This window comes from Euphorbia lathyris, chromosome 6 (assembly GCF_963576675.1).
Source record: "Euphorbia lathyris chromosome 6, ddEupLath1.1, whole genome shotgun sequence".
In the NCBI taxonomy this organism is placed as follows: Eukaryota; Viridiplantae; Streptophyta; class Magnoliopsida; order Malpighiales; family Euphorbiaceae; genus Euphorbia; species Euphorbia lathyris.
In genome coordinates this window covers 4,240,525-4,312,613 of record NC_088915.1, presented here as the reverse complement: position 1 = coordinate 4,312,613, position 72,089 = coordinate 4,240,525, and the positions used below count along the sequence as shown (strand labels likewise).

The window sequence follows — 72,089 nt, the reverse complement described above, 5'->3', positions numbered from 1 at the left end:
ACCGATGATATCAATGCCCCAAGCTTTAAACGGCCAAACGGGTGCCAACACGTGCAGTTCCATAGCTGGCAGGTGATTATAATCGCCATGGATTTGACAATCGTGGCATTTCTTCGCATATTCATTGCAATCTCTTTCCATAGTGAGCCAATAGAAGCCTTGCCTTATGATTTTCTTTGCTAGCACTGCTCCTCCCTTGTGGGTTCCACAAATTCCCGAGTGCACTGACTCCATTGCTTCACGACCTTCTCCCTCGTCTAAACATCTCAATTGTAAACCATCGGCGTGCCTTTTGTAAAGCAAATCGTTGTGGATGACGAACTGCTGGGCTAACCTTCTGATCACGGTTTGATCCTTAAGCTCTAATTCTGTCGGATAAGTTCCACTTTTTATGAAGTTCACGATGTCGAAATACCAAGGCTTTCCATCCACTCCTAACAACATTACATCTTCGGAGCACGGTTTGTGAGACCTCCTCAATACCAGAGGCTTTGAGGCAATATTCTGTGGATTATCCCATACCGACACCAACGTGGCCAAAGCATCTACCGCTTAGTTCTGCGCTCGAGGAATATGATAAAGCGGCACTCACTGAACCTCTGTGCCAACCCCCCTAGCTGGTCTAGGTACGGGTGTAACCTTTCTTCACTTACTTCCCAAATTCCCTGTGCTTGCTCGATAATCAGCTTTGAGTCGCCCCAGATTTCAACCTACGACGCTCCTAGCGCTGCTAGCGACTCTAACCCGTAGATGTATGCTTCCTACTCGGCCATATTATTAGTGAGAGGGAACGACAACTTCTTTGTCATTGGGATCCTTTCCCCTTCCGGTGAGATAAGTAACATTCCTACCCCGACTCCATTCGAGTTAACCGCTCCGTCAAATAACATTTTCCACGATATAACTTCTATTGCGTTCAGGTGCTCGTCAGGAAAACCATAGTTTATCTCCTCTTCTTCCACCCTTAGGGGCTGATTGGCCAGAAATTCCGCTACGGCTCTCCCTTTAATAACCTTCTTCGTCACATATTCGATGTCGAATTCTGACAAGAGCAACAACCATCGGGCCAGCTTCCCGGTTAAGGATGGAGTTCGGTACAGATACTTCACGGGATCCATCCGGGATATAATGATCACTTTGTAAGACTGAAAATAGTGCCGCAACTTCTTCGTTAGCCATACTACTGCCACGCACATCTTTTCGATCATATTATACTTAAGCTCGTATTCCAGGAACTTCTTACTCAGATAATACACTGCATGCTCTACACTAGTGTCCCCTTCCTGGGCCAACATTGCTCCAATGGATCGCTCCTCGATCGCTACATATAGGAGAAGTGGTTTTCTGAGTTTGGGTGGTCTCAAAACTGGCAGATTAATCAAATAGGTCCAGATGCTCTCTAAGGCTTACTGACATTTGTCGTTCCAAACCGTCGGTTGATCTTTCCGCAGCAGTTTAAAGATTGGCTCGCAGATCATGGTGAGTCGTGCTATGAACCGACTGATATACTGAACCTGCCCCAGAAATCCTCTCACTTCTCTCTCATTCTTCGGTGCCGGCATTTCTCGTATGGCCTTCACTTTATCGGGATCTACCTCAATTCCCTTGTTACTGATCACATAGCCTAAGATTTTCCCCGATGAAATGCCAAAGAAGCATTTCTTTGGATTTAACCTTAGCTTGAATTCTGCAATTCGGGCCAAAAACTTCTCAAGTGCCGCAAAATGCCCCTCTTTCGTCTCTGACTTGACCATCATATCGTCCACATAAACTTCCACCTCTTTGTGTATCATATCATGGAACAGTGCCGTAGCCATCCGTTGATAAGTTGCCCCAGCATTTTTGAAACCAAACGGCATTACCCTATAGCAGTACGTTCCCCACTCAGTTGTGAACGAGGTCTTTGCCTTGTGCTTTCTGCCATCTGAACTTGCATGTAGCCCATGAAGCCGTCAACATTCGTGTGCAAGACGCTCGATGTTGCACTGTCGATTAATACGTCGATGTGAGGCAATGCGAATTCATCTTTAGGGCAAGCCTCGTTGAGATCTCTATAATCGACCCACATTCTCACTTTACCGTCCTTCTTCACGATTGGCACTACATTTGCGACCCAAGGGGGATGGTCGATTACTTCGATGAACCCTGCTTTTAACTGTTTCTTCACTTCCTCTCGGATCTTATCTGCCCATTCTGGCCTCATGCGTCGGAGTTTTTGTTTCACGGGCTTAGCCTCGGGGTATGTTGGAATACGGTGAGTTACGATTGATTGATCGATTCCTGGCATGTCTTCGTACGTCCAAGCAAACACTATTTCGTATTTTTTTTATTATTCTCTCAAATTCTTTTCTCTCTTCAATAATTAATTCTTGAGCAATTTGTATAAGTTCAGGATTTTCATCCGTGCCAAGATTTAAAGTTGACATTTCTATTGCATTGATTTCAAATGTAGGCATGTTATATGAATGAGAATGCATGGAATGATCAGAATCAACATCAAGCAAGTAAGAAAAATCAGAATTCATTTCATTGATAGTTTTGGCGAGTACATCATCGGATTCAAACAAAGCAGTAATACAATTGTTATCATCGGGGTTCTCGGGTTTCTCATAAGCCTTGGAGGTGTTGGGCTCGTCCACCGCTCCCACAGTTGCCTCAATAGTAATGACCTGCTCCTCGACATTCAGATCTAACATCATGATCTCCTCGACGAAGCAGTTTGCCTCTCCTTTGCCCCAGCTGGTGACATCATTGAAGATCTCAAAACCTGGCAGAATCTTTCCTTCGGTGCTAACAGCTACTTCCGACTCATCATCCGACTCAACCCAGATGTTGATCGGAACCCTCTGATTAATAGCTTCCTCGTCGGAGGAACTTCCCCAAATGTCCACGACCATCAGATCCATTATGTGAGGGACATTCGGATTTACGTAGGAAGGGTCCGACGATCCATACCGAGCCCAGCCTATCAGTTCTTCATAGTCCTTGAGGAACACTCCGTTCATTCTTCTAGCCATAAGTGGAATAGCACCCTTCCGGATGCACATGAGTTGCTCCTGATCGCTCAAGGTGATCCGGCATGAGGCATACTTGAACCTCCATCTTCTAGCATAGTCCACGAATGCTTCTTTGGGGAATTGCTTGATCCTTTCTAAATCTTCCAACGACCCAGTCCACGGGATGTACATCTCATATCTCTGCACGAAAGCCTCCATGAGGGACCCCCAGTCCCCTTTTGCCTTTGCCGAGAGCATTCGGTGCCACATCAAAGCTTCTCCTACGAGTGTCTTTGGAAAGTGCTGAACCAACTCACTTCGATAGAGTCCTGCGTCAAACATGTAGGCACGGAAACAGTTTATGTGGTCGATGGGGTTCTCACCTCCTTTGTACTTAGCCATGGTTAACACCGCCTCAGGTGTCTCCTCATCGGGTAACATTGGCACTTCCTCTGGGTATCCCCCTGCGGTGTACTTCTTGATGAATCTCTTAGTCATTTCAGCCCAATTCACTTTAACGTTCATCAGAAAAGACATATACCACACTAGTGACTCTCCCGCCAACGAGTTGCAAAACAAACTCGTGATTTCGTCCTCTTTGAAGCCCAAAGGACCCATAGCAGATAGGTAAAAATGCAAGTGCTCCATGGGGTCCTTGCCTTCATTATACTTGCTGACAGTCGGAAACGGACGTTTGATAGGCCCAATTTGCATCGCGCTATGTTCCCCCACCTGTGTTTGGGCTTTTCGATACTTCACCAAAAACAAGCTTGACATCAGTGACCAATCATGCTTAGTCGAGTCAGGTAGCGATTGAAACCACTTCAAAGGTTCGCCCACTAGCGAGAGATAGAACCATGGAGCGACTTCTTCCACTTTGTATGGCTCCCCAAACATAGCGCACACGTATCCATACAAATGAGCTTCCGAGTCTTCTACCCCACTAAACAGTTTCAACACAGGCATGATCCTCCGAGATGATACTTCATCGGTTTTCTCAGTTTTAGTTCCATCATCCATCACTTCTTCCGTTGGCTCCTCTTCCAAAGCCGACACATACAAACCATTTCCCACATTATTCTTCTCATCGGAGTCCAACAACTCCTCCTCGTCTTCCCCGAAGGGTTCCACAATCAAACTCTCTTCGAGCCCAGACCCGATCATGCTCACCCTATGGTTAGGCAAGGGATTACGCCTAGTGGAAGGGTTTGCTGACGAAGGATCAGCTATCTTCTTTTCCTCAATCAAATCCTGAATCTCGTGTTTCAGTCTCTTGCAGTTCTCAATAGTGTGCCCATAATTACTGTGGAACTCGCAGTATCCCCTAGCTTGTATCTGCGGAGTAGGCGGTGCTTTGCTATAAGGAGTGAGGGCTTTCAACAATCCTTTTTTCTGCAATCGTTCGAAAACTTTTGCGTAGGTCTGATCAAACTTGGCGAACTGTCTCTTCTTGATAGCATTAAGATCAAGCACTTTCACTGCGGCCGACTCTGTACTCGCGCTTGGCCCTCCGGCACCATATGCAGACTTTGTCCACTTGGTATAAGCTTTCTTCGGCTCACCATCCCCCTCAACTATCAAGGCGCAACTATACATCTTATTGAAATCGGTGAAAGGCATACACCACAGCTTATTCTTAACATACGGCAAAGTATTGCTGATTACCACCCGAATCTGATCCTGCTCCGACGACTTCTGTTTCATAATTGCTGCCTTAGCTCTCCACCTACTCACAAAGTCGGACAAAGACTCCCCAACCTGCTGCTTGGTGCTTTTTAGCTCCCTCAAAGTAACCTCAAACATAGTGTTGAAGCTATATTGGGTGATGAATGCCTTCGCCAGTTCTTTCCAATCTCTCTTCGTTCCCAGAGGCAATGCATGAAACCACACAAGGGCAACTCCTTCCAGATAGGCACTGAACAGCCCTAGGATCTGTTCCTCCGTCAGAATTATGTGCTTCATTGCTGCGACATATTAGTTCACATGGGCGGTAGGATCCCCAGTTCCATCGAACTTCTTCATGTCCGGGAGTTGGAATTTCAAAGGCAAAGCAGTCGTCGATAAGCAGTTCTTCAAGTTATAAAAATCCTGACTCCCGAAGCCTACCCCACGTAGATCATGCACTTCCTGAGTGATGTGCTGCTTCCATTCCTCTTCCCTTTTCTTTCTCTTCCCCAAACTGCTTGTTACGCAATCCTGATAGTTATCTCCAAAACGGGGACCCGTGCTCACAATGTTCTCAGTTGGTTTACCGCCACTCTTGTTACTCTTAATTGCAAGCTCGTCCAGCTGGACTAAAATTATGGTTAACTGATCGTTGAGGTTGTTTACCACTCTTTCTAACCCTGATATTCTCTCATCTGGCGTAGACATACTGATCGAAGACTGAGCTGATTCGGACAACGATGATTCGGACATCACAACTGCTGATTTGGAACTGACGATCCGTAACTGATCAAACTGCCTGACTAGCCGGTTACTCTCGCGAAACCACAACCGCTTAATGGTGACGTCTGCATAAGCAACACTCGTTTCAGTATATATGCATGATTTATATGCATGAGTCGTGGTGTGTGCGTTTATTTATTTACGGATATATAAGATAAGAAAAACAAACGTCAGTCTAATTACACGTATCACAACATCTCTCTTCCACCCTTATTCCTCCACACACTCGATGGTCCAAGTCTCTTTCCTATGATTTTGGTTTGGGGCTCACCTTGCGGTCCAGGGGACGCGTGATGCCGTCGATTATTACGGAAAAAGTAAATCATCCATCAGACAATACAGTTCGTTTTGACATATCAACGTTTAGTGACTAAGATATCGACCAAGTTGGATTGTCCTTTTGGAATAACTCATCTTTTGTCATTTTGCGAGACGCATTAGTTTGGGTTTTGACTCCCTTTGAGCGCATCTCGGATTTTAGACGTGGTACAAGTTATTCTTCTGGTTCAATCATTCGTTATTGACAATGACTCGTTCCCTTTTATTCGCGTGGGTTCGTGTCTCGATTTTTGGATTACGACGGGATCTTTTGGATCTATCGAGAGACGCAACCACGTGTTTGTTTAGTGATGAAATCACTTTTCGGATTTTTTCCTTAGGGAATGGACTCATCGCGTAACGCGTTTGTTTTTAGCGTCAAGGATCCGCTCGCTCATTTTGGCTACGTGAAAAAGACGGTGAGTCTTATTCGAGCGCACGATAATCCTTCGCCTATTAACAACTCTTTATTTCTTCCAATTTACGGGATATACTATCCTAGCGTGGTTATAGAAAATCAACATTTCGTTGAATCGCATGCTTATTCGAAGCAGGGATATTACCGCTCTCCTCATTTAGACACGAATTGAGCAAACACGTCAATCGGGCCATATTTCTTGTGGTTTTGGTAACGGTCGAAATGATCGAGCCATTAGTCAAACCCACAGTCTCGTCCATATGGCGCAATTATGCAGTTTAGCTTAATTCAGCTTTATGATTTTAAACGGCGTATATACCGGCTTGAGGCACGTATTTAACGACATTGGTTCATTTTATTTAACTACCCTCGGGATGGATATACATCGTAGATACAGAATGACTTTGGTCGTTTGTTTATTTTCTTTTATTTTTTTTAGTCACTTTTGCGGATACATCCATTTCTCTTAAGAACAACACAAGGCGTAACGTAAGAGTTTGTCTTTTATTCGGAAGGGACGGGCCATGTTTGCAAAACTCTTTACGTTACAACGGGGTCGTTCAAAACAGAAATGTTCTTCGTTTTCGTTTCGTCATAATCTCGTTTTATCCCAACCTATTTAAAGAATGTGAATAACGGCTACTGTTAATATAGTCTTTTGAATCGAGATATAACTATCCTTAATACCAAACCAATTCATACTAATACGTGCTTACGTCATAGCGCATTTCCTGAACATGTGCCTCCTTCGGGACATGGAAATGGACCAGGCGGGTTGCACAAGTTCATTCATACGAGATGACTAAGTCGTCTTTAGTTCGAATCGTTACGATGTTTTGGGGTAGTTTGTATATCGGTTTAAGAGTATATATTAACGTATCGTTTCATTTTCTTTATATATTTTAGGATTAGACACGTATCATGGCAATTTGAAAACACGAACTGATTCATTTAAAACATCAAAAATGGTAACGGGTAATCCTATGGCAACTTCTAAGGCTACTATATGCTGACACGGCTGATCGCGGGACCTCACAGGACCGCACAAATTCGCCCCTAACGAATGGATGGGGACCCTTTGGCGCCTTACTGTAAGGGGGGGAACTTACGCTAGCCTCTTTCGAGCGACGAATGGACTCTCGCTAGAGGTTTCGCGGAAATTACCCAAAAGGTTTGCAATAATGCTTATGAATGCATACGAAAAGAAATAATACGATCCGTCCCCGTTAAGGGCTTAATACACGCCTTCCGGAATCAAATTTCTCGCTTCCCCAGCAGAGTCGCCACTTGTTAGCTAAAGGTGCCGAACGGCCTCGCCCGGGCGGACCGGGGGGTATGGAAGAGTCGCCACCCACGAATGGGAAAATGAACACCGATCCCTTGCGGGAGACCGGTGAGGGTTCGGGAAACTTAGGTACGAGCCGAGAAGGCTAGCTCCTTTCCGGAGAAAGGCTACTAGGCACCCCGACATCGCCCGGTTATGAACCACCGGCCTCCTACTCAGCGTGTTAGGCGATAACGGACTAATCGTATATTTTTTTAAGTTTAAAATTCATTTGAAACCTTTTCTTTCTCGCTTTGAAAACCGTTTTGAGCATGTTATTGAAAGCCATTTTATTAAAGAATCACCCATTTTGCATGAATTTAAAGCGTATAGGAGAGAGAAGGGGAGAAGAAAGAATTGATTTATTCACGGTGTGATTTATGCTTCAATTTATACATTAACTCTAAACTAACCTCATTCCCCAAAAACGAGTTTATTTACACGGTTCGTACCTTAATCGCCGTTGGAACGATTTAGGTACGTTTCAAAACCCCGTTAATTTACATGACATCGACTCGAATCGCCGTTGGAACGACTCGAGCGTTTGAAAACGTGGGATAAGAAGTTTTAACGAAAAACGTGATTAAGCATACAAGTCCATTTCTTTTTCTACAAAACCGTTTAGTTTGGAAAACGATTCAAAACTCTATTATTTAGAAAGAAAAACGATTTTAATTACAAGATTTGCTTAATCCGTCGTTGGAACGAATTAAGGTTTTAAAACGTGATATTTTGAAAATCAATTGAAAGTGATAACGAACCCGAAATCTTTTATTTATTAGAAAAACCTATAGAGTACTTTTTAATTAAAAACTCAAATTAAAACCCCTTTTTTTACCTTTTAACTCCTCCCTTTAGACTTGAGCCCCTCTTTATCTAATTAAACCCCATGAATGTAATTACAATATATAACCCATTAGATCCACAAATCACCTAGTCCATAATTACCCAAAAATATATACTTATATAATCTAAGAATAAGAGTAACTAGTAAATATACACATAATAAAAAATAATAATTATAACTATAAGTTAATAATGAAAATAGAGTAAGGGAATGATAAATACTATAGATATATATGTGTATAAATAAAAGTAAAAATATGGCTATGTATATTGTACTTTAATCCAAATAAAAATATGTGAAAATACTAAATAATATTAATAGATAGAAAAACTAATATTTGACCCAAAACACCCCCAAAATAGTATTTGTACATAAAATCAAGTAAATACACCCTCAATATTAATAAACCCAAAAATGCTAATACCATAAAAATATCAATTAATTAATTAATCCAAAAATAAATAAAATGAAAAGATAAAAAAAGCAACCTCATCCATACCTAAAAAATATATGTATGGACAACCCTAAAATTGAGAATAAAATGCATTAAGTATCCTATCATACCCATATCCCTATATTTACAATATTTCAACCCACCAAGACATACCCAAATAATTAATAAAAACTTAATAACCCAAAAAGGTATAAAGAAAAACTCACAAACAATCCCTATTTTAACTAAGAATCTCAAATGAACCCAAAATAATGACTATAAAAAAATCCATAAATAAATAACTAATTATATAATAATGATAAACTAAATACACCCATCACCCCCGCCATATATATATATATATATATATATATATATATATATATATATATATATATATACTTAACATAATAAACTAATTCCCCCACCTCTGCCGCATATATATGTATAATGGCAAATATCAGGATCAGCCCCTGATTTATTTAAAAATTCAGAAAAGGACCCAAAACACAATAAAACAAAAAGATAAAAATATCAGAAACAGTCCTTTTGAAGTTTCAGATTTATAAAAAATATTAGATCTAGTCTATTTTATCATTTTAGCCCCCCAACTACCCAAATCGGGTCATGGCTTATAACGGAGGATTCTAAAACGACGTTTTATTGAAAACAATGGTTCAAAACATTTGTAAACACACGGATCTACGACATTGGATCCCGAACTACCCTTAAATCGGGTCACGGTTCGTATTGGGATCCAAACGAAGTTTTTTATTTCAAAACCAAAACCAAATACTTGTTCAAATGCAAAACGAAAAATTAATTTAACAAATCAAAATAATCAATGTGCAAAAACAAATAAATAAGTAGATCTATACAATAAAAATGTAATAAAGAATGAAATGGGTCTAGTTCCTCGGATTGTTACCTTTCAATCGGCAACAGAGTCCAAATCAAGTCGATTGATTAGTGTTTTAGAGTCGGATTTTTTGGTTTTTTTGAGAGGATTCGGGTCTCGGTGAACTTACGCTAGCCTCTTTCGAGCGACGAATGGACTCTCGCTAGAGGTTTCGCGGAAATTACCCAAAAGGTTTGCAATAATGCTTATGAATGCATACGAAAAGAAATAATACGATCCGTCCCCGTTAATGGCTTAATACACGCCTTCCGGAATCAAATTTCTCGCTTCTCCAGCAGAGTCGCCACTTGTTAGATAAGGTGCCGAACGGCCTCGCCCGGACGGACCGGGGGGTGGACACCTCATGGCGACATAAGCGGTGATTGGCGCCGAAAGCAACCAATCGTGGAATCAAGCTGCTCGGTAGGACCGGAGCTCGGAGTATGGAAGAGTCGCCACCCACGAATGGGAAAATGAACATCGATCCCTTGCGGGAGACCGGTGAGGGTTCGGAAAACTTAGGTATGAGCCGAGAAGGCTAGCTCCTTTCCGGAGAAAGGCTACTAGGCACCCCGACATCGCCCGGTTATGAACCACCGGCCTCCTACTCAGCGTGTTAGGCGATAACGGACTAATCGCATATTTCTTTAAGTTTAAAATTCATTTGAAACCTTTTCTTTCTCGCTTTGAAAACCGTTTTGAGCATATTATTGAAAGCCATTTTAGTAAAGAATCACCCATTTTGCATAAATTTAAAGTATACAGGAGAGAGAGAGGGAGAAGAGAGAATTGATTTATTCACAGTGTGGTTTAATGCTTCAGACTATACACTAACTCTAAGCTAATCTCACTCCCCGAAACGAGTTTATTTACATGGTTCGTACCTTAATCGTCGTTGGAACGATTTAGGTACGTTTCAAAACCCCATCAATTTACATGACACGACTCGAATCGCCGTTGGAACGACTCGAGTGTTTGAAAATGTGGAATAAAAACTTTAACTCCAAAAACGTGATTAGGCATACAAGTCCATTTATTTTTTGTACAAAACCATTACGAAACGATTCAAAACTCCATTATTCACAATCTAAGAAATGATTTTAATTACAAGGTTCGCTTAATCCGTCGTTGGAACGAATTAAGGTTTTAAAACGTGATGTTTTAGGAAATCGTTTGAAATGATGAAAAACCTTTTATTTACATTTTAAGAATGTCTAGAAAAACTTTAGTTTCAATAACCAAATTGAAATCTCTTTTTGTGGTTTATTTTCCCCTTTTTTACTCGATTGAACCTTACTTGAACATAATCACAACAATTAACAATCTAATCTCGATTCACCCAACCAAATACATTTGAAAGAATATATATGTAAGTATGAAAATAGAGTAAATATACATAGATATACATATATACAAAAAGGGTAGTAATAATACAAAATTTAGAAAATAACACGTATTAAGAAGTAGAAGTAGTAATAAAAAATAATATTGGATATAATATACTTTTATTTTAATTAAAACATGTAAAACGATGAACATGGTTCATAAATATAAAAAATACATCATAACCCAAAAACCAATTAATCCCCAAAAAGTCACAAAAACTACACATATATACTTATATATAATTTTCAAAACCAAATCAATATGAATTAAATTTTTAACATAACATAAGTAGATATATAATATGTAGATAATAATTATATAAACCAAAAATATATTTATCAAATATTTTACATAATTAAATAGAGATATATTTAAGAAGAAATGTCAAAAAGGTAAGAAAAAAGTTCAAAAATGGATATTTAAGGTTCCAGCAGATCTACCGACGGTCCGTCGGTAAACAGCTATGAGTGACAGAAAATACAGATTTACAGAAACAGTCCACAACTTTCCAGATTTATTCAAAAGCTTTAGATTAGATCTATTCTATCATTTCGGATCCCCGAACTACCAAAATTGGATCATAGTCTATAACGGAGAATCCTAAAACGATGTTTCATTTTAAAACGTTATTTAGAAATATTTTCAAAACTTATATTTACAACGTTTTTAATTCCCGAACTACCTCTAAATCGGATCACGGTTCGTATTGGGATATTAAAAGACGAGGTTTTTTATTTCAAAACAAAAATCGAATCTTTATTTTAACACGAGACGGAAATAAATAAATACGGGAATTTAAATAAGACGTGATAAATAAATGACGAAATAAATAAAAAACTATAACATAAAAATAAATAAAGAAAAATAATTTAAATGAAATAAAATGAGTCTAGTCCTCAGATAATACCTTAGGATCGGTATCTGACAGTCGAAGTCGTTTGATTCCACGAGTTATGATTTTCCGGTGTTTTTTGTGTTTTCGATAAAATATTCAACTTTGGAAAATTTGGATTTTTTTGGGAAAAAAAATATTTTCTTCAAAAAATTAACTTTCTCTCTCTAAAAATGTTTAGAGTGAGAAAGCTCCAAAAGATCCCCCTCCTCTCAAATGCATGGGGATTCGTGCCTTTTATAGGCACGGATCCCGGAATCTTTGGGCGACGCCCGGCTAAAGTTGGGCGTCGCCCAAAGTAGGTTGGGCGAACGCCCAACTTCAGTTGGGCGACACCCAACATGCATTGGGCGTCCGCCCAACAAAAGTTGGGCGTTCACCCAACGAAGGTTGGGCGTTCGCCCACCGCAGTTGGGCGCTCGCCCAGAGGCTACCGGGCGTGCGCGCCCAGCGGCCGTCGGGCGTGCGCCCCGCGCTGTCGGGCGCGCGCGCCCAGCGGACGTCAAGCGTGTGCCCCGCGCTGCCGGGCGCGCGTCCAACTGTCGTCGGACACGCGTCGGCTGCCGCTAGGCGTTCGCACCACGTCGCTGAGCACTCGCGAGCCGTCCACTTGACGACCGCGACTCCCATTAACTTCTTCCCTTTTTATTATATATTTTTGTTTTAAAACTTCCGGAACCAACCGCTTCGACCGTCTTGTTACAGGTTTTCGTCACAGGTCCTCCGACTCGATGTCTATAACAACCCTAAGTAAAATCGACACAAAAATCTCATTCTCATCATTAAGAAAGAAGCTTGCATTCACTGTGCTACAAAGAGTCTATATTATTCATTTACGTTGACAGATGAACTAGAAAAGGAAAATGCTTTACTAAAGTTTATGTTTAACCTCCCTCTAGTCATAATTAGTTATGGTTATTATTGTGGAGCCTGTACTAGCCACTAACTTATGAGTTATGAATTACCATTTGGTGATATTATGGGTTGTCCATTTACCTTTACCTCCTTCTTTTGTCATGTCATGCTTATATGAAGCATTGTAAACTTCAAGAGAGTGACAAAGTTGCATCAGTGTCAGGGGCGGAACCAGGGGGGTTGGAGGGGGCTCCAGCCCGGCCGGCCGCCCGAGAATTAAGAAAAAAAAAATATTTTCGTAATGGTGTTTCGTAATATTTTAAAAAGAATTATATTGACTCTATGTAGTATTATATCAATGTTTAAAAGTAGATGAGATGGTTAAGGATGCTTGCTTTTATTTGAGAGGTTTGTGTTCAATTCCCTTCAACCTCATTTTCTTTTAAAAAGCTTTTATTTATTTTAATTTTTATTTTTCAATAATTATAAAAACATATTACCATTATTAATTAATTTAAATGGACTCTTTATTTTTATTTTTATTTTCATAACACTTTTGAATTCATTTTTAATATGTCTTTACCATTAAAAAAAATAAACATATTTAATATTCATTTTTATTGAGGCTAAAAATTTTTTGCCCAGTCCTAACGGGTTGGACTTTGAAAATTTACCGTCAACCGCACAGTTAATTTTGTTTTTTTTAACGTTTTGAATTTTTTTTTTTGATATGTTTGAGCCCCAGATCATTCGGGGTCCTGGTTCCGCCACTGATCAGTGTTGATGGTTTTGTGATTAATTTCATTGGCAAACAGGAGAGATATGCCTTGATATTTTGAAGATCGCCTGTAGTCCATCTTGGATGCTTCACTTTGTTTGCAGTGCAATAATTACTTACATGGGCAAACAAAGCATAAAATAAACAAAGCATAAAAGAAGGTTGAAATTTAACCATATGTGCCTTCTATGTTGCCTTTTGATTTGTATATGAATATATCGATGGTATATTGTTTCTGTTGCTTTGGTCAGTCAATCTTCATGCATTGACTAGAGTTATGAAATTTTATTCTATCACGTCTTAAAATTGTTTACTCCCTAATATGTATGAACTTTAATCTTAAACATCTTAGTATAATTATGGTTTTTTATTATATTATATTGAAATTGCCCATTTCACTTGAATTGATTTTGATAATTGTTTCACGTTTCTGTAGATGTGTATAGTTTTTAAATGACAATAAAGAAACAAGCAAGAAGTATTTCTAAGATTCTAAAGTGAGAAAATTGTGCAATGCATGGCCTAAACAACTTGAAATTTAAGTAATTTGCATAGTTGTTAGAATCGTACGATTCACGATTTGAATCGTACGATTCGAGTAGACTCCATTTCTAGTCAACTCTATAGGTAGAATCGGGAACGTCCAAAATCGGTGGTGAATTGGACGATTCGATGGTGAATCGTCTGAGGCGTCCGATTCTAACGATTCTCGAATGTGAAGAAGAAAACTGCATTAATTAAATCTTTTGGAATCTGCACAGTTCCATTAAATATAAGATTCATGAATGTTTTTTGTGTGACCCTATACAACCAATAAAAATTAAAGTAAATGAATAAAAAATTATAAAAAAATCAATAATTAAAATTAAAATTCAAAGAAACAGATACAAATTACATTAAAAGTTAAAACTCGCAATTTTTTAAAATTCCATTTATATACACAAATACTACCTTTTTCCAACTTTTTTTGCTTTCTTACAAAATTTTCTTCTTGTTTCCCGTGGTGGACGTGGAGCACTTACATAGTACACTTACATTCCTTGATGACGATGAATGATTTGTGAATTAGTTTTTATTTAGGATGGTATTTGATTTGAATTTGAATTTTTTTAAGTAATTACTTTATATTTTAATTTGTTTTTAAATTAAAATTGCATTTCTAGATTAATACTTTAAATTCAACATGGTAACTATTTTATTTTTTTTATAATATTAAGATTGGAACTGAATCTTATGATTCGATTCATGAGTCACGATCCACAAAATGAGGATTTAGATTCACGAGTCTTAGTTCATTCCTGCCCCTATCGCCATCCCTTAGAGTCGTTCCTTGCTCAGGCCTTCTACTCCGACGCCACCCACTCCAGATCGGGTCGTTACAACGCGCTGGTCCCAGTCCCAATAGTTGCTCTTTCAAGATCATACGGCTATGTGAATGGGTGGAAGGGACCTCCCCACCCCCCCACCCCACATGGCCAAACAGTTCCATTCACATCATAGATGAATATTCTCTTCTTAGATCAGACGGTTGTTGTGTGTTTTTCGGATCGGGGGTTGACAATTACCTATGTTTCCAAGGTATTTCCATGGAATATTCCTAAGCGTATCACAATTTTTTTCAAAGTACCTAAAAGGTTGACTGTGTTACTAATATAGTTACAAGTGACCAGCAAAAAAATTATACGAAACAGTCAGCTTATTGACAAATTTATTTGGAATGTCTAATGTGATAGTTAAATAACAGTCAAACCAAATTTTTCAAATATTCGGCACCATATAGCTAAAATTAATCCTGCTTCAAAACGTTAGAGTTAAAGCATCATTTCCTTCAAAAACTTTTTTTTTTTTTTGAAATAAAGAGTGTAACCTATTAATGCGACAAAATATCCTTACAAATATTAAGACCTTATTCCTGGAACATGGGCCAAGTTTGGTCAGGCCCGATGTGGGCCCATACTTTTAGGCCCATTAGTTATTCCTTGATTATACACTCTTTTTGTTAAAATAACTTCTAAAAATTAACTTAAAATAGAATAATTAAAATAAAGTAAATTATTTTATTAAACATATCAGATTCTCAAATCCTATATTATTTTAGTCTGATTTTATATATATCCAATCCAATTATTAGAGTGGAAAGTTATGGAAGGTAAAATCATAAATAATTTGAGTAGATATATGAATTATTATTATGTTTGGTAAATTAATGAACTTTTTACAGCACAATTTGTAGTTTATATGATTTTTAGACGTTTGTTTTTTATTTAATACACATATTTGCCCCTGTGTTTTCGCGGAAAAAAAGATTTACCCTTAAATCAAATAAACCTATAAAACTATCCCTGAATTTTCCATAAACCTGCAATTATACCCTAATCTGACGGCGCTGCTAAACGGCGATTGCATCAAACCTTCTTGTCTCCAAAAAAATTGGATGACGACAATCAAAATTCATTTGGTTTCTTATTCTTTTCTATTGCTATTGCTTTTAGATTAATTAGGAGGTTTAGACGCTATTTTATTAGGTTGATTGAACTTTTATGAAAATGAATTTTGACCAATCTGTCCTTCTAACTTGCTTTTAATCGAAATTGAATGTGCATATTTTTTTCTGTTTGTGATTGGTTGTTCTTTTCTGAAGTTTTTCTGGAGATAAGAAGGTTTGATGTCATCGCCGTTTAACAGCTCCGTCAGATTAGGGTATAATTGCAGGTTTATGGAAAATTCAGGGATAGTTTTGTGGGTTTATTTGATTTAAGGGAAAATCTGTTTTTTCGAGAAAACACAAGGGCAAATATGTGTATTAATCCTATAATTAATAATGATTGATGCATTTTTTGAATCAAGTATATTAATATTTTATAGATTATATTTGTCTAGTTGCATTATATGGTAAAATTTTAAATTACATTAAGGAAAATGTCCTTTAGAATTTGAATAATGGGAACGGAAATTCCTACGGAGAAATGAATCCCCGGACATTTTTTTTCCATTTTATCAATAGAGACGGAAATGAGAATTCCTCATCTAGACGGAGACGGGAATGGAGAGATTAGCCTACATCTTCTAGTACTGTTTAAGTGTATGCCACCTATTAAGAAGATAAAATCTTAGAAATATTTTAACCTTGGGCTGAATTTGGTCAGGCCTGATATAGGCCCATAATGTTAGGCCCATGAATTATTTCTTGAGAAATTTACATGAAGATACATTTTTGAAAAATAATTTACGATTATGTCAAGTCATAATTTATGATTATGTTAAGCTAATAAAATCATTATTTTTAATAGTATGTTTTAAGAATTAGAGTTTATAAATTAAGGGTCTAAAATATATTATCTAGGTTTAGAATTTATGAATAGGAGTTCAAATTTTTTTAATCAGGGTGTAAAATCATACTTTATTTGTTATATATAGAAAATAATGACATATTCAGTATTAAATTTGATAATATGATATAGTTGTAATTTTATAATTAATTATGATATTTTTGCAGGAAGCCCTTTCTTCTTTGATCATAAACCATTTTAGGAGTAAATTACACCAATGGTACCTGAACTTTACCCTAATTCACACTTTGGTACCTAGATTACATTTTGTCTCAAAAATATACCCGAAGTAACGATGACCAGACAATTAAGTATATTTTACCGGTTAATGACCGGTCAATGCGATTTTGACAAGTAAATTACACTGATGGTACCTGAACTTTATCCGAATTCACATTTTGGTACCTAGATTTCATTTTTTCTAAAAAATACACTTCAAGTAAAGATGACTCAATGTTTTAGTATATTTGACTGATTAGTGATTGATCAACCCGAGTTTGACCATTTTAAATTAAAAATTGAGACCAATCATACACTCAATTAACATAAAATTATAATAATGTCATTTAACTCATAAATGACAATATTATAATTTTATATTAATTGAGTGTATGGTGAGTCTCAATGTTTAGTTTATGTTATCCGGTCACTAACCGATCAAATGAACTAAACCTTTCAATCACCTTTACTTGTGTTATGTTTTTAGGATAAAATAAAATCCAGGTACCGAAGTGTGAATTATGGTAAAGTTCGGGTACCATTAATGTAATTAAGTCATGAAACTCGCGTTGACCGATCATAACTGATAAAAATATACTAAATTGTCCGGTCATCGTTACTTCAGGTATATTTTTGGGACAAAATGTAATATAGGTACCAAAGTGTAAACTATGTAAAGTTCAGATACCATTGGTGTAGTTTACCCACCATTTTAGTTAAAAATAACTTTAAAAAAATTAACTTAACAAATAAGAAACGAAAAACTAAAATAAAACATAAATTGTAAATCTTTTTTCCTGATTGATTTTTTATTAGAAAATATTAAGCCATTCATCTTTTATCTTTTATCACATTAAGTCTCTGATGATCATAAAAGTTAGTTTTGAATATAAGAATCAATTAACAAAGTGTTATTCGTGAAATTTCACGTGCCTTAAATTTTTTTTTAACAGTTCGAAACAGTTTTTAATAGGATAATGTCTAAAAAGAACCTTATGCTTTCACCTTTTATGAAACTGGTATATGTAAATTTGTTTTTTTGTTCAAACGCGGTCTTAAGTTTTTGTTTTGCTTAAAAAAGAGAAATGTTTAGTTTGATACTATAAATATGACTGTAACAATCACGAAATGAAAAATTTGAACAGTTAAGTTGTTTAGTACTACATCTACTATGAAACCAAATTTTTCATTTTTCCAAAATCATCATTCTCGGAGTTTTCTCTCTCTAAACATTCAATTTCCCTCTCTTCACCAACCAACATCTAAATAACAACAAAGTTAAAAAAATTGAAGAATTAAAGTTGCGTCTTTAAATTTTTCAACTTTGAATCGCAATTTTGATGTTCTTGTTTTTAAGTTAAAAAACAAAAAAGCCCAACCATCTTTTTGTCGCAAATGAAAACTTTAGTCCTATTTGAACAATTTTTTTAGAAAAATGCCACATTGATAAAAAAAAGTAAAAACTCATAATTTTTTTATTTTTATTTTTTTACTTTACCCTATAAAAACCATCAAAAAAATCTCATTAGAAATAGGGGAAAATTACATAGAAATTCATGTTTTAAAAACTATTTACAACTATGTCATAATTTTAAATTATTAAGCTAGTAAAATCAGTACTTTTAATATATGTTAAGGATTGAAATTTATAAATTAGAAGTCTATAACATATTTTTTAGGGTTTATGATTTATGAATTGGAGTCTAAAATTTTTAAATGACGGTATAAAATCATAATATAAAGAGAATTCTGACATATTAAGAATTAAGTTTGTTGATATGACTAAGTTGTAATTTTGTCCTCAACTATGATATTCATGTAATTGACCCCTTAAGACCTTATTCTTGTAACAGCCCAAAATTTGGGCTTGAGTTTGGTGAGGCCCGAAGTGAACCCATACTGTTAGGCCCATGAGTTATTGCTTAACAATAAACTTTTTTTTTTTTTATTAAAATAAATGGCCTAATACATCACGAGCTATCTGAACTTATCCATAAAAATAGATTGACTTTCTAAACTTAGTAAGTGTCACACCAAGTCGTTGAATTTGATTATTTCGTAACACGAACTTCCTGAACTTGTCTATAAAAGTATATTAACTCTCTGGACTTTATAAATATCTCACCAACTCCATGAACTTGGTTATTCCGTACAAAAACATATTAAACCTAAATTCTAAACATACATCTTCATCTATTCGAGAGGTAATTTTTTCTCTTCTCCTACCTTTCAACCCAGTATAAGAGTTAGTGTCGCAGGTTTGAGAGATCGAATGGATGAAGATTGAGAGTTAATATTGTTGTTGTATAAACTTAATTACTAAACCACCAATATTTTAGGGAGTTGGTGAGACAATTATAAAGTTCGGAGAGTTGATCTACTATTATGGACAAATTCAGCGAGTTTATGATACGAAATAATCAATTTTAAAGAAGCTGATAAAACACTTGCAATGTTTAAGGAGCCAATGTACTTTTATTAGGGATGCAAATGGGGTGGAGATTCCCCGTCCCCATCAGTGACCCGCTCCGGCCCCGATAAGGATCCCCATGGGACATGGATGAGGATAATTTTGTCCCCCGTGATGGGGATGGGGTGAGGATGGGGAAAGGTATCCCCGCCCGCCCCGTGAGGATCCTCGTCCCCGTCCCGTTAATTCCCAATGGGGATCCCCGATTATTCTCCGTGATAATTGATTTTTTTTTTGGATGATTTTAAGTACATTTTAATTAGCTGATTGGTTGTTTTCAAGTTTTAGTTTTTTTTATTTGAAAATTTAGAGAATGATACTATTTCTTAAACGTTTTTGCCTTTATTGATTTACTGATTATTTTAAACATAAACGGTGATTCCGTGCGTGAATAGTGAATGTGAATAACGTTTTTGGAATATCTGTAAACGGGGAATGGGGATCCCTGTGGGGACGGAGATTTCCCGCAGGACAGGGATAAGGATCAGTTTGTCCCCATTTAGCGGGATGGTGAATCCCCGACCAGTCGAGAACGGGGATAGGAAATGCATTCCCCGTCCCGTTCCGCTCCGCTCTGTTTACATCCCTAACTTTTATGAACAAGTTAAGAGCTAGTAATGTATTAGGTTTTTAAACATTAGGGTTAAGGTGCAAAAATACCCCTAACGTTTTGGGCCAGGAGCAATTTTACCCCTAACGTCTAAAATGATGCAATTTTACCCCTAACGTTGGAAGCCAAGAGCAATTTTACCCCTAACGTTAATAAATTGGGTCAATTTGAGAAATAATTCATCAAACTGTCTTCTCGGTTATGAATCTTGTCATCTACACTTCATACGTGTGTTATTTTATCAGTAACAAATCATAAACATACGTTGGGATGTGAAAAAAATAAAAAAAATAAAAAAATATACTGTCTTTTTGTACGAATTAGACAAATAAATTCAAAAAATTCACCAAATTTATAAATATTAATCTCAAATTCTAATATTAAATTATAAAAAACATGAAAACCTTTTTTCAGAACGAATTGTTATGCAATTGGTGCTGAATAAAGAACAAAAATATCTGTGTTTTATAATAGTGTTTGAAATTGACCCAATTTATTAACGTTAGGGGTAAAATTGCTATTGACTTTCAACGTTAGGGGCAAAATTGCACCATTTTAGACGTTAGGGGTAAAATTGCTCCTAACCCAAAACGTTAAGGGTATTTTTGCACCTTAACCCTACAAATTAACTTATCAAATAAGAATAGAATAATTAAAATAAATCAAAAAGTGTAAATAACTTTTATTAAACATATATCTGATTCTCAAATCCTATTTGATTATAATCTGATTTTATATCCAGTCCAATTATTAAAGTGGACAATTTATGGAAGGTAAAATCATAAATAAATTTCAGTTACTAAATATAATATATGATTAAAATATTAAAATTGAATTGCCTCTCTATAAATTAACATCAATACCTGTAAAAAACATACATAATCAATCTATTATCTACTACTGAAAACATGAAAAACATTTCAATTTTGTTCATCCTTTTGCTATCTTTCTTCATTTCATCTGGTAAGTTTTTATGAATTATGATCATTGGATCAGTGATATTTTTTGGTACACATATATCATTTGAATTATGTAACGACAAGTAAAAAGTAATTGCGGAATAGAAATTCTATTTATTGATTATAACGTGTTTTTGTAAAAATATAATAGGGTAATTTTATCAATACATTAAAAAAGTAGGAATTTTAGAGGCGGAATTTTTCTTCTGTAGTGACGGTTTTCACCACCTCTACAGAATCTATGAGTGTTTTCAAAACCGTCACAAAATCGTCTATATTACAGGCGTTGCTACGTCAAGTGACGGTTTTCATAAGGCATCAGGGTAAGTTTATGTAGGGACAATTTTTCGATGGTTTTGCAATAATTTCGAGCAACAGTATATACATTATTGTAGAGGCAGTTTTAAAAAATATAGAGGTGTTTTGAAGATTTTTTTTTATATTTATTGATTTTATATATAATATTTGAATACTTTTTATAATAAAATTATAATTTTTTTTATTTAAATCAATAAATATTAAAAAAAAGTCTTCGAACCACCTCTATAATTTCGGCCTCCGTAATATTTATTGATTTTATATATATTTTTTTTTGTTTCTATTAGAAAGGTTAAAAATTGATGTTTTATAAAGCATAACCAAACACGAAATTATCTATTGTTTGGAGTCAAATGTTAAAACAGTTCTGAAACGCTAAAACAAACAACCAGTATAAGTATATAATTAAAATAATTAATGCAGGAGAAGGGGTGGAAATGGGAGAAGCAACGGTAACAAAGACCTGTGATGAAATTTTGCATGGAGGATCGTGTGATATAATAAGATGTAATTTCGATTGTCAGATGCACTATGGAAAGAAGGCTCTTGGTTTTTGCTACTTTGAAGTTTGTGTTTGTCGTTTCCCTTGTTGAGCCATTTCGTTATCCTTGTCGATTCAAACTCCATCATATCATATGTAATAAATTTTATTTATATGACAAAATGATTAAAAAATTAAATTATTAAGTAGCTCATTTATTATTACATAGCCTAATCCCTTAACAGCTTGTATCGCACAAAATCGATAAAAAAGTTAAATAATGGTCGAATCCGTAACAAAATCAATGATTAAGGACTCAATATAAAAAAAAATTATGACGAACTTTATCCTTAAAACAGGCAAAATCAAGAGGCGTAATTATGCGTTTTGCCAAATAAAATGAACATGTTAACTTACAAAATGTCAAACTAGAAAGGAATTAATAAGAAATTTTATTATACGTCTCATACGCAACATTATCTATGCGCTAAGCCAAACTACTCATCTACTCAGATGATGCCACATTAGCAGTTGGGTTAACGTGACAGTCCTCTGTCGAATTTTCGTAGTCTTACAGGTCCTAGCCAGTACCACCAAGAACAGCCTTGAGCTTCTTCACAGTAGCAGTATCAAACAAAGTAGTTTTAACGAGCAATGGTGTCGGTAAATCCCCGCCGAATAACGCGTAATCGAGGAGTTGAAGACCAGGATCAGGATTACTAAAAGTAAAAATCAAAACAGCAGGTGTATTTCCAGCATTTACAATAAAATGAAGCAATCCTTGTGGAAAAACCATAACATCTCCTTTAATAAGTGTCTTAACATAAGCAACATTTGCCGACGAAATAAACCCCGCGGTGACTTTTCCGGAAATAACGTGAATGACTTCGGAAGCAGTTGTGTGAGTATGCAATGGAACGACGCCGTTTGGTGCGAGATCTAGACGGGCAGTGGAGAGACCGAGACCGTTTAAAGCTGGGAATTGGTAGACAAGAGCAGGGGTTACGGCAGAGCCTCTTGGGTTGCTTGTGTTGCCGGCATTTCGTAGGCCGGTGAAGACGAAATCATCGGCAGTGATGTCTGTGTTTTTGCAGGCGTAGCCTGATGGATTTGGGGCACCTTTTAGCTTTGCTATGCAGAAATCTGCAGCATTGGAGGTTCTGAAAGATAAGAGAGTGATAAAAAGAAGGAAAATATGTGACATTTTTGCTTTTTTTGGGGGGTTAGGTAGTCTTGTTTACTTACTATTTTTGGTGTGTGTGTATAGATATATATATATACAAGATGTGTTGTTAATTAGTGATTGGTTATCATTCAATCCAATATAATATAATGATTGAATACATTAGGGGTTGTGAGGTTTAATATAAAAATTATTATAGTTTAATGGCTTAATATATTATTACTCTCGACTTATTCAAAAAGTTTGATATTGCGCAAAATATAATCCAATAATCATTTGGTTCCAAAAAAAAAAGTAAATTACATGGTAAAGATGTATTGCACGCACCTTAAAATGTCATTAAATAATGCATAGAATTTATTAAAACATAATAAAAAAGAAATTCTTACTCAGATAACTGTAAAACTTATTATATTAGAATCGGATATCCCGACATTCGTTGTTTTGCTTTTCTAAGGCGTGTGCAACACACTTTTCGCATGTAACTTACATTTCTTTTTTTTTTGCAATCGAGTGAATAATTGATTACATTTTACGCAAATTGAGGTGACTTTCTGAATATTTTATGTAAGTTGATGAGGCTATCGAGACACTTTCAAAATTCAGAGGGCCAATCAAGCTTTTTGAACAAGTTTAGGGGGCAAATGATGTAGCTTAATCATTTTAAGTTTTCTTTTAGTTTAAATGATTGCTTGACATGATACCAGAGTCTATTAACGTGGTCAAGAGTTCGAATCCTAACATACATATTAAGATGAGTATGTGATGTAAGCACTTTAACTTCAGAAGGGCGTGCTGAGTGTGTCATAGTGTAATATAAATATTTCAGTTCAAACTATGGTTCCTTAGTCTTTTAATAACTAAGTATTCGACGGTTCAAATCCTAACAGCCTTAAAAGAAAATTTGCGAGAGATGAATCTTTAACTATCAGTTTAAACTTTTAGTTCAAATGGTTTATTGACATGATCCTCTAAACTAGGTTCAAAAAGCTTACGGGGCCGTGACATGATTACTCCTATAGTGCTATACGACAGAGTAAGAGACAATTTGGCATGTAACACTTTAACACTTTAACCATTGTTAATAAATCACTTTAAACAGAATGAAAGATTAAATTTAATCCTAACATTTTAAGGGAAGTGTAGATTTAGTCCTAATGTATGAAATAATTGCAAATCTAACCCTAACATTTTCAAACAACATCAATTTTAGCCTTACATCATCAAAAATTTGAAAAGACGGTCTGACTTTTATTTAATTCAGACATTTGAAACATCAATTACACCTAAGATATTTAGTGTACTGGTGTTCGCTATGGTTACTTTGTTTTTTACAAAGTACCGTTACTTGGTGTGGTTGTACTAGCAACACTATTACTAAAAAAACATATTATAATGCTAACAACCAAGTCTGCTATATATTAAAAAAAACTGTCAAAGTGTTGAAAATATTTACTGTGTTTTAAATATAGTTAGAAATAAACAACAAAAAATATACGAAACTGCTTCAGTTTATACATAAACTTGTTCGGAAGGTCCGACGTGACCGTTAAATAACAGGTAAACTAGTTTTTTTCGAAAGTTTTGGTAACGTATAATTAAAATTGATTTTGTTGGATACGTTAGGGTTAAATTTATAGCAGTTCGTATATTAGGCCTAAATATGCATTCTTTCAAAATTTTAGGATTAGATTTGTTTTGTCCAAATAAATTTAATAATTGAGTTTAAGTAAATTGATAAAATCAATAGGTCAATCAATTTTTTTACCCCCACGGGACCCTTTAAGTGTCAAGTAGTCTATATAAATATAATTACTGAAAACTTATAGAATACTCAATGCATGCCATTATGTATGTGGAAAAATGGCTATATTGGAGTCAACGTAAAGTTATATTTATGTAGCAATTATCAAAGCAACCCACATGTGGCAAAGTATCCAAAGTCAAAAGGTATATTTTAATTCTCATCTCACTTTAACAATATATTAGGGGGTGTTTGGTAGCTGCTTTTCGACCTCCTGTTTGTCTTTTCACTTTGAAAATGAGAGTTTAAGGTGTTTGGTTAGACACCTCCTGTTTGCCTTTTGGAGCCGAAAAGTAGCTTTTTATAAAAGCAGGGAATCCCTGCTTTTTGGAACAGCAGCCTTTTCAAACAGCAAACAGCAAACCGTAACAGGAAACAGCAAACAGTAACAACAAACAGCAGATAAAACAAACGGACCCTTAGAGTATCTCCAACAGCCTCTTAAGTTGGCTCTTAAGTTCAAATTTGAGGAGGGAGAATGAAAATTCATCTCCAACAGCCTCTTAGTGGCTCCTCAAATCACTAAAAGCCTCCATCCTCTCTATTAATAGAGAACATCTCTCCACCTCTTAGTGCCTCCTAACTTCATTTTTTATTAATAATTTATTATTGATGTGTCTCTCTCCTCACACTATTGGTAATGTAATAATAAAGAATAATCTTAATAATAAAATAATAAATAAGGAGTGAATATAAGGAGCATTGTTGGAGATGATATATCTTAGCCACTCTTAAATCACTAAGAGTCAATTATTTATATTATTTTTAGAGAGCTCACTAAGAGTCTCTTGGAGATGCTCTTACTATTTTATATGTCTATCGCATCACGCAGGGCCGTCTTAAACTTTTTGGGGTCCTGTGCAAATTTTTTATCAAACCGTTAATATTTAATATAATTTCGTATTAAGAAAATATAAAAAGAAAAGAATCAATGGTAAGGTTGTAAATTTTGAATGGTTGAATATCTAAATCACACATGCACCCAATGCAGTGAAACGGTGTAAATAAATCTTATTGTATTATATTATTATTTTTTAATTTAACCTAATATCTATATTTAACTAAGCACGTCTTAAATTTCGGGGCCTTTATAATTTTGAGGCCCTGTGCGGAAGAGCCCTTGCACACCCTCATCCACCCCTCTGGCATCACGTTGTTATTCGTATAATGAACGAACAGTGACGGAGTTAGGAATTTACACTTTGAATAGTTAATTTTAACCTTGCGGTTGAGGTGTAATTTTTCAAAATCAAGTCCGTTAGAGCTGGAGAAATTATTTTGGCTTTCAACAATCTAAATTATAATAATTTTAGTATATTAGAGGCTAAAAAAATTAAAATTATCCAAGTAGATATCTTTAATTTTTTACAAGTCTAACGTTAATTTCTTAAAAAAATTATAACATTTTTAATTTTTTTATAATTTTTATAAATTAAAATGCAATAAAAAAAGTTAAGTTATTTTCTGTCCTAAAAATAAAAAAAAATTGTTTTGGGGAAAATGGAGTTAAAAAGTGTTATGAAGTAAATAATAACAGTAAAACAGTTATTTAGAAAATAAAATATAAACAAATAAAAGATTTATTAATAAAAATGAACTTTATAAGATTAGAACTTAAGGCATTTTATATTGAAAAATATATCTCAAACCAAACCAACTATTTTAAAATAATTCATCTATTTCATATTACGTGTCTTTTTGTAGAGTTGTACATAAATTAAATTTATTAGGATTTTTTTTGTTTTTCCTTATTTATTGATTCCACTATTTATTTATTACATAATAATCTATTATTTTAATTAATCTCCATAAATCCACATTTTATAGTACACAGAAAGTGATTTAATGTGTATTGATCATATAATATGACATGTAATTTGAAAAAAAAAGCTCTAAAAAGACATAATATGAAACGAAAGGACTAATAATTAATAACACTATAAAACTGTAATATAAATCAATATTAGGAGAGCTACAAAGGGGGCGACAATATTCTACTTAAGGGAGAAGTTAGTCGGGGAATGGGGGAAGCAGAGTCCCCCAGTCCTGGGCTGGCTCTGTACTGTTTTGCCAGTGACATATTTATCTTAAAAAAAGCATTCATCTTCTTACAAATATTATATTTACCCCCCAAAAAAAAGCATATTCTATTAATATGGAATAAATTCATCTATTTTTTTCAAATAAAATTAAACTCTTAGTAAATCCTAATTTATAAATTCTAGATTTTAATTTAAATATATGACGTGATAATAAATTATTAATAACATAGTGCATTGGATATTTATAGACCTAATACTCCTCCAGCCCCCTTAACTTGTCCAAATTAGTCATTTTACCCGCTCAACTTATCGAATGTCCTATGTACCCCCTTAACTCCATAAAAGTGGTATTTCTCACCTCCTCAACTTGTCCATTTATCTCCCCAACTAATAGAATATCCTATTTACCCCCTTAACTCCATAAAAGTGGTATTTCTCACCCCTCAACTTGTCCATTTACCCCCTCCCCAACTCATAGAATGTCATATTTACACCCTTAACTCCATAAAAGTGGTATTTCTCACCTCTTAAAATCGGTCATCGAAGCCTAAATTGATACATTTTTTAAACGTTAAACCTATATTGGTGCTATTTTGTACGTGGAACCTAAATTCATACATCCCCAAAATCATAGGCCTATTTTGGTACCTTTTCCCCACATATAATGTATTTAACTTGTTTATATTAATGTTCTTGTTATTTGTATCTTTTATTCATTCTTTCTCTTTTCTTGATAGTTAAATTTTGATTATCTAATTATTGTAATACTTATTATTATAATAAACACATGAAGGATCAATATAATTATCAAATTAAAACAAAATAAAAAGTTGACATTAAAAATATATATTTTCAAACTCATTTGAATAAGTGCTATTAATTTTGCACTATAAAAGGGTAAGAAGTACCACTTTTATGGAGTTAATGGGGTAAATATGATCGTAAGGTGTGAGAAATACCATTTTTATGGAGTTAAGGGGGTAAATAGGACATTCGATGAGTTGACGAGGGGTAAAATGACTAATTTGGACAAGTTAAGAGGGTGGGAAATACAATTTTTATCTAGTTAAGAGGATAAATAGGACATTCAATGAGTTGGAGGGGTAAAATGACCAATTTAAATAAGTTAAGGGGGCTGGATGAGTATTATGCTATATTTATATAATTTCTCCTCTTAAAGAAGTTATATATAAAAAAAAAAAAAAAAGAATCACATTTAGATGAAGTGTCCATTTCGTTTCATTTTTTAAATTACTTTTTTACTTTTTTTGTTTTAAATATTAGATAAAATATGTTTAGTAAAATTTTTTATTCATAAAAATTAACTAATTTCTACTAATTATCAGCCATAGCAATAGTAAATAATTAACTAACAGTAAACCGTAACAGTAAACCAGAACATATGAAATAAACGAATTTAAAAATTTCTTATATTTACTTTAAATCTACAGAAAGGTTACAATGTTCTAATAGCATAACTTGTACGTAATATTATGCATTTAATGCAATTAATGATTTAATTCATTGACTAAATATTTTGCATTGAACTAAAGAAATTTTCATTACTTGGCGCCGTGAAATTAGAAGGGAAACAAAATTTAATTAATTTATTAAGCATTTAAATATTTGATTATGTGCTCAAGAAATATACATATATTAATCTATACACATATAAATATATTATGATGTATATAATACTTTTAAGGCTCAACTTGTTCAAAAAGTTTGGTTCCGTTCTAAACTTTCAATGTGGTTAGTTTTTTGAATTTGTATAAAATGTTCACATAGCCCTTTTAATTTGTGTAAAATGTACTTAATTAGTCATTCGGTTGAAAAAAAAAGTTGCGCATGGAAGATGCACACAAACCTTAGAATGTTATTACATAATTCATAAAAGAGATTAAAATATATTAAAAGTGAAGTTTTTACTTGCTGAACTGTAAATTTTGTCTTCTATAATATTAGAATCACATATTCGACCTTGATCGTTTTACTTTATTACAAAAGCCAGTATGGGGGCAGCCCAGTGCACTACGCGTCCCTGCTAAGCGAGGGTCCGGAGAGGGGTCCCAGCATAAGAGTGTACTGGGGGCAAGCCTTCCCCCGCCAATTTATTTGGCAAGACACGTGCAACACACATTAATTCAACATGTAACTTACTTTTTTGGGCAATCGAGTGATCGATTGGTTACATTTTACGTAAGTTGAGAGCTATTGCCAAATTTTTGTGCAAGTTCAGAGAGATGTTGGAACACTTTAGAAGTTGAGTGGGCCAATCAAATTTTTTGGACAAGTTCAGGGACAAATGATATATTAAGCCTATTGTTAAATATATTAAGGGATAAGATGCAAAAATACCCTTAAGTCCGGTGCACTACGCGTCCCTGCTAAGCGAGGGTCCGGGGAGGGGTCCCACCACAAGAGTGTACTGGGGGCAAGCCTTCCCCTGCCAATTTATTTGGCAAGAGACCGTCCCTAAGACTCAAACTCGTGACCTCTCGGTCACACGAGAGCAATGTTTACCGTTGCCGCCAAGGCTCGCCCTCGTACAAAAGCCAGTATATTTAAAAAAAAAAAACAATTTCACACCTAATCATATGTTTATGATTTTTTATGAATGAGTGATAAAATGGCGCACATGTGAAGCGTAGATGATAATATTCATGACCGAAAAGATAATTTGATGAATAATTTTTCAAATTGACCCAACCTGTCAGCAGTAGAGGTAAAATTGCTTTTAGCTGCCAACATTAGAGATAAAAGTGTACCATTTTAAACGGTGGAGATAAAATTACTCCTGACTATAAATATTAGGAGTATGTTTGCATCTTATCCCATATGTTAAATATAACAAAATTTGATACGAGAAAAGTCCTCAGTTGCTTCTTGGACTTTGTCCAAAGTTTTTCTTAAGAAAATAATCAAATCAAATTATATATATTGATTTTGAATTACTCGTACAAAAACGAATAACCTGGCTAAGTTTGTAACCCTCTTATAGTTTGTCCAAATGTTGAGTAAATGATATATATAAATATATATACATATATATATATATATACGTATTTTTTGAATCGGTCGGTCCTTATGGTTTTTTCGTTGTAAAATGAGGACCGTCTTTATTGTTGTTAGATTTATTCAAGTTTGAGCTGAATAAATGGTTCGTCTGTAGATGGAACTGGTCCAACTCAAAAAAGATTTTTGGTTATTCGTAGTTAGTGTTAGATATGCTTCTACTCATGAGATGATAGTTGATCCCGTTACTAAACCTGTCAAAAGAGCTATTTATATGAAACATATTAGATCGTAGGGTTTGCGTAAGATCTAAACATTTTTCCTTATTTTATATGTATCCTTGTAAAAACATGATTATCCAATAAAGTATTTTGGGAACTTTTTCAATACATTAGTGCTAATGTTACATGTTGATATTTGTTGTTATATATTCCTATGTATATCAAACAGAGAAGTAGCTCACCCCTACGAGCGTTTACCCTTATTTTGTCATAACAGTGACAAGGGAGTAAGGATGAAGCTATTTTTTTGAGTGAAAGGAGAGATGGCTTAATAAACGTAAGCCAACTTGTACAAAGAATGAAATTAATTTTATTTAAAGAGTAAGACATAAATATATACATGTGATGTAATGTATAACATATAAGAAAGTTCTATAATAATAAATATCACAAGTTAATAATAACTTGAGAAACTCGGTTTTCAAACATGGAAGTAATTTATGTGTATTATAGATTGAAGTTAGATGTTTTGGGACATATAAACTGAAACTTCCATATGGTGTTTCCTGAAGACATGCTCTCCTTTCAAAGGATAGAACACGATAACACATGAGTTCGTACCATATGTGCCTATCGACCACGAGATGGAAAAACATTAAGCATAATGGGTCTCAAATTTTCCTACTATTAGACTCAAATCCTAAAACCATGTTATCTTGATTACATTATCCTCAGGACCCTTAACTTGTTCAGGAAATATAATCTAATTTAACTTATCTTGGAAGGAAGTTTCGAAGTTCATCAGATAATACGGATCGTAAAAAAATCCAACCATTTAAGCGGATTGGATCATGATGGAAATAACATAGTAAGAGGGAAAGAACTCCACTTGATCACATCTAAGTGTTTCTGTTTATCATATGGATGTGAGATGGATTCTAGGATAAGACGTACTACATGTCATTATGCATGTGCAAATCAAAAGGCTATATATATTCAGAGTTTATAACACTTGCTTTGAAACATGGCCTTCGAGACGCTATATATATCCAACGAGTATATAACACTAGTGCTCTCGAGCAGGGCTGGTCATGATAATTTACGGGCCCTAGGCGGAATAATAAATAAGGGCCCCTTTAATAATAAAAAATTACGTAAAAAAAATTAAAATATATTTAATACAGGATAAACAAAAAGTATTTCATTAATTTCTTATTTATCTACATATTAAATCTGTTTGGTAAAAAATAAAATCAATTGCTACGTGTATATATCACGTGTCAAAAATTGTGTTATTTGGTAAAAAAAAAAAGAACAAATCGATTAATTTTTCATAAAAAATTGATTAAATGTCACTTAAATACTTCAATGGGAAAATGATACCAAATTATATGACAAATTTTTACATACCATTGCTAAATATGAGTTTAATTCTTAAATTAATCCTCAATCTATATTCAAAAAGTCAATTGGATCTCTTTTAAGCTTAAAATATTAATTATTTGGACCATTTAAAAACTTAAATAATTTTTAGGGCTTTTTACATGAATATCACAATTAGTGATAAAATTATAATTAAATCATATCTTCAAAATCACTTTTCAATAGGTCATTATTTTTCATATATAAGAAATAAAGTATGATTTTATACTCTAATTAAAAAAATTTAGAGCAAATTCATAAATTTTAAACCCTAGTAAATATATTTTAGACCCTTAATTTATAAACCTTAATTTTTAAAATATAGTAAAAATAATGATTTTATTAGTTTGACTTAATTTAAAGCATAATTGTAAAAGTGAATTTTTATGTAAATATTTTTAATATTAATATTTGTGTTTTTTTATTTTTCTAGAAAATCCAATTTTTTTAGAGTATGATTTTATACTCTAATTAGAAAAATTTAGACTAAATTCGTAAATTTTAAACCCTAATAAATATATTTTAGACCCTTAATTTATAAACTTTAATTTTTCAAATATAGTAAAAATAATAATTTTATTAGTTTGACTTAATTTAAAGCATAATTGTAAAAGTGGATTTTTATGTAAATTTTTTTAATATTAATATTTATATTTTTTAGAAAGCCAAATATATATATAATTTCTTTTCCATAAAAAAAAAGTCTACCTTTTAAGGGAGTTGAACTTGGGCCTCCTTCAAATCACACTTTTGTTATTAACCACTAAGACATTAACTAATTTATGTATAAAATGTGCTTTACATATATATATTGGCAGTTAAAAAAAATTGGGCTCCCTCTACAGCCATGGGTCCTAGGCCTGGACACTCCTGAGAAAGAACTTAGATTACGTTCCATCACGTATATGATTGCGAGATATCACTTATCGAGTTTGGGCCGAAGAAATGGCCCGCGCCTAACCTAAAAGAGAGAAAAGGAGACTAAGTTTTGCGCTAGCCTCCTCTACAAATAGACACTTAACTATCTAACTCTAATACATAAAAATACTAAAAAGACGACGAAAGACGGTCTCAGCAGACGTCGAACCACAGGCACTAGTACCGGCAACGTGCAGAGTCAAAACAGCGGTATCAACGGACGTCGATCAACACCCGCAAGGAGTAAAATGGCGTTGCCCACGAAGGAGTTACTTGAAATGCAACGTGGACGGTGCTACTTTTCGAGAGCCGGATACAGGGGCACCGGAGCTATAATACGAGATGAAACATGTTCCTTTTTGTGCTTCACCAGCAAAGTATGGGAAGGTCTGTTCACGCCATCAATGATTGAAGTTTTAGCGTTGAGAGAGGGTCTCCTTTGGGCTGTCACAAATCAAAGAGCTTACGTCGAATTCGAATCAGACGAAATGTGGTTAATGCAGTATCTAAACGACAGACAGATCTATCGGATTTCGGTTCTATTATTCAGGATTGCAAATTATTATTGTTAAACAACCGGGATTTCTCGGTGTCTTATGTTCCAAGATTAGCGAATGGGGCTGCTCACCTAGTTGCTAGGCACTCCCGTTCCAATGCTAATTCGTCTTGTGTTTTTGTAGCGTCTTTATGGCTAAGTTTGGTTCTTGAACAGGACAAATTGTCCGGTTCGATTTATTGAAAGGTCTATTTTTTGATTAAATAATCAAGTGATACAAACAATAGCAAATTAAATTCCTCCGCAAGAAGAAAAATACTTAATTTGTTAATAATAGTAGCATCAAGTTCAAAACCAAGTTGGGTAAATTACATGAATATCATAATTAAGTAAAAAATTACAACTAAGTCATATTACAAAACTTAATTCTTAATATGTCATTATTTTCTATATATTATGATTTTATACTATAATTTAAAAATTCTAGACTCAAATTCATAAATCATAAACCCTAGAAAATATATTTTGAACTTCTAATTTATAAATTCATATCATTAAAATATATTAAAAGCACTGATTTTATTAGTTTGACATAATCTAAAATTATAACTTGACATAGTTGTAAATAGATTTTAAAAGATGAATTTCTGTGTAATTTTCCCCAAGTTAAGTTTTGTAAGGCCCAAAAAATTCGAGAGGCCCAAATGTTCTAATAAAGGCACGAGACCCATAGTTTGAGGCCCATTCAACCGGAGGCAACATGGTGAACCATATACAAGTATCATTTACTTGATAATAATGAATAAATATATTCTCTAAAAAAACACTATTTTTTTATAATTTATCTGATTGATCGCATCGAGACTTATCAGACACCCTTTAAATAGAAAAAATACATATATTATTGAGGGTCGCGAACGGAGTTAATGAACTGAATTAACGAGCTGCTCACGACGAGCTGGTTAATAAGCTCGCGAACAAATCGTGAGCAGCTCACGAATTAAATGTTGAGCTCGAGTTCGAGCTTGGACTCATCAATTTTTTGACAAACCGAGACTGAGCAGGTCAAAGCTTCGCTCAGTTTGATTATAGTCCTAGTCAAAGTGACACTTAAACTTAATGATCAAGATCAATTTAGTCTTAATTGAAGTTTAGAAATCAGTTATTAACACTACAAGAAAATGGAGTATTAATGAGAAAAAAATAATGAGAATAATAAAATATTCTCATTAAACGCATAGTCTCTACAATTTTAATAAGAATAATTTTTATGTTTTAATATTAATCACAAAACAATTTATTTACTATATTTTTTTTCTATTCTCATTAATATATATTTTTATCAATTTATTAGATTTCATTTTTTATTATCCTCACTATTTTATTTTACTATAAAATTAATATGATATTTTATCCTCACTATAAATTATCACCCCAACAAAATTGAGTTACCGCCTAATTCTTCCCTCCCCAAATATTTGACCTATACTAAAAAAAAAATTGAATTACCGCCCAACTCTTCCCTCCCTAAAAATTTGCCCCAAATATTTGCCCTACACTAAATAAAATTAAATTGCCGCCCAACTCCTCCCTCCCCCAAAATTTGCCCCAAATTTTAGAAGACTCTCATCCTCTTCCATTCCTAACCCTAACCCTTATTTCTGGTAAGCCAATTTTACGACCTTGTCTCCGACATCGCTCCACCGTCAAACCATCTGAAATCCATACGACCTTGTGTGCGACATCTCAAACCTCACAACCTGTAATTTATCTACTTTAGTCAACTAATCGACTCCATCTCCCGCTTCTGGTTCTCTCGGAGCTGGTTCTACGGGAACGTGGCCTCTTCTCTCCTTATTTCTAATTGCAGCTCTGTTAAGCACTTCAATTATGAGGCTCTATGAACCTCACTACCTGTAAGCTTTCTCTTCGACCTTCAACTATATTAAATTTTTGAGCGTCATTTTTAGTTTGGGGATTCTAAACGGGTCAGTTTGGGAATACCAAATGGAAGATTTCTTTGGGTAAAATTAGTGCATTCTGTTATTAGATCCTTAAATTCAGAATGTGGATAAGAAATACCCTGTTTCAATTTTAGCTTCCCTTGTTCATTTTAAGAAGCACAGAAAGCAAATGATTGCAGTTGGTGCTGGTTTACACTTGAAGAAACTTGTTGAGGTTGAAGTAGAAGGATCAAAGAAGGTCTTCGATGGTCTTGGTCCTGGAAAGGTTTGGGTCGTCTCTGCCAGGTGAGGTCTCTAGTCTTATTTTCGTGTCAGCAGTTGCCTAATCAAGGAAATGGTAAAAGGTCCTATTTAGTATGTTGTTTTTGGTATTCGGTAATCAATTGCTTTATTTTGAGGCCATCATTTTGGTAGGAAGAAAGTAGAAGCCATGATTTGGGTAAATGAAATGAAATGTAAGCAGACTTATGTTTTGGTTGCCTTATTATTTTCCCATTAATTTGGGTAAAAGAAGCCATGATTGATAAATGATATTGCAAGTTTTCAACTATTACTACATCCTTTTTATCTAATGTTTTTTGAAATTGATAAATGATATGGTTCATGAATAATAAATGATTTTCAGCTTTCTACTGCCTTTATTAATTAGTTATGTTAAATCATTTCTCATTTGTTAAAATTTCATTTGACAGTAAACTTATAGTTTTTATTTAGGCATATGAATGCAAATAAAATATGGTCAATTACCACCATATTTTTAATTTGATTCGAATCAGTGTTTGCAGTGCTTGTTGCCTTAAATATTATGTTTAACTTTTGCTTGTTCTTGCTTAAATTGATTCACATCGTTGTTTGTTTGTTAAATATTATCTTCAGTGTTCGCAGTGCTTGTTGCGTTAAATATTATGTTCAACTTTTGCTTGTTCTTGCTTAAATTGATTCACATCGTTGTTTGTTGTGTTATGACTAGAGGGTCTAATTCATTCATATTGTTAATCTGTTCTCTTAGATGGGTCACCGTTACTTTTGATAATTTGTTTTGCCTCAATTTTGTCTCGTATGTTTTCATGTCTTTGGTATTCCTTCTATCTTCTAATTTATTAATTGTTAACAGCATATATAATTCAATTAGGTGGGACTAAATGTTACTTTGTCCCCCTTAATTGCTTCTTTCTAATACTTAGGTCTTAATGTTCATTGAATCTTGGTCTTGTTTCACTACCAATCTCTCTTTTTCAGTGGGTATAATAAGACTTGTAATTAATGGGTATGGGTATGTTATGTAACTATTAATTCCATAGTTTCTCAATTTCTAAAGGTCTGTGATTTTAGGCCTTTGATTGCAATTTCAGAAATGACAGAGTAATGAAGATAACCAAAAGAAGGTAAATTTATATGCACATGTTTGTGTTCTCTAATCTTCGAACAATTGTTGGTTGCATTTATATGCTTTAATAGAGGACACTATTTGCATTTTTCCTTTATGATTTGCAGCATTTTCTTAAAAAAATGTTCTTGCTCAACGCCTGCAACCAAATATACATGTTGTGAATCAGTGGTGACAAGCAGCTAACCCCACTTGACACCTCAGCATCCTCAAAGGGATGTGAGTCCTACAGGGTTAGTGTGGATATGGTTGTTAGGTCTTTTTCTATTACCATGCTTTATCACCACTTTATTCTTGTGTTTTTGTGTTCATTTGGCATATTGAATTCAGGCTTTATATTTTTTTTTTCAAGACTTTGGTCCATTGCAGAGAAGACTTCAATAGAGTTTCTTTCTAAGGCCACTAGAAGTGTTGTTGAGTTGGTCCAAATGCCTGGAATGAAGGTACCTTTTTCCCTCTTTTCTTGTCAAACTTTTATTAGTTAACTAATAATATTGTCTCTGTTAATAAAGAAAATAAAAAGTCAACTTATCTAATCGTATTTCTTTATCATTATCATTTGTAACTTCTGTAAATCTTATGACTCACTTGTACATATAGTAATGTTAGGCTCCTGAATTTGTTCTTTTAAATATGCACATGCAAGATTATTAGTCTGCTATTAATTTGAACTTTACTATTCAAAAGGATAAGTTCCTTCCATTACATTTAATTAATCTACTTTATCCGACCATAATATTTTTGTTATGTGCATCCTGGTCTGGATTCCATTGAAAGCATTGCTATTTCTCATGGTTGCACTGGCATGGCAGCACGATCATGTTTGGTCTAGAACCTACTCGGGTAAGTGCATTTTGTTGCATTCCTCATCTATCAGCATTACAAGTCAAGAGAAACTTTCAGGCAAATATAGAACGAAGTTTGACTGCAACAACACCTATCTAGCAGGGACGAAACTCGACTTTTGTGATTTGACAATGGTAGAGTTCTGTTTTAGTTTTGTTGTTATATGCTAATGTTGTTAGTTTTAGTTTTGAAATTACCATTTGCTCAAACAATTGATTATGTCGATTGGAAAAAGGTAATTCAGATGACATATGGTGCACTTATGGACATGCCTCTGCGAATTGTTTGTTTTTTCGAGTTCTATGCTAGATGTTCTTTATATTTTCATCTAGCACAAGGGTTAGTAAGGATGTGAGTACTGGACTGCAGTGGGATAGTATAAGTTTGTTCTGGTTCTAGATCTCAATTGGCCCGATCTTTGTAGAATTAAAAACTTATTACCTATAGAATGTTGAAGAGGGTTATATCCCATAATTGATATTCCACATGCTTACTGTGGCAAGTTAATTTTTAACAGATGAAAATGATTTTTTTTGGGTAACATGCACATTTAGTAAATTGTACGAAATAATGCTCATGGATGCAGTTTTGGGTAAATTGTATGAGATAATGCTCAAGTTAATATTTATATGTCCCTTGGCATCAATGTTTGAATCTAACAATGCCAAATTAAAATACATAGACAATAGTATATCCTGTGCACATTATCTTAAACATCATCATCTGACAGTGATATGAATCTAAACCCAGAGAAATGGAATGATTTTCTTAGAAGAATCTTGTAGACTGTCTGAACTAGTACATGCCTTAATTTGAAATGAAATGGTATTCTAATCTTCATTTTTTGTCCTTACTAGTGGTATTTTCTCTTGATAGTTGAAGATTAAAAACTGAATGAAAAAATGTCGTTTTAATTTGTGACAACAAAGAAGTAGTTGCATATGCTTATTTATGGAACAAAGGGTGGATAAATCTATAGAATTGGAACTAGAGAAAATGAAGTGACATCTTTGTTTCCACTAATAATATCGAGATATGATTTCCTTTCTTTTGTTCATTTTACCATGGATGGAGAAAATAGATGTATCTCAAGTGTCTAAAATCCCTAAGCTTTCACTGCATTAAAAACTATTTTGAACCTCCTAGCACTGACCCCTCTCTTTTGCTCGTTGAAGACTTGATGGTATTGGCATTTCCTCATTCTCTTGGAGTCCACAGTGTAATAACATTAATTTGCACAACATACAGTTATGTAACAGAACAAGACCAGTCCTGTTTACAGAACAGAACTAGTTCTGTAGTAGAACAGTTAACCTATTTTGGACTGGTATACCAATCCAGAACTGGTATATCCAGTTCTGTAACAGAACAGGTCCTGTGTACCACAGTTCTATACAGAACAAGACCAGTCCTGTTTACAGAACAGGACATGTTCTGTTACAGAACTGTCTTATACTTGTTCTGGACTGGTATACCTGTTTTGATAAGATTCTGATTTCATATTGGCCTGTGTCTCCTACCCCTTCTCTCTTTCCCTAAATAATCGAGAATCATATCTAGGTTTGGATGTGATCTCATTGACGGTGGTTTTTCAACTCATCTTGAAATACATGGTGCCGCCATTAATGACACTCTTGGGACTGCCCTTTGTTTAATCAAACAACCCGACCTTATCAAAAGGGTATCTATCTCCCTTCTTTCATTTTTTATTGATAATTTCTATTAATAGCTGAATTTTGATTTTGTATAATTTCATTTTGTAGGTACATTTGGAATATTTGGATATTGGTAATGACATTAATCCGCTTCCAGAGAAGGTTTGGTGAGTTCTAGTTTACATATCTTCTGAGTTATTTTTTATATATGGTTTATGGAAAATGTGTTTTTACATGTAACTTTTTTATGTTTTAGTAGGTGTGGCTATTGGGGTAGGAGTGAAAGGGGTGGGTTGTGTTCGTAACAATGATGAGACTCTTTGAAATGGTAGAAAAAAATATTATTTATTTATTTGTGGTCATGGAGCTAAAAAATGGATTTTTTTTGTTGTTATGGAAATATGTTGTCCTTGATCTATTGGAAATTATGTTTATTCTTGGGTTTCCACTTTGGGCTCTTCTTGAATTTGCATTTTTTATACCATTGTAAAGTCTAGGTGGACCAACTTGTTTTTGAGGAGTTGATGCGAGAAATATTTCCTAAACTGGGTTTGTCTATGCTCAGAACTGATTATGCTATCGTTTTCTGTTTTCTTCTTATTCTCACAGTAACTGGTTATGCCAAAATTCAGCTACTTGGAATAATTAAAGGTGCTTCAGAAGGCCAGGGACGTGGGAGGCAAGTACAACATGCATGAATCTTCTCATCTCATAAGTAGTTGTTGAACTGAATATCCTCTTGCCCGATTAGTTGTGTGTCATTGTAGAATAAAAGTGCATTTCCTTTTCAGGTTATTCTTGCTGCCAAGTCTTTGGGCATAATATTGATGGTTCTTGATGCCTCAAAGGTAAGAAATTTTTATCTGATGATATTGTATTTCCTACTATTAAAAACTAAATACTATGGCTTGTATGTAAGTCTATGCTTTAGAGTTAGTTTACTCTTTATTGGATATAATGTCTCTTTGTTTTGGGCTTAATTAACCCTTTGATACAAACTTCAAAAATTACCAGGTCAAAAAGGATATACTCTTCCTTATTGTCCTTGGATTTAAACAAAATTGTAAAGATTCTATTCTAAATAACCACAATTTCTTCGAGGATGCTGATGAGATATTAGTGTTATCTTTTCCCCCATCATTTGCCTATTGTTGCATGTGTAAAAATAACTGATATATTCATGGAAGCAGTGTGGGTTCTTATTATTGCAAATCTCTTGAAACTTTTTCACTGGATTCAGAAATTATCCAAACTAATGGTGTTCTGGCTTTTGTTATTTCATTCTAATGTTTTAGAATTGTATTGAATAGTTTGGATTAGCTAAACCTTGCTCGAGCATGAATGCCAACAGGATTTTAGCAGTTGATTCCTAGAAAAAGCGCCAGAGTATCAAGAGTTCTTTGGTATCTGCGGTTCTTGAATAATTTTGAATTTTTTTCTAAAATTGATGCCATTTTCGCATACTTAATCACAAAATTTGTTTGTCAACTGCAAGCACCATGCCCACTTCGCTCACCACTTGGTCAGATTTTGGTGAAATTTAAATTGATGCCCTTATATGTAGAAATTTTATGCTATCAGAGCTCTCTTCAATCCAAGTTCTATTTTATTTTATTATTTACAATTTTAGTTTAATAATATCATTGACGAGGGGAAATATCATTATAAACATTTGAAACACTTCAATGAGAAGATTCTTAATCATTTTAAATATTTTAATAAGATGATTTTTTTATCATTATAAACATTTTAATGAGAAGATTTTAAATCATTACAAAAACTATTTTAATAAGATGATTTTTTTTATCATTATAAACATTTTAATGAGAAGATTTTAAATCATTACAAAAACTTTATCGAGAATATTTACTTATCATTAAAAAATATTTTAATAAGGATAAAATTATTATCATTATAAGTTTATAATGAGGATAACACTTTATCCTCGTTAATATTTTTAGTAAGGGACCCCAGTAATGAAGGGGGCCATGAGAGTAATTATTCTCATAAAAAATGCTTTAGTGAGGATATTATGGCTTTTAGTGAGAATATCTCCCTTTGTTAAAAGCCATTTTTTTGTAGTGTAAGTTGATAAATTTTATCAAATTGAACCGAATTTTATAAATTTTATTTATTAAAACTAATTTTATCTCGATTGATTTGTTAAAATTTACAAATTTAAGGATTGGGTTGATACCTAATAATTGATGTATAACTTTAGAGAATATTTTTACACTTTTCCTAAAAAAAATACAAACAAATATGATTTCACCCAACCTAATCCCAAATCCCAAACAACATAGCTCCATTTCTAAAATATAATGTAAATGGGCGTAATTTTGTTGGTAAATGATATATGCAGCCAGGGGCGGAGCCAATCCAGGGCTTGGGAGCCGAAACCCTCCGGCTCCGCCATTGAGTATCGTTAGTTTTTTCCGTATAACTCTCGAATATGGATTTATGTTTAAACGAATAGTTCAAAGTAGTTCAAACCAATGTTATGAAAACCGGACTGAACCGATCGGTTCAACCGGAGCGATCGTGAATCGATCAGGTCTCTGGTCTGGTTGTCACTGGTTTTTATGTAGGCTCAACAAACCAGATCAAACCACTCCACCAGCCGATTGAACTTGGACCATTAGGTATGATTTATATACATCTTACCACTAAACTAACTTCCAACTTGTGATTAATAACAACACTATATATTTAAAATTTAAAATATTATTTAGCATTTATTTTCTATATATATTTTGATAAATATTATTAAAAACTTAATTGATCTTTGTAATATAAACAAAGTTTATTTAGTATTTAAAATTTAAATATACAAAATAAAATTTTAAACTCTTAGTAAATTTTATAACTTAAATTAATTTAATATATATATTATTTATGAGGTTATCCGGTTCAATCAATCCAAATCAATCTATTGAACCAATTGACCCTTAATCCAGTTGTCAATCTGGTTCAACTTCCGATTCGGTTTTTAAAACACTGGTTCAAACCCCACTAAACTTATTTTGGTAAATAAAATTTTATTTATTTGAACTTTATTTTTCCAAATGGGCTCTTTATTAACATAATACCCTTGAATGTATTTTTATTATATTTTTTTTTAGAATTTATTATATCTCTTTTTCAAAAAAAAAATCAAATACTTACTTTTGAGACTCAAATAACTTAATTTTTGAATTAAAATTTGTAAAAATTATAAATAATTTATAGCTAAAAATAAAAAAGTGTAAAAATATTATAATTTTTGGCCAATATACCAAAATCACAAAATTTTAGCGTGCTGAAGGCTAAAAAAAATTTACCCAGCTCTTACGAGTTGAACTTCGAAAAATTACTTCCAAAGAAAAAGACAAAATTAGCCTCTCCAAGTATAGATTTCTGGCTCCGCCACTGTATGTAGCAAGAGCAAGGACGAGACATGAGATCAATATTTCAATTTTAGGATAAAGTAAAAAAGAAAATAAATTTGCATGTGGGTTTTCTATGTGTATGGTTTAAAAATTTAAAAATAAAGGTATGTGGTATAATTGTTTTTACAAAATTAAATATTTAAAATTACACTGTTAAAACTTGATGTCAATAAATATAAGATATACTTTTAAAACTAAATAATTATTTCTTAAACTTATGTCATATCACTTCCATTCTTACCTTATTCACAAGTGTCTCAATTAAAAAAATAAAATTTGGTGCATGAGTTTTTAGTATAACTCACCAAGAGATCGAACTACTCGGGGGTTGTCCAAGCCCGAATAGTTCCAGTTTAAGCAACTCATTTTCCCCGACGGACTTGATCCTCAGGCCTTGTCGAATCCGTATCATTAGTAATCAATTTATCCACATGTTGTGTAGAAGAATTCACCCCTGGGTTACCCATACTGTTTGGGTTAATTTCATTAAGAAGTGCATCTGGACCCTCTGCCTCCCGTCTCCTTTTCCAGGCTTCAACCAGTTCCATCTCCACATCTTCATTCAATTCTATCTCAGCCTCCTTTGCCTTTTCATGTTCCTCATCGACTTTGTTCTGTCCATAGGCTTCCCATCTTCGCCCACCCCTCTCATTATCCTAGGTGATAGTGTGGCTGACATCCCCTCTGAGCGAACTGCTACCAGTTGGATCCATTAGCCATCTTGAGCTGCTTGCTTCGGTTCCACGTCTCATAGTATCCCTAAGCCATTCTCCCCATTCTCGTGTTATTTCATGTGGTGCTAGACGGAATAAATGTTCACGACAGATTGTCAGTATGGCCCAAATGGCTACAAATGTAGCAGAAGTTACAAAGCCTTTCATACTTGAACCTGATCAGTGACCATTCTGTAGCCGATCTTTTTATCTTCTTGCATCTCTTAAGCGGAAGTCTAGTATCAATTGCCACCCGGATGCGTATGAACAGTCTCCTTAAACTGCTGTTGTTGTTTGGGTCGTATTCCAAGAACGTGCCAATGAAGTTACCTATTTGTTTTCCAATCCCTTCTGTCATATAGCTTAGTGGTAACTCGTGAATCTGTACCCAAATTCAACATTGTTCATAACTATTTGCTCCAGACGTTCCTCCGGCTTCCAATCAACAAGAACAAGCATATTAAGGCACCCCTTGCTAGGACACAGTCTTTGCCAACCCTATGAAAAAATGAAGAGGTTTGTCTGGACTTAAAAAATTGCAATTCCATGTCCTGGTCTCCAGAGGTCTGCCATTTTCGTTTTCACGGCATTGAAATTGACAGGCCTATCAGTCAAGAATCTCCCTACCATGACCAGGACATTTTCATTTAGTAGTTCCTCCTGAACAAATGCAGATAAGTCGAAAGACTCATCATCTTCACGGGATAGGGCTAGACCTTCAAACTCCTTCTCCATTTGGACCAAGAACCAACAAGACGCTCAAGAAAAAACTTCCAAGAAATAGAACAAGAAGATCGGATTTCTGCCAACAAGAACCCACGCAAGGGAAACATGAAACTAGTTCTGTAAGAAAAAACGGCAACATAAAATAACAGACTACGAACTCACCGACCGCTGCAGATGAAGTCGGTGCCGTCGACTCTCTTACAGTCACCGGAGAAGAGACACTCTCACAGCCGCCTAGGTTATGCGCAACCCTTGGAGAGAGGGGTTTATCAAAACCTATATTCTACTAATTATTTCCCCATCCTATTTTAATTCTATAGAATAATAGAATAATGTAACCAACAAAAGCAAATCAAATCAACCAAATTTTATTAAGAGTGCTTATATTTTATTTTATTTATTTTAGTTACCCTCTATTCTAAATTTTTTACATATTGAAACTTAAAACCGAACTCGAAGTGAATATTCTTCCCACCGGGTATCTTCAAACTCAACTTTAGAGCAAGCTTGATTTTCTGTCCCTTCGTTCCTTCCTCCTCGTTCTCTTCCTTATTCTCAGTTTTCTTAACTATAGCCTCCATCATCAACTTCAACTGTTTCTTTTATTGTATTGTTCTTTTCTCCCGTCTATCAACTCTGCACAAATTTATACTCTTAATTTTTATTTTCTCTAGAAATAGAAATTTCTGTATAAAGAAATATATCAATATACATATGGTAAAACTTTATTCAATTTCTATATTAATATATGAATAATATATATATGGTAAAACTTTATTCAATTTCTATATTAATATAGGAATATAAATTTGACAATTTGGTTAAATTATCTTTATCTTTATCTTTATCTTCAGAAGGTTACTGGTATTTGATAGGGGTGTTTCGTCCCTATCTTTTAGCGTGGTTTACGGTTTATTTTCGAGCTAAATAAATAAGTTTAATTACAAAAATAATGCGTTTTAATAAAATAATGAAATAAAAATAAAAACCGAGCTTTTGGGGTAATTTTCGCTATTTTTAGTTAAACTTAGGAAATAAACGTCAAGCTAACTCGACTCGTGAAAAGTGTATTTCGCAGGTACAAAAATACAATACACACAGGGCGTATTCCCATCCACGCGGGACGTGTAGACAAGTGAGTCAGAAATGATTGATCAATCCTAAACCACCACATGGAATCTACTCAGCATACGCAATGCGTGTCAACCACCACGCAGGGCGTATGCAATCTGTCAGAAAATGATTAACCCAATCCTGAAAGTCAGACTGCATTGTCCCCTAAGTCAACTATCAATACGCAGGGCGTGTTTTGGGATACGCATGGCGTACATAGGGTAATTCGAGCAATAAAATGCCAGGAGCTCAAACACGCAGGGCGTATAGCAAGACACGCAGGGCGTCTCCTCCCATACGCAGGGCGTGTCCTGAGAATTCTGCAGGAAATAATGTACCTCTATGATTGTACTTTGTGAAATTACCACTCCACCCCTAGCTTGATGTATAAATAATAGTGACTAGCACTCATTTTAGTATCTAGACTTGGCTATAGAGTTTAGACATTCAGATTTTGTATAGCTTTATTCTATCACCTTGAGAGCTTGTTTGTATATCCCGTCACTCCGTCAAGTTCTGCTCCATCATTCGTCACCAAGCTCGAGAGTTCCACCTCCAAGTCCTAAGCGACGGCCTTGAGTCCGGTTGGCTAGTTCCGAGGGCCGATTCTTCCCTCTTCACTTGCTAACTAGCTTGCACTCTTCCTATGTACTAGGCTTGGTTGTATTCTATATTCTTACTCTCCGTATTTATAATATATGATTTGCAATTTCCGTTTCTATATACGTGTTGATGTTTATTGCTTGTTTTGATGCTCATAATTGACTATTGTGTAGGGGAACGCGATTTCCGACGCCATTCGGGCTATCTTTAGGGATTCATATAGGTGTTGCCTTACCGGAAGTGACAAACCGGAAACCGTAGGAATTGACACACCACGGAACTTACGGGCCCTAGTTTCTGATCCCCAGCATTAGACACGCCTTGACTAGGAATCACGTAGTCTAAGTACTTCACGGGTCGGTCGAACTACACGTAGTCGTCTTTGCAAGAGTAGATTATTAATCGTATATATTCGGAGTCTTTGTTTGTCATATTTATAACTTATCGTCGCCATTGCACTTCGTAGAGTATTTGTTATATAAAATCTGTCTCACCAATAGTTTAGGAATAGTTGGTAGTCGTCACCAAAACCCCTTTAAAATATTCACCGCTTAAATAACGTATAAAACCGAGTCGTTTAATACTTGCAGTTATAAATCCCGTGGATTCGATACCCGGTCTTAACCGGATTATTACTTGATACGACGGGGTACACTTGCCCCTAAGTAGTCGTAGCGTCTAAGTAGAGTCAAGAGCAGTTTATAAAGATTACATCCATAGACATAGCACATTCACCGCAATACACATTTAATCGTCATTAGAAAACTCTACCACTAGACTTTACGCGCTATCAAGTTTTTGGCGCCGATGCCGGGGATTTATAATTTCTTGCAATATTAGACAAAAACGTTTTATTGTTAGTTTAAGCATTTGTAAATATTACTTTCTTTTTATGTGAATAATTTATTTTGTCTCGTGTTGTTACTAATGATTTGTTTCATGGTATGATGCTTCATAGTCGTCATCGGTGGGACGACCGCATGGATGACGAATGCCCACACTCAACCTCGCAATTCGATGTGATAAATTCTTTGCTTAAAGATATTCGTGAAAGATTATCTAATGCTGAGACATATTTCAGGGAAATAGGAAATCTATGGGCCAGATTGAAGTCTCCTCTTGATTCCGCCGCGGACGAATCAATTCGAGATTCCAATTCGGTTCGCCAAAATGGGAAGCTCGAGTTAATTGAGTTTTCTCAAAAGGATCCCCCAAGGAATAAAAGTCGTTTCAGTTGTGAGAAAACAGACATCGATGAGTCAGTTGTGCGCGGACCCATGGAAATAAATCCAAAGTTAGAAGAGTCGGAGGTTCCTTCTACGTCGGAACATTTCGCTCTTTTTGAACTACCAAAGGAGTCAAAAAGGGAGCAAACTAAACTCTTCGATAATTTCTGTAAATATAGTTTTTGGTTTTTGTTAAATTCTTTTGAAGCTAACAATCCGTTTTGTAGGTACGGGTTGTTTATTCAAGAATTTGGATATCTTACGCGATTAGAGGCATTCACCTAGGATGGGAAGAAGTCGAGCTACTCCGACTCTAAACGTAGCATCGGTTTGAATTTCTCAAACCACTTGTTTATATATATCTAAACCATTTTTCGACTTATTTATTTGCACTCTTTCTTTATTTTTATGTGTGACGTTTTTCCCGTGTCTTGTTATATTGGTACTATTTTTATTTTTATTTTTATTTTTTTTTTATCTTTTCTCAAAAATTAAAAGAAAAACAAATCCCTTTAGAAATCCAAATACACGCGGGGCGTATACACCCGTACGTCCCGCGTGTTTCGGGCTCTGCTCTTTTTCATAGCAAAAATTACAGAGGACGCGGGGCATCCCTACTCCACGCCCTGCGTGTTTCCCTTTTCTACAAAGAATAAAAAGGCCACGTGTCAAGGACACGCAGGGCGTCCCTTCAGACACGCCCCGCGTATCCTGGGGAGCTGCGAAATGCAGACTCCCCATGGCAACCTTTCCTCTTTCCTCTCCCATCAATCACCTCTTCCCCAAAAATCTTTCCCACTTCTCCACTCCACCTCCCTTTCTCTCCAATCACATCACAACCTTTTCAAATCCATAATAAATTCATCTTAATCACTTTCTTAATTACTCATTAGAATAATAAAAACATTAAATACACCATTAAAACCCATAAAAATTTGAAAAGACTCTCTTCAAAATTCAAAAAAAAAAAAAAACGAGCATGCACGCGGGACGTACCCCTGAGTACGCCCCGCGTCTCCGCCTTCTCCCAGAAAAAACTCTAACTAGGAGACTTGACACGCAGGGCGTACAATCAAGCACGCCCCGCGTGTCCAACCACTCCGTACCGAAATAAAACCAGGAGGCGGGACACGCATGACGTGGCCCCTTCACGCCCCGCGTGTCCCGCCTGAGAATCTGAAAACTCTTGGATTCCCCCTTCTTATTCTATTTAAACTCACCCTTATCTTCCCCTTTCTTCCTCACAAATCACTCTAACCTCCCCCACTCTCTCTTCATTCTTACTTCCCCCTCATACAACCATGACCCGAAGTAAGCGACCCGTGAATGACCGCCCCCCACGGGCCACTCGTGCTCGCTCCGCTCATTCCACCCAAAATCAACCATCCCCCGACCGGGAAGAAACTCCACCCCTCACCCGCCAATACCGGGCACCCTTCCACCTTCTCTCCGAGGCCGAGGCCGAGGCTTATCAAACCCTCTCCACCAATCAGCCCTTGATCCTCTCGTACTTCACATTGGACACTCTCGAGCATGACAACGTCCGTGATGCTTTCGTAGAGCGCCTCCGCTCTCTTGGTTTGGAGGACCACTTCCGGGCTCGCCATCATGTTTATCCATCCTTGGTGTTGGAATTTTTCACCACCATGACCTCCAACAATGTCCCGGGTGCGGCCCTTTTCAACTTCCGTCTGCATAACCACCCCTTCTCCATTGACACTCAATGGATCCGCACTCACTTCACCAAACAAACCGAAGAGGGCATCGCTCTATGGCCGGATGGCGTCTCCGGGTCCAACAAATTTGACATCTCCAACCTCCGGCCATCATGCATCCGAGACCCCAGCCTCTAACTTCTCCACCGGTTCATCAATTATTATTTCTCAGGGAAATCGGAGGCCGTCAAGGTGAACATACACGAACTGCTGTGAGAATGAGCTCGCTTACGACTGGTCCTATCTCGTGGCGGTCCACCTCCACGCAATGCCACGGCGGAAGCGGACTCAACTCGGTTTGGGCCACCTCATCACTGTCTTCGCCACCTCCGCCCTCGGCGCAAACACCTTGGATCGCCTCCCAAGCCACGAACCACGACCGCTAAGTAAAAACGCTTTCAAATCCCTTGGGCAGCCTACTTCCGGTCCGGGGGAGAGTTCGGGGGTAGCTCGACATGCGGGGGAGGCCCAACATCAAGGGGATAGCGATTCGGACTCGGACATGGGGCTTAACTTCAGCCCGACATGCGGGGGAGGCCCAACATCAAGGGGATAGCGGTTCGGACTCGGACATGGGGCTTAACATCAGCCCACCGCCCAACCATGACTTCAATGACATTTATTCCTGGTTGGATGCGGTGGAGGCCCAACAACGTCAAGACCGGGCCCATTTCGATTCTCGATTCGAGAACCTCAACGCCACCATCACCACTCGCTTCGACACCCTTGAAGCTCATCGCCTCATGGATCACTCAACTTTCATCACCCGTTTTAATGCGCTTGAGGCCCAACGAAGAGAAGATCGGGCCAACTTTGACGCTTTTACCAATACCTTCTTCGCCCACTTAAACATCCGCGACCCTACTCCGCCTTCTTCTTAGTCCTTTAGTCTTTGTGTTTTCTTTATTTTTTCTTGTGCTCGTTTGTATTTCGTTACTTTCGTTATCCTCTATGTACTTTTGATTTTGTTAATCGTATCGTATGCTTTGTTATTTCCGATTTTATGTGTTTTGGAATAAACCGGCACGCAGGGCGCCCATCACACTACGCCCTGCGTGCCCCAGTTAATTAAGCAATAATCGGACCAGGAGCAGAAACACGTAGGGCGTCCCATTCGGTACACCCCGCGTGTTTCCGCCTCTGGTCCCAACGTGTTTAAAAGACACCTTTTGCGCAGGGCGCCTCTTCTGGCACGCCCTGCGTGGGGACCAGCAATCTGCCCCCCCCCCCTTTTTTTAAGATTTGCTTTATCTTCATTTTTGCTTTTGTTTTCTTTCTTTTCTTTTGCGACGTTTTTGGAATTAACGTCACCTTTAAACACGCGGAGGGCCGTGCAACCCCGCACTTTCAGTTTGTTTTGCACTAAACAAAAACAAAAATCAAATAACATCAAAATAATTAAACAAATTTATTAGCTCATAAATCATTCCGACACACCACCTCCCTCGGAAATCAATTAAAGTTCCGTTATTTGTCCTTAAAAGTAAAAACATCGAAACAAAGGATCGGTTTCGTTAAGGAATTTTGGTCTTAGTTCCGAAGTTATGGAATTTATGCAAAATTTAGGTTTGTACTAATGAAAAGCATTTGAGTCCTAACCCACGGGTCATCTCCATAATGAAGTTTAAAAAGGCAATAAAAACGGGATAGTTGAGAATTTAGCGAAAACTTGATAGTACACAATTTGAACCCGAATCTTTGTGAGGTATTTTTGAGCCTAAAAGAGTTCGTACGAGAACTCTAATTCTTTCACAATTTTTCGAGAGCTTTGACTTCACTCGACTCATAGAATTTGCACCCAATACCGGGTTAAGTACACTTATTTTTGGTGAAAACGGCAATAGATGATAAACCGAACCCACTTAGGCTAATTTTTCTTAATTTATTTTTCTCGTTTTCATTAAACATTAGAAAACCCCCTCGAGCCTATTAACCAACTTTTTTGTTAATACCCTCCTAACATTTAACCCTTTCTCCTCTTGTTCAATTACCGACATAATTAAGTTGCACCCGAATTACCCGAAATAAGTCACGACCTTAGCAAATGAGCACCATTAGCTCTCAAAATATTGTTTTTGTGCCTCTATCAAAACAAAGGATACAATAAATAATGAGGCATTCTCAAAGCTCCACCCAAGCAATTTTGAAGTACGTCTTGTAAAATTCGCCAAGGCCAAAATAAGCAATAATACGGTGCAATCATAAGTCGGTATTTTGGAACTTGAGTTTCTCAAAAACTAACCACTGAAAAGCCTCCCATATTACAACCCCCCTCCGGGTTCGTTTTTAATATTGCCTAAACCATAAAGTAGGAGGAAAAACCCGGATAAAAATGCAAATTCAACATGATCTCGACTAAGTGCAAAGAAGAGCGATAAAACACCGACCCACCTAAAATTGAGCGTAAGAGCGAAATTCCTTGGTGAGGTACTATCGGGTTCTCAAAAGATAATCAACCCCCGTTAATATTGCCTATTAATCTTGATCATGGAGGTTATAAACAAGTTTTGTACTCAATTGTTTGCGCAGGTACTTACCGAAACCTTTGCATAAAACCGTAACTTTGAAACCACGCACTTGGTAAAACTCCGAAGGTTTGTTTCTTAATCATCTCAATCCTTTGTCTTTCGATTTCTTTTTACTTGAGGACAAGTAAAACTTTAAAGTCCGAGGAGGTTTGATAGGGGCGTTTCGTCCCTATCTTTTAGCGTGGTTTACGGTTTATTTTCGAGCTAAATAAATAAGTTTAATTACAAAAATAATGCGTTTTAATAAAATAATGAAATAAAAATAAAAACCGAGCTTTCGGGTAATTTCCGCTATTTTTAGTTAAACTTAGGAAATAAACGTCAAGCTAACTCGACTCGTGAAAAGTGTATTTCGCAGGTACAAAAATACAATACACGCAGGGCGTATTCCCATCCACGCGGGACGTGTAGACAAGTGAGTCAGAAATGATTGATCAATCCTGAACCACCACATGGAATCTACTCAGCATACGCAGGGCGTGTCAACCACCACGCAGGGCGTATGACATCTGTCAGGAAATGATTAACCCAATCCTGAAAGTCATACTGCATTGTCCCCTAAGTCAACTATCAATACGCAGGGCGTGTTTTGGGATACGCAAGGCGTACATAGGGTAATTCGAGCAATAAAATGCCAGGAGCTCAAACACGCAGGGCGTATAGCAAGACACGCAGGGCGTCTCCTCCCATATGCAGGGCGTGTCCTGAGAATTCTGCAGGAAATAATGTACCTCTATGATTGTACTTTGTGAAATTACCACTCCACCCCTAGCTTGATGTATAAATAAGAGTGACTAGCACTCATTTTAGTATCTAGACTTGGCTATAGAGTTTAGACATTCAGATTTTGTATAGCTTTATTTTATCACCTTGAGAGCTTGTTTGTATATCCCGTCACTCCGTCAAGTTCCGCTCCATCATTCGTCACCAAGCTCGAGAGTTCCACCTCCAAGTCCTAGGCGACGGCCTTGAGTCCGGTTGGCTAGTTCCAAGGGCCGATTCTTCCCTCTTCACTTGCTAACTAGCTTGCACTCTTCCTATGTACTAGGCTTGGTTGTATTCTATATTCTTACTCTCCGTATTTATAATATATGATTTGCAATTTCCATTTCTATATACGTGTTGATGTTTATTGCTTGTTTTGATGCTCATAATTGACTATTGTGTAGGGGAACGCGATTTCCGACGCCATTCGGGCTATCTTTAGGGATTCATATAGGTGTTGCCTTACCGGAAGTGACAAACCGGAAACCGTAGGAATTGACACACCACGGAACTTACGGGCCCTAGTTTCTGATCCCCAGCATTAGACACGCCTTGACTAGGAATCACGTAGTCTAAGTACTTCACGGGTCGGTCGAACTACACGTAGTCGTCTTTGCAAGAGTAGATTATTAATCGTATATATTCGGAGTCTTTGTTTGTCATATTTATAACTTATCGTCGCCATTGCACTTCGTAGAGTATTTGTTATATAAAATCTGTCTCACCAATAGTTTAGGAATAGTTGGTAGTCGTCACCAAAACCCCTTTAAAATATTCACCGCTTAAATAACGTATAAAACCGAGTCGTTTAATACTTGCAGTTATAAATCCCGTGGATTCGATACCCGGTCTTAACCGGATTATTACTTGATACGACGGGGTACACTTGCCCCTAAGTAGTCGTAGCGTCTAAGTAGAGTCAAGAGCAGTTTATAAAGATTACATCCATAGACATAGCACATTCACCGCAATACACATTTAATCGTCATTAGAAAACTCTACCACTAGACTTTACGCGCTATCAGTATTAAATCTCACTTTAACCCCCAAACTCTATAATTTTACTAAATAAATACTTATATAGATACAAAATAAAAAATAGTCCAATTTATAAAGGCATAATATCAAACTTCCTAAAATTATATAAATATAATAAAAAATATTTCTTTTTGCCAAAATTCAATGGGACACTAAAATTTAACTTTAAAGGATTATGAAAGTGAATAACTCAACTTTAAAGCAAGTTTGATTTTTGTCCTTTCGTTCCTTTCTCCTTGTTCTCTCTCTTATTCTCAATTTTCTTAACAATAGCTTCCATCATCAACTTCAACTGTTTTTTTTATTGTATTTTTCTTTTCTCTCATCTATCAACTCTGGATAAATTTATACTCTTAATTTTTGTTTTCTCTCGAAATAGAAATTTCTGTATATAGAAATATATCAAATAAAACTTTATTCAATTTCTATATTTCTATATTAATATAAATTTGACTATTTGGTTAAATTATCTTTATCTTTATCTTATAGCTTTATGAGGTTAATGGTATTAAATCTCACTTTAACCCCTAAACTCTATAATTTTACTAAATAAATACTTATATAAATACAGAATAAAAAAATAGTCAAATTTATAGAGACATAATATCAAACTGCCTAAAATTATACAAATATAATAAAAAATATTTCTTTCGGCCAAAATTTAATGGGACAATAAAATTCAATGTTATTAAGCTCGGACCGGACCGGCCGGTCGGACCAGTCGGACCGGAAACCGGCAAGAAATCCGATCCGAACTTGACTGGTTCGATTGATGTTCAAAAACTCGGTATGAACCGGAGTTGAACCGGCGACCGGAGATCGAACCAGGAACCGGTGCAACTCCGGTTTGATGGAACTGCTTACGAAATCTACAAATAAAAAGCCTGAAAAATAAATAAAAAATCAGATTGGAGAAAGGATATCAGATCAAGAAGATTGCTTTACTGACCATAAATCTTTAACTTATTTTTTGGAATAACAGACAAAGAAAAAGAGAAGCAGTGTGGAATGGTTGAGAGAAAGAAAGAGAGGCGGTGGAGTGAGAGAGAAAGAGAGAAGCAGTGGAGTGAAAGAGAAAGAGAGGCGGTGAAATGAGAGTGAAAGAGAGGCGGCGGATAAAATGAAGAATTTAGGGTTCTGCATTTTAAATGACTAATGGGCTAGGTCAACCCAAATAATTTTAATGGTGTAAATATTTTTAAAGGCCCATTTGGACATTATTGTTGATATTTATCTCATTCCACTAAATAAAAGTGGGGTTTAAATTAATTATATAAATATTATTTATTACATCATCCGGTCCGATCAATCCGAACCATCCGATCCGATCAAGTGACCCGTGATCCAGTTATAAATCCGGTTTGATGTCCGGTCCGGTTTTGATAACATTGATAAAATTTAATTCTAGAGGATTATGAAAGTGAATAACTCAACTTTAGAGCAAGCTTGATTTTCTGTCCCTTCATTCATTCCTCCTCGTTTCTCTCCCTTATTCTCATTTTTTTTAACACTAGCTTCAATCATCCATTTCAACTGTTTCTTTTATTGTATTTTTCTTTTCTCTCGTCTATCAACTCTGCATAGCAAATTAATCAGTGATTTAATAATTATGTTTTTATAACAGTTTTATATGTACATAAATGATAATAAGTTAAATATTAACATTTTCATTTAATCATTTCTATCTTCCATTCTTAAAATTTATTAATCATAATTTTTATTTATTTTAAATGAAAATTATTTACTTAGGTCATCATATCCCTTTCATTTATTGTCTTTTGATATAATTTTTTAAGTAGGTTGATATTGATGTGTGTGTGATACAAAGATATGTAATATGCAATCTCATACTACTTTTAGAATCAAATTATAATCATTCGTTTTAATTTTTTATTCATGGATTTGATACTTCTCCCAATAAAAATCATAATTGTTGTTCATTTGATATTGATTTTTACAAGACTGCAGTTGCATTTACTACATTCTTTCTCAATTTATGTACCATTAATTATTGTAATTTTTATTATTATTACTTTTAATAATAATATATGGATTATTATAAAAAAATGTTACTATTTCTTTACACTATTTTCAATATAACAAATAAAAAATAAAAAGTACACGTTAAAAATTAAATATGTAATAAAATAAATATATTTATAACAATAAAAATATACTCATATTTTATATTTTAAAAAAACTTATAGAATTCACACATCACGTTTATTCATAATGTTAATATGCTTGGATACTCGCCATACTATAGATGTGATTCCGAAATGGTCATGAGCTCCTTTAACAATTGTTCCCGTCATTAAGGGGCGACAATGTCAGCAGCCGCCCTCTTCTCGATCGCGCATCTGTTTAGCAGACCCGCCTTTGAAAAATTCTCCTCCTCTTCCACTCCGACCCACCGTGATGCTTCCGACCCCTCATCGTCTAGCAGCAAAGCTCAGCCTACTTTTGCGTCAGTTTTGGCGAAATCGATCCCTCGGCGGTGATCCCTAACACAACCCCACCGCAGATATCGGACGAAGGCGGATTCAAGGCCATTAGAATCCAGCAATTGATTTATGATGAAAGAGTTCTCATTTGTCAACATTCAGTCATTGGCAGGCTCTCTCTCTCTAAGGGAGACTCCCCATGGAAACACCTAGACTTGAAAGCAAAGCTGAACCAAATATGGAAGAGGAATATGGATTGGAAGCTGATCTCATTAGAAAAGGGTTTCTACCACATCATAATGCCTAATTCTCAATCCATTCAAGCTATTTGGAGCACTAGAGCTCTCTCCTTGAGGCCATGCATCATGAGGTTCACACCATAGGCACCGGGATTCAACCCAGACACACATAAGTCTACTTCGGCTTAGGTATGGGTTCGTTTATACAATTTGCCCTGGGAATTTTGGGATACTAGAATTCTAGCTTGTATTGTAAAAGCTATTGGTGTGCCAATTCGTTTTGACAATAATACTGTGAATGGGGGCATTATGCTAGAGTCCTTATGGATGAGGATTTGGCAAAGGAAATTCAAACAAAACTTCGAGTTGATACTGATCTTCATATGAAATGGGTTTTCTTAGAATATGAGCATCTGCCTGCTTTATGCACCATCTGCTCCTCCATTGGTCACTCAGCAACGTTCTGTAGAAGAAATCTTAATGCTCGTCCTCCTCAAAACCGGGAAAGGAACAAAAGTAAAAATAGATCACCATCTAGGCAACCATATTCACGAGATAGATCAGTAGCTCCACAGGACAACACCAGGGACAATGTTCCTTAGCAGCAGAATTTACAGATGGTCTTGCATGTAGGAGACTCACCTGCTAATCAGAACGTTAGTTAGGGAGATCAGTGTGATGGAAACAACGATAGCGCGGACAGTAGCACGGGTTTGGGACCTTTTTCATTCGGCTCTGAGATTCCCAAACAGATAAGCCCCACCCTTAGTGACAGTGGCTGGAAAAACCTTGAAGTACCCATTCAGTTAAGACTAAACACGGACACAGAATTGGCCGCAGGAAACGACTCGCAGGGTAATGAATTGATTAAGGAGGATGAATGGGCCTCGGTTAAGAAAAAAGCAAAGGCTCCACGAGTTCAGACAGAAGCTCGCTCAAAACGGCGAAGCAGACCTCCCAGCCGATATCAATTTTAGCTCTCTTTTGGAACTGTTGGGGAATTTATAATCGCAGGACTCAACGAGCTCTGAAATTTCTTAGTCATGTGCACATGCCCGATCTTATTTGTATGGCAGAGCCAATGGTAAGTATTGACCGTATACCTAATTCTTTGTGGCTCTCTCTGGGGTTACATTTGATTGTCACAAACAAAATAATTCCCTCTGGGTCTTTACAAGGGGCGATAATGTTACAGGTGTTTCAGTTCTTCATATTCATGAGCAGCATATCACCCTCTCTTTTGCGAAGATGAATAAAATTTCACAAATTTCCTTTGTTTATGGAAGCACCTCGGCTTTGGGTCGACGTGATCTTTGGTCAGATTTGATTCGTGTATTGGGGGATGCTAATCGGCTTATTCTGGGAGATTTAAATGCGGTGACCGTTGCCCACGAGAAATCAGAAGATAGGCCTTCGAATACTTCTTGTTCTGATTTTAGAGGTTTCATTCGTGATTGCCGTCTTTGGGAGTTGAATACCTCAGGTCTTCAGTTTACATGGACCAATGGGAGAACGGGTTCAGCTCATGTTGAATGCAGACTTGACCGTGCTTTGGCTTCAGAGTCGTTTCTTGATCAATGAGATAAGGTTGTCTGTTCTGCTCTACCTCGACATAGTTCAGATCATTGCCTTCTGTTGGTTCACTATAGCGCTGGTCCCCCCGTGTGTCCAGGTTTTTTTTCTTATCCATGTGGACCACTCACCCCTCCCTGCATGAAGTTATTGCTTCGCATTGGGCTGCTTCTCAGCTGTCACTGCCCCCCGCTCAGCTGCTTTGTCATAAGCTTAAAACACTGCGCTCGATCCTCAGAACCTGGAATCACACAGTTTTTGGTCAAATTGAGGTGAATATTAAGGAAGTGAAGAAAAGGCTCGAGAACATTCAGATTGAAATTTCTTCTAATGGCCTCTCTAATAACCTAAGATCTTTGGAGGCATCAGCTCAGGAAAACCTAGATCTTCAGCTTCACAGACAGGAACTACTGCTCCGTGAAAAAAGTAGAGCGACTTGGCTTAAGGCGGGAGATCGTAACACGCATTTCTTCCATCAGGCCTCAAAAATCCGGAAAGCTCAAAACAGATTGACCAGAATTGATATTGATGGTGAGCTCAGCTTTGAAACTGAACGAATTGCACAACATGTCGTAAGTTACTACTCTGCTCTCTTCACTTGTAGCTCGGCTCCTGTCGACCAGGGTCCTATTGCGACGGTAATACCAGATTTGATCATAAACTCTAACAATGACCGGTTAACCGAAAGACCGACTCTAGAGGAAATTCGGACTGATGTGTTCTCGCTTAATAAAGATAACGCACCTGGTCCTGATGGATATGGTGGGCTCTTCTATCAGCATTTTTGGGGTGTGGTCGGCACAGATGTCTGCAACATGGTACTGGATTTTTTTTGATACTAGCTACATATTCCCTGGTTTGAACTCAATCCTTATGTCCTTGATTCCAAAAACTGTGGGAGCTAATCATCTCAATCAGTTTAGACCCATTGTTATGAGTAATTTCAGCTATAAGATTATTTGAAAAATCCTTGCCGATAGACTTGCCCCTGTCGCTGCTAAAATTATGTCAGATAACCAATTCAGTTTCATGACAGGTAGAAATATTCATCAATGCATTGCAGCTGCTTCGGAGGGAATCAATGTTGGGAAAATGTTGCTTTGGAGGTAATATGGCCTTGAAAATTGATATTCGGAAAGCTTTTGACACCCTCGATTGGAACTTTCTCATATCGGTCATGGAGGCTTTTGGTTTCTCTTTAAGGTTCAGGGACCAGATACTCAACATTCTGGCCTCCTCTCCAATCTTTGTTCTGATTAATGGAGCTACCTGCGGTTATTTTAGCTATTCTAGAGGTGTTCGACAGGGGGACCCTCTCTCACCGATCCTATTTGGTATCGCTGAGGATTTTTTCAGTAGATGGCTAGCTCATCTGATTGACACGGGCAGATTCTTTCCCATGCACTACACGGGTAATTCTAATTTCCCTTCCCATTTGCTTTACGCTAATGATATGCTTCTGTTTGGTAAAGCCTCCAAGAGAAACATCCGTTGTATCAGAGATTTATTCAGTTTCTATGGTTCGATCTCGGGTCAAATGGTTAGCTGGGAAAAATCGGCAATCTACTTTAGTAACAAGATCTCTCGTCTCAAAGCTAATCAGCTCTCCAATATCCTGGGGATCTAGACATCTGACCTGCTGTTTGTTTATCTTGGGGTACCTCTGTTCAGGGGAGGGCCAAAAAGCCGCCACCTCCTTCTTTTGGCAAACCACTTCCTAAGCAAGTTTAGCTCTTGGAAAGGGACCGCTCTTTCCTTTGCTGGCAGGCTGACGTTAATAAAATCAGCGTTAGTTGGAGCTCTGATACATTCTTTTATGGTCTACCGGTGGCCTGTTTCGCTCCTTACCAAGCTCAACAAAGGAACTCGAAACTTCCTTTGGACAGAGAATCGGGAATCTCGAAAGCTGGTTGCTGTGTCGTGGTCTACTTATGGTAAAAACATGGATGGCAGGGGCTTGGGTATTCGACAGTTCCGTCTTTGCAATTTAGCCTTGCTAGGCAAAATGTGCTGGGAATTGGTGCAAGGAGATTCCTTTGTGATTAATCTTCTGAAACAACGCTTCTTATATGGTTCAGGTCAGCCTCTGAGCTATCTAGTCAACTCCTCTGTTTGGATCTCTTGCAAGGCCTGTTTTTTGATTATCAAAAGCCAAGTCAAATGGTGGATTGGTAATGGCTCTTCCCTCAATTTTTGGACCGATGAATGGATCCTACCTTCGGTGGCGGATCAACTGAACCTGCCTACAAAGCAGTAAACAGGTATGTATAACTGTGTTAATGACTTCCTTGTTGGGGACCTTTGGGTCAATATTGATTTTTTGCCAGTCAGCATCCGGGAAAATATAACTCAGGTTGGTCGGGGTTTGGATGAATCAGACATCTATATATAGAAGCCTTCTGTTACATGGCGCTTCACTGTGAAGCAATTCTCTGATCATCTTTCACCTCATGCACCGACGGTTCCCTGGGCTCGGTTTATCTGGAAAAAATTATCCCTCATTCCAGATCAGTTTGCTGTTGGAAAATCCTACACGGTAAAGTGGCGGCCCACGACGTTCTGATAAAATATGGTTTCTGCTGCATTTCCAGATGCATCCTTTGCAAGGGTAGCGTGGAATCAATTGACCACCTTTTCACGATTTGGCCGTTTGCTTCCACTTTGTGGACTTTTATTAGTAATTGATTATCATCCCACTTCCTCACACTTTGAACCTTGCTTGTCCTCAAGCAAGCCTTAGACTCAAAACAAACTCTAGAATACTCACTATAAATAATTCACACAATAACACGATTTACTTCACTTGGCATTCATAGATCTCGATTTTACAAGTTTGAATGAAAAACAAAAGGTTTGGATGCTAAAAGATTCTAATCGTTTCTCCGCAAACCAACACAAGTAGACGTATCTTCAATCATGTCACAAGATCAAAAGGCAAACTATTTTGGTACCTCGCTAGTGGTCACTCATTTCACTCAAGTGTTTAGGTGTAAACTTTGTCTCTCAAGCTCTATACTAGCTTTGACTATGCTGAATTTGCATTGTCATCCAATCATTACCATTGTGCTTATCTAGTCAGAAACAAGATCCCAAGGTCTTTTACGGGTTGTAATGTTGGTTTAGGGACAGGTTTGGATAAGGAAAATATGTGGAAAGTGAATAAACAACTAGTTGTGCAAAATAGATACAATAGGACTTAGAGCTCTTCAAAGTTTAACCGAGAAACATAAAATGTGCTACTGATGAGAAAACAATTTTTCCTTTATTTTCTCCTTTAGGTGTTGATTCCAGAACAAGACCAGAAGGAAGAGTTCCATAAGCAAGCGCATGAGTATCGCTTTCCTCTTTTTACCCACTTTTATCTCCAAGACTGCAACCAGTCTCATAATGTTGAGTATTCACTCTTTTATCCTTATTCTTAACTTATGATTACATATTACAGTTCCTTGCTTCAAATGAATTTTCTAAGATTGATCGTACATGCATGAATCTCCACCTTGAACTAAATGACTCAACCCAATGTTTTTTCTCTTTTTTCTCTTTTTTTAATTTAATTTTTTTTCTTTTGAGTCTTTTTCTTTATTATTTTTTTTTTTGAGCAATAGCACATAAAGTAGCAAAAATAATTCTCGGCTTCCTATTTTCCACAAATTTTGAGCTCCCTAAATCATTCCTATTTGTGCACAATAATTGTAAATTCACGGGTGAGAAAAGGGTATTTAAGACGTTAGGGGTTTGTAATGTGGAGAAACAAAGAAAATGGTATACGTAGGCTTCAACGGGGCTTAACTAAACATGATGTAAAAGGGTTTTGGGTTTAAACAAGAAAAAATAAGTTCTAACATTAACAAAGGGCTACACTTAATTGCCTTGATCACGCCAAGTTCCAACTAGATGCACAAGATTTCGACTAGCATTTGATGCAAATTCTATAGACAATAGCAAGTATGAGCACACTCAAGAAAAAAACAAACCGAGCAATGTGTAATAAAATGCTCAAATATTTGGTCTCAAAATCTCACATATGTTCGGGTTAATATTTGTACCAAAAAGTTTAACCAAATACAAGTTCAATGCTTATTTTCAGTCCACAAGTGTAGTCTCCGGAACTCCCATTTTAATCCAAAGTTCCTTAGTTTCGTAATTCTATAAAAAAATGTAATTTCAAAATTTATGACTGCCATGGTGAAGTTTCATCCTATTAAGGGTCAATTGTTTACGAGTTTTCTTCCTAAGTCCATCTCAAATTTTTGAAAAAGCGAAGACAATGATTTTAACATGTAAGGAAGCATGCAACTAAATGAAATTATCCTAAAAAAACAATAAACACAAACATAAACAATAAATAATAAAAACTTAAACTAAGATAGATAAAACCCTTTTTACCCTTCCTCACACTTTAGAGCATGCATTTACTCCCAAAAATGCGATAAAAAGTAAAGTGAAAAAGTAAAAGGGTTAAAGAAAAACTCCCTTAAACCAAAGGTGGTAGAGATCGTTCACTTTAACTGTGAGGCCAATTTGTTTGTTTTTCCTGTTTTTCTTTTTTTCTTTTTTTTTGGTTTACCTGCAAAATAAATAAAATAAATAAAAATAAAACTTACTTAATGAAATATTATAAATAAAAGAGAAATTAAAAAAAAACTCGGGTTGCCTCCCGAAAGCGCTAAGATTATAGTCGTTTAGCTTGACTATAAACCTCCCTTTTATGTAAATGAATGAAGCCTTATAAGAAATCCAAATTCTTTAATAAATATTCTATGAATGCAAATTGGATTTTTAGATTCAAAATAAATCAACAAAATCCATGACATAAATTTATAAAAGTTAGAGTTTAGATGTCTCCCTTTTTGACTCTTTTGGTAATATAACACGTAAAATTCTTCAGTCGGGATTGTTTCAAACTCTTCAATCATGGATTTCTGCACCACAAGTTCAGGTGTGGTGATCTCATCTATTCGGGTGATGGAACTTTCCACTTGATTTGAAATTTCTAGCTCTTTTTCTCCTATTGATTTATCTTCACAACTTATCACCAAACATATATCTGAACATTCCTCAAGGACTTCTTCATGTTGAGGTTCAATCAAGTTATATGTTTCACTCGAAAAATCTGAATATGGTTCATCAGTTAACGTAATTGCAATCAGATCTTCTAAAGTTTTCATTATATTTCTCTGAGAAGCATCGATATTTTTGATAAAAGTCTCTAATGAAGAGAATTTATTATTTATCTGCTCAATAATATCGATTATGTCATTCCATTGTGGATCCTCCTCATGCTCAAAATTTGGTGATAAGGTTTGAGAATCTTGATGACACCCGTAACCATTCTCCCAATATGGGGAAAACGTGCTTGAAATTTCTTCTCTAGGCAGCTCATATTAATCATCCATATAGCAAGAATTAGTATAAAGATTTGAATTTTGATATTGACAATCCAGTTCAAAATGTAAACCCCCGCAATGTATACATGCCACATCACGAAGAGAGACATCTGGAAAGTTATCCTTCATAAACATAAAAAATTTATCCTCATTGGCTTGAGCTTGCATCTCTAAATGGTTGTTGAATGTTGAAGCATTCAACCACCATGGATAACTATTTTGGTCCATCACCTTGCAAAATAAACATAAAAGAAAAAAAAGTAAAAAGGAACAAAATATAAAAAAAAACGCTTAAATTAATAGAACTTCAACTAAATCAAAATTATAAAACAAACAATCCCCGGCAACGGCGCCAAAAACTTGATGGACGAAATGTATATCGTGCAAAACTAAGGGCAAGTACACCCCATCGTGATCAAGTAATAAAGAATAAGTAGAGTATCGTTCCCTCGAGGATTGTGTTTATATCTATTGATTTTTGTGAATTTCTATTATCTAAGCAATCAAAACTTGAATTGGTTGTGATATTAAACTAATAAATTTAAAACAATTAAATAAAGTAAACAAAGAAGGGAAATAAAATGAATTCAAATATGATGTAAATCACTAGAGCAAGGCTTCACCTAACCTAATGTATATAATCCACACTCAATCCTATCCAAGTTCTTAAGTTTTAATCCAGAGACGGTGATTATTTCCTAAAGTAATTAACCAAGCTTTGGTCTAGTCAAGATTAATCCTATTTCACATACAATTATCCTAGCTTTGGCCCAGTTAAGAATAAAGGTATAATGAAAGCATTAAGTTATCTGAAATAACCCCAAAGTTAAGTCGTGAAACTAAACCCTGAAAAACCGCACCGCATAGACACAGGTCTAAACTATGTAGTTCCATTAATTATCTTAGTGTCGGTCAACCAAAATCATTAATTGTAATTTAGCTAAATATTGATCAGATATCTAACTAGGAAATTAAGCTCCATAGTTTAATTCTCTATTTAATAAATTATGAACTTGAAATTGGATTGCAAGTAAATCATCTACTTCGATTAGGATCCGCCATAGCTCTAGCTATGGAGGACTTAGCTCATGGTAGATGGAAAGAAAACAAGAAATTTAATAGAAAACAAACTAGAAAACATAATTAAATAAAAGAAAAGAAAAGATGAAGGAGAATAAACTTTGAAATAGATCTAGAATCAGTTACAAAGGTAGAACGAAAATGAACAAAAAGAAAACTACAAAAAGTCTAAAAGAGAGCTAAAAAGATGTGGTGAGGCCTGTTCCATGTTTTTCCAGGTCTGGTTTCATGCTTCCCAATGTAGGTATTTATAGTTGCACATGCCTTCATGCATTCATTATAACCTCCAACTTTAATGCTATTAAAGAGAAGATTAATGGAGGATTGAATTCTTTGCTCTAACTTCTTAAACATATGGAGAGTTGAATTCTTCTTTGCAGCTTTTTAACTTTCATGTAATTAAAGGGAGCATTGAGTAGTGTAACTCCTTCTTGATCATTCAAAAAACTCTTTAACTTTCATAACATTCCTTGGATAGTTATTTTAGGAATTTATGACAATAAGGATTTATTTAAAGAGTTATGAGTCTTCATTCTTCAACTGCTACGAGGTCACCAACTAGAAGGAGTTCTAACTGTGCAACTTTATTTACTTGAATAATGATTCCATAATTGCATTTTTGCCCCAAATAATACCTAAAAACACATAGAACAAGCATTAGCTCTTAAAACATAAAACTAAACATAAAATAATTATAAAATATTAAAAACTATCTTAAAATGCATGATTACTATAATTAAAATATATTAAAAACTATATGAAAATGCAAGATAACAGCAGCCGACTTTAATGCATTCTTCGCGAACCTGCAAAATCATCGAATGCGACGTGCTCTCTCTGCTAACTGGTCTTTGGCGGTTGTAACTTGTCCTTGGTTAATCTGGCAAATTCAGAATAAAGATGTTTTCGAAGATGAACTCCCTTTAATCCAAAATTCGGTCTTTAAGCTCAGATCTCACCTGCAGGAGTCGGAGTTTATTGCCAGAAGCCGTCCGCCGCCTGCTCCAGATTATAAACTGGTGCGCTAGATTCCACCAGGTCCGGGATGGATTAAAGTGAACACCGACGGGTCTGCTGAAGGAGCGCTGGGTCCAACGGGTGCATGGGGGATTTTTAGAAATGGGAGAGGCTTTGCTCGAGGGTGTTTTGCTTTTCCGATACCAAACAGCTTTGCACACCTTGCAGAACTAAGAGCTGTTATTTTCGCCATTGAGATGGCTTGGGAGAAACGATGGTTTCGTTTATGGATCGAATCAGATTCAAGCATGGTGGTTCACTTGCTCCGCCAACGCTCTTTGGTGGTGCCTTGGGAAATTAGACAAAGTTGGCTGAGATGCCTGCAGCTGTGTGCGCAGATGGAGATTGGAGTCACTCATATTTACCGTGAAGGCAATGGGGTGGCGGACTCTCTAGACCGCTTTAGCGTCACTGCCTCTAATCTGATTTGGTGGAACTCGGCTCTCGAGTTCTGTCAATCTTATATTTTTGACGACTTGTGTAATGTTGCTCATTTACGTTTGTTTTAGCTTCTCAATGTTCTATGTACTCTTTTCCCTTATTTATAATATTCGGGTTTGGCTAAGTAAAGCGCTAGGGGGTGCCAACATAGTTGGGATGTCCGAATTCTCTACTTAGCCTTGTCCCAACCTTTCATTCTAAAAATAATGTTAATATGCTTGAATTAATGGTATATCATCAATTGAGCAAGAATGTAGTGAATAGCCGTAGTCCTATAAAACCCAAGATCAAATGAAAAACAATTATGATTTTGATTGGCTTTATTCTCTTTGCTCGTTGGGTGCCAACTCATCCAAAAAAGCCTATAAAACATTTCTTCTAAATTCTCTCTGCTTTCGGCTATCATACATAGTATATATATGTGGCTTTTTTTTACACACATAATATAATATTTCTAAGTTTTTTTAACATTATTATGTGGTAAATTTGTATTGTATTTGGTGATTTCATTTTGAACTTTTTTTATTAAAAGAATTAAGTAATATTGTAAATTGTACAAATATTATTCTACATGTAACAAAAACGCATTTATAATATTTTCATGCATTATAGTTGGGGAAAAATTAATGAACTAAATATCAAGAGAGTAAATTTCAAGGACCAAAAATAAAAATTTGATCAAATACAAAACTAAAAGTAATGTCGTTGTTTTTTAAGATAAAAGCAATGTTGTTAGAACTAGACAGCATACAAAACCGGATTAATAATTAGATCACAAGTCACTTGGTTCAACCAAATTACTCGGGAGCGGATGCCGTAATAAATAAATAAAAAATATATTAATTATACTTCAAATATATATATATATATATTAATTATATAAATTATTAATTGAAAAATATTTTGATAAATTATATATATATAATTACAAATAGATAACCTAATTCCTAAAGTTAGTTAGTATCTAAAATATGTGTTCACCAAATAAAAATATAAGATTACAACAAAATATTTAAAATAATATAATTATTGTGGCCCTTTTGTTGCGAAAGTAAATTTGCGACTGTTCCAACGATTTATAGTACTTGCGAACTTTAGAAAGCGCTGCATCTAACTATAAAAAGATTGGAAGAACAAAAGGGATCGAATAATTCCTTAAAGTATGGATAATCAAATTCTAAACAAAGAAAAATGAATAAAATGCAAGAAGGCTGCGAAATTAAAAGAAGGTTGAAAATGTAAAGTGTAAGAACTAAAATTTGATTACTTGAACAAACTAAAAAAAATACAATGAAATATATTTAAATAAAGAAAAATGCATAAGTTTGGAATTAAAAGTACAATTATGTAGAGTTTAGGCTAGATTTTGGTTGTCCTTGAAAATGAGGAGAAGATTAGCTTTTATAGGCCCCCCATTAGTAACTACGTCTCGATGGTGTCAACTTCTTAAATAACTGCCAATGATCTTCAACCGCCACTTCCCCTGTAACTTCTTCATACTAGTCGAAAACCCGTGCGATACACGACGTATGAAACTTTATATAATTTAGATAAATAAATAAATTGTCATATTTACTTTTAAGTAATTTTATATCATCCTATAAAAAAAATTTATATTATGTATATTAGAAATTAATATATATTTTTATATAGCGACAGAGTCTCCAAAACCTCTTTTAAAGAAACTTTGGATAAAACTAACGGTCTGTGTGCTAGTTGGAAAGCTAATTCTCTCTCCCTTGCAGGCCGTCTCTCTTTAATCCAGTCTGTCAATTGCGCGGCTCCTAATCACATCATGCAAGCCTGTAGACTTCCTGAGCTAGTCCTTAACGAGCTTGACAAAATCAACCAGCGTTTCCTTTGGGGAGAGTCTAGAGAAGGAAAAAAGATTCACTTGGTCCATTGGAAGGAGGTCTGCCAGCCGAAAAGCAAGGGGGCCTTGGTATTAGACAAGCGAACGACAACAACAAAGTCCTTTTGATGAAGCTTCTCTGGAGAATGTGGCAATGCCCATCCTCTCTTTGGGTTCGTCTTCTCTGTGGTAAGTATCGGAAAGACAAAATCTTTGGTGGCCCTAAAGAGAGAGTTGTCAGTTGTTCTTTCCTCTGGAAAGGGTTTAGCACTGTGTTTGCAGAGTTCTGCTCAGGGGTTGGTCTGGAGGTGGGTAATGGTAAATCCATCAGTTTCTGGTATGATACTTGGATTGGTGACAAACCTCTTATAGAGGTGTGTAGCTCCCCCCCCCCCCCCCCCCCCCCGGCCTACTAACTTCCGTAACTGGAGAGTTGCCGATGTGGTGGACTCGGAGGGAGACTGGATCTGGTCAAAGTTTGATACCTTCCTTAGCCTGGAGGCCCTCCTTAGAATTAGAGGAGTTAAGATTAGTAATCAGGAAGAAGACAAAGACAGGCATTGGTGGGCTCTGTCGAACAATGGCGCTTATTCTTGCAAGTCAGCCTTTGAAGCTTTTACCCCTAACAGGGCTGATCCTCTCTCGGATACTTGGAAGTCCATTTGGGCCCTTAAAATCCCGTACCGGATTAGGAGTTTCCTTTGGCTGGGAGTCAAGAACAGGTTGCTTACTAATTCAGATAGGCACAGACGGCATTTGGTGGATTCAGAAGCTTGCAGCAGATGCAGTGGCCATGATGAATCCTTGTGCCATGCTCTGAGGGGTTGCTCTAAGAGTAAAGAGGTTTGGAAGAAGATTCTCCCTCACCACATTCTTCCTTCCTTCATGGCCCATTCTGAAAATGACTAGTTCTCTGATGGTGCTAGTGGGAAATTATTGGCTAACATGGAGCATGGTGACATTTTCTTTGCTATCATCTGTCACCAGATTTGGAAGTGGAGGAACGAGGAGCTTTTTGCTGATAAAACTGTCATGATTCCTGACTTACTTGATTTCTTCTCGAACAAACTTTCTATTATCATTGAGAGCTTCAAAGGGGATTCCCTTGCCAGATCTACCCAGAATAGGGAGGTCCACCTTGTTGGTTGGAGCAAGCCTAGAGAAGGGGTAGTTAAGCTGAATACGGATGGCTCATGCCTTAGCAATGGAAAGATAGCTACCGGAGGAGTTATTCGTGATGCGGGTGGCGCCTGGTGTTAGACGAGGTGCCGCGGCCTAATCTCCCAGGCGGACCGGGGGGTGGACACCTCATGGCGATGTAAGCGGTGATTGGCGCCGAAAGCAACCAATCGTGGAATCAAGCTGCTCGGCAGGACCGGAGCTCGGAGTATGGAAGAGTCGCCACCCACGAATGGGAAAATGAACACCGATCCCTTGCGGGAGACCGATGAGGGTTCGAGAAACTTAGGTACGAGCCGAGAAGGCTAGCTCCTTTCCGAAGAAAGGCTACTAGGCACCCCGACATCGCCCGGTTATGAACCACCGGCCTCCTACTCAGCGTGTTAGGCGATAACGGACTAATCGCATATTTCTTTAAGTTTAAAATTCATTTGAAACCTTTTCTTTCTCGTTTTGAAAACTGTTTTGAGCATATATTATTGAAAGCCATTTCGGTAAAGAATCACCCATTTACATCGATTCAAAATACATAAGAGAGAGAGAGGGGGAGAAGAAAGAATTGACTTATTTACAGTGTGTTTTGTGCTTTGATTTACATGTTAACTCTACACTAAACTCACTCACTGAAAACGAGTTTATTTACATGGTTCGTACCTTAATCGCCGTTTGAACGATTTAGGTACGTTTCAAAACCCCGTTAATTTACATAACATCGACTCGAATCGCCGTTGGAACGGCTCGAGTGTTTGAAGACGTGGAATAAAGAGCTTTAACTCCAAAAACGTGATTAGGCATACAAGTCCATTTATTTCGTACAAATCATTTAATTAGGAAAACAATTCAAAACTCTATTATTTACAATGAAAACGGTTTTAATTACAAGGTTCGCTTAACCCGTCGTTGGAACGGATTAAGGTTTTTAAAACGTGATGTTTTAGGAAACGATTTAAAGTAACATGAAAGCCTTTTATTTACATTAGGAACTTCTAGAGCACTTGAGTTTAAATAAGCAAATTAACTCTTTTTTTGTGGTTTATTTTCCCTTTTTTCACTCAATTGAACCTTACTTGAATACAATGACAACAATTAACAAATTAAATCCAAATTTACCAAAACATTTTCCCAAGCATATATATATTGACAGAAATGATAACTATACATATATATATATATTGACAGAAATGATAACTATACATATACATTTAAAAGAAAAGGTAAATAACGAAAACTATAATTAATAGGTAAGAAGGGCAATAATATTCACAAATGATAAGAAGCTAACTTTTAGTCCAAAAAACTATTATGATAAGTGTATATAGAAAATAACTTTCCAATAACCCCCCCTCCAAAATGTCAAAATGTGTATAGTTTAAATGAATATAAAAATATATACATAGACATATAATTTTATTAAATCAAATTAATGAAAAATAATATGTAAACACATTAAATAAATATATATACAACATATTTAAAATAGCTCGAAAGTATATATTACATAATTATACATATATAGATAAAGGACCTAAAGTCTAAAAGTTGAGAATGGAGGACCAAAACAACATTTTTTATATTTCAGCAGCTTTACCGACGGAATATCCGTCGGCAAACAGCCTTTAGTGACAGAAAACAGAAAATTACAGAATTAGTCCAACAGTTTCCAGATTTATTCAAAAGCTTTAAATTAGATCTATTCTATCGTTTTGGGCCCCCGAACTACCAAAATTGGATCATAGTCTATAACGGAGATTCCTAAAACGACGTTTTTTATTTTAACACGTTATTTTTAAAACTTATAATTACAACGTTTTTAATACCCGAACTACCTTTGAATCGGATCATAGTTCATATTGGGATATCAAAACGAGGTTTTTTATTTCAAAACGAAACCGAACCTTTATTTAACACGAGATAAAAAAATAAATAAATACGGGAATTTAAATAAGACGTGACAAATAAATAAATAAACTAAATAAATAAAACTTTAGAATAAATAAATAAAATAAATAAAATAAATAAAACGAGTCTAGTCCTCGGATAATACCTCAAGATCGGTATCTGACAGTCGAAGTCGGTTGATTCCGCGAATCGTGATTTTCCGGTGTTTTTCAGGTTTTAAGTAAAATTTTAACTTTTAGGGAATTCGGATTTTTTAGGAAAAAAATGTTTTTTCCCAAAAAAATAACTTTCTCTCTCTAAAAAAATGTTTCAGAGTGAGAAGCTCCCAAAAATCCTCCCCCTTTTGCATGGGGATCCGTGCCTTAAATAGGCAACGGATCCCGAAAGTTTTGGGCGACGCCCAACTAAAATTGGGCGTCGCCCAAAACAGGTTGGGCGGACGCCAAACTTATGTTGGGCGAACACCCAACGGCTGCCGGGCGTGCGTGCCCAGCGGCCGTCGAGCGTGCGCCCCGCGCTATCGGGCGCGCCCGCCCAACGGTCGTCGAGTGCGCACTGCCGGGCGTGCATGTCCAGCGAACGTCGAGCACACGCCCCGCGCTGCCAGGTGTGCGTCCAACTGTCGTCGGACACGCGTCGGCTGCCGCTAGGCGCTCGCACCACGTCGCTGAGCACTCGCGAGTCGTCCACTTGACGACCGCGACTCCCATTAACTTTTCATTTCTTTCTTTTTCTTATTATCTATTTTTTGTTTTTTTAATTTTCGGAACCAACCGCTTCGACCGCTTTGTTACAGGTTTTCGTCACAGGTCCTCCGACTCGGTGTCTACAGTTGTCCCTACTTTCCTATTTTGACAGTGATGTGTGTGTTTTGAAAATATTTTTTGCTAACGCAACACATGCAATGTAAAACATATTAAAGTAAGAGACACGTAAAGAGTAGGAGGAAGAATACCTGATCTTTGCGCCGCGCGCTCCAGCATTGTTTTCGATTCTTTCCATCCTTGCCTTTGAATCGGCTGCCGACGGATGTTCTTCTTGCGGACCCTAGCCTAAATTGACTGCGGGTGAAAATGGCTCAAAAGCAACTCTGGTGCACGATCGTGAGTAAAATGGCTCAAAAGCAACCCTGGTCTACGACCGTGGGTAAAATGGCTCAATAGCAACCCTGGTCCACGACCGTAGGTAAAAATAGCTCAAAAGCAACTCTGGTGCACGACCGCGAGTAAAATGGCTCAAAAGCAACCCTGGTCTACGACCGTGGGTAAAATGGCTCAATAGCAACCTTGGTCCACGACCGCGGGTAAAAATGGCTCAAAATCAACCCTGGTCTACGACCGTGAGTAAAATGGCTCAAAAGCAGCCCTGGTCTACGACCGCGGGTAAAATGGTTCAAAAGCAACCCTGGTCCACGACCGCGGGAAAAATGGCTCAAAAGCAACCCTGGTCTACGACCGTGGGTAAAATGGCTCGAAAGCAACCCTGGTCCACGACCGCGGGTAAGATGACTCAATAGCAAAAGGTTTTTTTCTAATGATTCTGAATACTATCGTCTGTATTTTCACTGGAGCTACTGTCTCGGGTGTTTGAGTGGTTCGATAGGAACGTCCTTTTCGTCTGGAATGATTCAAACTAACAATTATTTTTCTATTGACTGTCGTTTGTATTTCGACTGGCGCCACTGTTCTGTAAAATTTGGCTGTCGTCTGGAGTCATATCTTGATGTTATTGGTCACCGCCTGGCAGAAATGCAGGCTGAAACGGACTGCAAATCAGAGGTCTGTGCACCTGGTAATTAATTATTTACTTTTTACCTTTATGTCACATCGTACCTTTTTCACTATTTATGGGAATGCCATTCCCTTTCCTTATATAAGGTGGTGGGGTTTCATTTCAACCCCACACCTTCTTTCTCTTCTCTCTCTCTCTAACTTCTGATTTGGATTATTCTCGTGATGGATTTGGAAAAACATGATGGCACGAAGGGCATGGATGCGGGTTTTGAGAACCTCACTACAGTGGCCCCTTTTCAGGATCCTACTTCACATCTGAGCCGGACCCGCTCTAACCAGGTAAGTACTTTCTTACTTCCTCGTCTTTTGACTAGATTTCTAGGCTTTAGTAACCCTACTTCGAACATGATCTGCATGCTAACCTCTAAGTTGCTTTAGAAGACTTTAGCTAGAAAACAC

General features: G+C 36.0%; 1 protein-coding gene and 1 long non-coding RNA gene across 9 annotated transcripts; one reads left to right on the top strand and one right to left on the bottom strand.

Annotated features, from left to right (window-relative positions):
• Nucleotides 1-22,358: 22,358 nt before the first annotated feature.
• LOC136233566 (germin-like protein subfamily 3 member 1) lies at nucleotides 22,359-23,204 on the bottom strand. The gene has a single exon (XM_066023270.1). It carries the CDS (start codon nucleotides 23,181-23,183, stop codon nucleotides 22,560-22,562), a length of 624 nt encoding a protein of 207 aa, XP_065879342.1. The 5' UTR covers nucleotides 23,184-23,204; the 3' UTR covers nucleotides 22,359-22,559.
• An 11,478-nt stretch (nucleotides 23,205-34,682) lies between these two features.
• On the top strand, nucleotides 34,683-40,287 carry LOC136232160 (uncharacterized). Of its 8 annotated transcripts, XR_010690353.1 has the most exons (10): nucleotides 34,683-34,996; nucleotides 35,224-35,329; nucleotides 36,377-36,429; nucleotides 36,539-36,664; nucleotides 36,784-36,874; nucleotides 37,335-37,411; nucleotides 38,838-38,958; nucleotides 39,041-39,099; nucleotides 39,542-39,611; nucleotides 39,724-40,287. It is a non-coding gene; the product is annotated as an uncharacterized lncRNA (long non-coding RNA). The 8 variants fall into 8 exon arrangements; XR_010690351.1 differs by having other exon boundaries at nucleotides 37,244-38,958; XR_010690350.1 differs by having other exon boundaries at nucleotides 37,209-38,958.
• The last annotated feature ends 31,802 nt before the right edge of the window (nucleotides 40,288-72,089 follow it).

What these genes read in the sequence shown, in the direction of transcription:
- LOC136233566 (XM_066023270.1), bottom strand. Translation starts at nt 23,183, where the DNA reads ATGTCACATATTTTCCTTCTTTTTATCACTCTCTTATCTTTCAGAACC.